Source organism: Arvicola amphibius, chromosome 6, assembly GCF_903992535.2.
Source record: "Arvicola amphibius chromosome 6, mArvAmp1.2, whole genome shotgun sequence".
NCBI classification, from domain to species: Eukaryota; Metazoa; Chordata; class Mammalia; order Rodentia; family Cricetidae; genus Arvicola; species Arvicola amphibius.
Genome location: NC_052052.2, coordinates 127,215,467 through 127,287,555, shown reverse-complemented (window position 1 = coordinate 127,287,555; position 72,089 = coordinate 127,215,467). Strand labels below are relative to the sequence as shown.

Sequence of the window (72,089 nt, the reverse complement as noted above, 5' to 3'; positions counted from 1 at the left end):
CACAAGGCATAACTGCATCCTGGGAATTGAAGTATCTTCTTTTTTCAAGACAGGACATCTCTGTAACAGCCTTGGCTAATCTGGAACATGCTCTGTAGACCAGACTGACCTCAAATTCACAGAAATCTGCCAGCATCTGCCTCTAGAGTGCTGGGATTAAGGGTGTGCACCATCACTGCCTGGCGGGAATTGTAGTATCTTCAAAGAACCTTTTGTTCAGCTCACATTCAGTTAAGGCACAGAAGAAGGCAGAGAATTCAGTGAAAAATTGACATGTAGGTTAGAAATCAAAGGAGAACAGGAGGGTCTTCAAAGTCAACAGATACCATGCAAAGCTGAAAACATAGGAGCCTTTCCTACGATATTATAAATGAAACTGTGTTTCTAATTCCTATAAATACAGTTAAGCATGTATGCGATTCAGCTCAAAATATCCTACATAATAACAATGGCAACCCCGGGTGTGGGTATTCGTAAAACCGGTTCTCTGAATGAACAATTTATGGATCTGATGCCATATTACTTAGATTTAAATTTTACTTATGATTTATCAACTATGTAACTTAAATTGTTCTTTTATTGCTTCCCCACCCTCTATTCTTTTGATTGTGTGATGGCACCCACAGTGACTAACTTCAAGACGAAGTCACTGAACTCTTTAATTTTCTAGGTTTAAACACATGCTCAAGACTCACTTTGATCTGTTCAGTTTCCTCTTCAGGTAGCATGACACCAAAGGTAGAAGTGTGGCAACTGGTTTGGGCCCCATCAAGGTACCACCTGCCTGATGCGTACTGGACATCCAGCAACTGATGAAAAAAAAACAGTTATCTTAAATCTGGAAATGAATAAGTTAACATATGATGAGACTATTAATTCATTTAAAGAGTGTATAACTTTTAATCTCTGTGTGTACATATAAAGTAGGTGTGTTTTTTGTGCTTGTGTGTCTGTGTGTGGTGTCCATATTTCTGTGTATAAAGAGTTTCTGTGTTCTTCAATGTAGAAATGTAGAATTAGAGGACCACAGTTGGTTTAGTCTGCTTTCCACCTTTCTTGAGACAGTTCCTTCCTGTAGACCACTGTGCAAGATAGCCTATCTGGCCCAGTAAAGTTCAGGGATTCTCATGTAATGTCGCCAATTTCTCTGCAGAAGTGCAGCATTTATAGTTGTATCTTACTGTGCCTTGACTTTCAGGGATTATTTGGACGCCTCATGTTATTGTGCTTGCACACCTAACACCTTAGTTATCCACTGGGCATGTGGAAAAATAATTCTTAAAATTAAAGGTGCAATTTTTAAAAAATAAAAAATAAAAACTAAAAGAAAAAATGAAAGAAAATCAGCTTTTTACCTAATTTTGAACTCACTGGGCATGTAGTCTCATTATCTTCCCGTCTAGCCTCTCAGCTTCTTCCCCTCTTCAGTATAATGAGATTTCATAAAATTATCCCTTCTTGATATACTCAGTCACTGATGGTTTATTTTCCCTATGAAGTTTGATTCATGATGCTGTTCCATTTACTCTTTGGAGTTGTCTCTGGCAGAGAAGTTCCCATTAGTAAGAAGGCAGAAGCAAGTGAGTTACTTACGAAGTCACTTAAGATTTCTGCAGTTTGGTTTTGGAGTTCATAAGACAGGCTCAGGGCATAATCAAACATGTTCTTGAGGGTCCCATGGCAGGAACTATCCCAGATGGGGCACAAAGGTACTGAGGCCACATTCTCCCACAGCACCAGGTTTGACACCAGCAACACCAAGTGTGTCCCTGATAAATAAAAGGAGGTTGTCACTTGCATTGATCTAGTGTTGTTTATAAAAGGTAATCCTGTGGGGGAAATCTTCGTCCCTCTCTGGGGCTTTCTGTATGATTTGTTTCTGTATAACAGGACTGTAGAACAAATCTCTTGCACTGTGCACAAGTAGGTGCATAATTACCTTTGCACTGATAGTTTGAAAATGGGTGACTTCTTCCTTTTGGGATCGCTCCCAGAAGTTCTTCTGCCATAAGCACTAAGAGCTCATATAGTAATTATAACTGAACATTTTTAAGGCATTCTCTTCAGGTCATTTTATTCTTGGGGAATAAATGCTTATTTACAATATTCACATTCAATGAATTTGTAATATTTTAAACTCAGTTTGGTCCCTGATGTGACAAGGACACTACAGGTCATCTGGTTGCTTCATTTTCATGCTTGAGAATAACCACATGACTGCTGGATTTCTAACACCAGGGATGAAGAGAATCTTGCCATGAATGTGAACCAACATTATGAATTTGATAATATGCAGTAAAAAAGCTCATTCATAGGTTATTTAATCAAGAGGGTTTGGATATTTTTTTTCTGGGGAGTGGAAACAATGTAAATAGGACCGTGAGGAGTGCATCCATCCACTGAGACAGTGTGACTGATCTAAGGGGAGCTCACCAAGGCCAGCTGGACTGTGACTGAACAAGCATGTGATCAAACCAGTCTCTGAATGTGGATGACAATGGGGGTTGACTGAGTAGCCAATAATAATGGCACTGGGATTTGATTCTACTGCATGTACTAGCTTTTTGGGACCCTAGTCTGTTTGGATGCACACCTTCCTAGACCTGGATAGAGGCAGGAGGGCCTTGGACTTTCCACAGGGCAGGGTACCTTGCCCTCTCTTAGAACTGGAGGGTGAGGGGTGACGTGGGGTGGGGGAGTGGGAGGGAAATGGGAGGAGAGGAGGAGGTGGAAATTTTGAATGGTATTATTTATAAACCAAAATAAAATAAAATAAAATAAAATGTTTGAATAAAAAACAAACAAATAAATAATGAAAATATTGTAGATATACACAGTGGAATATTATTCATCTGTAAAGAAAATAATGAAATCATGAATTTTCAGGAAAATTGATTGGATTAGAAAATATGATATACCAATCCAGACCCAAGAAGGAGAATATCACATGTTCTCTTTGTTTGTAGATCTAAATCTTTGCATTTGATCATGTAAACTGAAGTATCCAAGGAAGACAGGAAAGTATTAAGAACCATACAGGGTTTAGGAAGAAGAAGCTATAGAATAATGAATATCAGAAGATGGGTGCTGTGAAGTGCGTAATAGGGAAAATATGTGCAACTTTAATGGGGAGGAGAGAATATATTATTTTATAAGACACATATGTAGGTAGATAGAGGAAGATAGATGATAGACACATGGAAAGATGGATAGAAAGAAAGAACAATAATAGACAGATGATAGGTAGAAAGATAGATAGATAGATAGATAGATAGATAGATAGATAGATAGACAGACAGACAAGATGATAGATAGATAGATAGATAGATAGATAGATAGATAGATAGATAGATAGATAGATGATAGATAGATGATAGACAAGATAGATAGACAGACAGACTAGATAGATAGATAGATAGATAGATAGATAGATAGATAGATAGATAGATGATAGATAAGATAGATAGACAGACAGATAGACAGACAGACAAGATAGATAGATAGATAGATAGATAGATAGATAGATAGATAGATAGATAGATAGATAGATAGATGATAGATAAGATAGAGAGGGGGGAAGTCACACCATATAAGCAATAGTGTTCTCTCCAAGAGCTCTATTGATAAACTATCCAGTTACAGATATATCCCTCCCTTGAGTCATTGGTTGGAGAACTACAAGACCTCCAAATTATTATGTCTTTGATGGCCTTTGATTACCTCTTAGTTGAAGATATCCTTTATTTGGACTTGGAAGAAGAGATCTGGAAGTGTCTTAGGCCTCCTTCCTGAAAACTCGCTCTCATACTCTTAGAAAGTGCTGTGCAAAGTGTTACACTAAAGCACCAACTGCTGCTCTAATGAAAAGTCAAACCTAGGACCCACAGCAAAGACTAGGTTTGCCAGATAGCCATATTTCTGTAATAGTTGTGCATTTATCTTGAGGTAACCAACAGGAGTTTAATTAGAATTTAAGACAACTTAATAGGAAAAAATTCATACCTAGTTCTGTAAACAGAGCCAACCACTCATTTTTGGAAAGATTATAGACACAAAAGCAGAACATACAACATCTGTTTTTCCTAAGCCATTATAATATCTGTGATTTTAATGATTAAATTTATACTCAGAGATAAATGTAGCTCTAACCCCTCATCAAAGAAGCTTCTTTTTCCAACATTTGGAGACTGTTACAGATATCCATAGCTGGCTAAAGGTATTAGATATCTGTGGATGTCCAACCCAAACTGATATATCTTTGAAGCAACGCCTTGACCCAAACTCAGAAAAAATCATAGACGTGGTTAAAATATTTTAAGGGAAAGACGCTCTAGACACCAGTGGCTAGATAGTAACCCCTAGACACGACAACAAGGAAAATATTCCTATGAGCTCTCAGCAATAAAGTAGCCTGACTACAATCAGAATAATAATTAGTTGACCAGCCAACATAGAGAGAGGAAGTTCCTAATGATCCCACCTGTAAAACCAGAATTACAGGTAGCCAATGATTGTTGAGAAAGTAAGAAAAAATTTATTTAAAGCACAAACTCCTGCAAAGATCATCTAAACTCATGTTCATCTCTGGGCTTATGTACTTAGGGAGAAGACTAAATGGACTCAGTTGGTTGTATGTATAGTTAATACAAATAATTAAAAGAATGATCATGATTTTGCCAAGGTAGGATACACAAGATTCAGAGGTGGGGGAGGGGGTCCTGGTGATGTAGGTGAAGTGTTTATGTATTAAATTTTAAGATAAAATGACATTAAATAAATTCAAACACAGAAAATAAAACTCTGTCTTCAATGACATGGTAACAGAAGTTCTAGGAAGCTGAATTCTTCCCCTTCCCCCTGTCCTGCAAAGCACCTGCTTCAGTAAGTTTTCATAATGGTCAGTGTTGGTTTGCTCATCAATGTTGGATTTATCAGATAAGCAGACAGAGGCAGTAAGTTCCATTCACAAGAAGAAGGAACAAAACTGCAAAAACACAATTATTTTAATGAAACTATTCCTAGATAATTTGTGAAAAAGAAATGGGTATCTCTGGAAGATTTCAATCACAAAAGTGGGTAAAATTTAAAGATTTATGCACATAAAACACCTAAACTCATATATTAAAAATAAAATTTACTAAAGTACAATGACTTTTACTATATAAACAAACACCTTAACTAAAATTTAATGTTAAATAACTTATCCTATGGTTTCATTTTCCAAAACTAATACTTTCAAAAAAACTGATGTCTTTAATGTAATTTTACATATAAAACTTGTAAATACATGTATACCAACTTATTTCATAAAACATTCCATTATCTCAAACTGAAGTTATTCAAATTCTATGTACCAAAAAGATAGTTTCTTAGCCCCTCCCCACTTGTACTTCTGCAGTGAGATTTGTCTTATAAAAAGGTGATAAGAAACACTATGTGAATCAAAATCTGCTATGAGTGCTAATTAGACTTCAGAAATGAATACTTTCCAGGTTGATTTCAGTGAGTAAATTCATACATAAACCACAAACACTAAAAGTGTTCCTCCTTTTCCCTGTAGGTAAGAAAAAAATGTATGTAATTACCCTTATGTCCCAAATAAAATCTAATTTCTCAGTTTCAGTACAGTGATATTCCTGTCCTCAGTGCTGCACTATTCACTGGGAAATCCTGAAAAACATCTTTGGTTCTATTCATTGGAAACTATCAATACAGTTTTCTTAATTTCTCCACTTCGATTAAGAAAACCTAACATGTCATGTGTGTCCAAGACAAGGAGGCTTGTCGTCTTTAAGGGCTAATATTGAAAGACTCTTGAGCCCTCATACAGTTGTATTCTAGAGAAATGATTGCAAAGTTCTTCTAAATCTGGTATTGTTTTCTTTCCCCTGAGATTTAAATTGAGGTCTAGCCAGTCTTATAGAACATCAGGGAATACAAAGAAAGGATTCCATTCATGCACAGGTAAGAGGTTACTTACAGGAACGGGGCTGGATCAAAGTTAGCTGCATCTCTAAAGAGTCCTCCTGCAGTTTGGTTCTGACTAGTGGATGCTACTTCACAGGAGGCCTACCTTTAGTAGACTTCCAACCTCTTATATACAATAGCAGATTGCCCCCAAAGGCTACGCATATCATATGTCAGAAGGAAGGAAGTTCTAGAGTTCTGGGAGAGGGTAACATGACTCTCCCCTCCCTCAGGGAGTTTTAGCAGCAATAATCACCGACCTAATTATATCTGCATTGCTTTACTTAGTTTCGTGCTATGACTGCATCACATTTTAGGTAGTAAAATCCATATATGCTCTAGATGCCTTGTGGTCATGTTTGACTAGACAGAAATCAATTATTCTCATACATTGCCTCACATTCGTCAGGGTCTCAGACCATTTCTGTCCTCCACAATAGTCCCTGTTTCTTCTAGAGGATTACTTAGGTATTTGATTCTTTTGAGAGCACTGCATTACAATGGCACAACTGTCAGTTTTCTCATTAGTTTTAGTAGATGGGAATCTTCAGTTAACCACAAAATATGTAAAGATTATCCCTGTATACACACTAGGGTGATAGCCACTGTAATTGAGAGTCCCAAACACAAATATCTTATATGTAATGCAATAGTCCTGTGATTTAACAAACAGGATCAGTAGCATTCATGCTTGAGTCTACTATCTTCCCAGGAATATATTTTTACACTCGCAAAACCAATCTGGCCTTCTTTCTGAATATATGAGGATAAATCAATTAAATAGTTTGGTTGCATGTGCCGATTCTGTCATTACTACACACTACACTACTGGCCACTTCATGCTATGGTCACTGATGACCAAAACAAGTGCCAAGTAGTATCATTGGGAACAACTGTGTCTGACAAACCTGTATAGCACCTTTAGGTACTAAGGAAGCCATCTAATACAGATAGGGATTCTAGACCTTATTTTTCCTTGCTGTAGAAGCAAACTGTACCTTTCATTCACCAACAGGATCTATCTAACCTGTTGTGATGAGTAGCCATGAGGAACGGCAGTAGCTTATATTACGTAAGTCCTCAGTAGTCTTTATTTTCAACAACTCTAAGAGGGAAACTCATTCTAGACCTTGGGATTTTATTCAAACATTTTATCACTACCAGACATACCATCTCAATGGACAAAGGTTCTTGCTTCCAAATTCTACTGCTGTCCTTATTGTTCTTTGTAGATGCTTTTCTAAATCAGGAAGTCATGTAGAGATTTGTATTATATCATCAATGTTTAATAGAGGGTGACTAGTTTGAACAAACTGTTACTGGGACTCAGCATCTAAAGGAATACTGAAAAATCTTATTGAGTTCTAACAAAACTTGGATCAAGCTTGGTTACACTGTTCCCTGCAAAGAGCAATGTTTGTTAAGGCAGCATGGATTGGAAATACACTTTTTTTCTTTTTTATTGATTTTTATTGAGCTCTACATTTTCTCTGATGCACTCCCTTCTTAGAAGTATGTGCCTTTCAGTCTCTTCTTCCTGGTATAGTGCATAAGGCTGCCTTCTAGGCTACGTGGTCTCATTGTGTTACTTTTTGGTGTTGCTATGAGCCAAGGAAAAGTATTGTTCCTTTTCCCTGCTATGTCCACTTTCCTTCCAGCTGGCAGTTTTGATGCACTCTGGCTGGCCTTGTAGCCATTGACGGTTTGTTGATTGCAAATCTTCTTAGAGGGCCCATGCCTAGGTAGACAATTTCTTCTCCACAGACTCCCATTGCACATAGCAATAGTTCTCCCTCTCAAACTCTACAATTGTTAATCTAAGTGTCACCAAGGTAAAATCACTTTGAGTACACTAATTTTCAGGGAAGAAATGTATATACTATACTCTCTGATACAAAGATGATTGTACATACCTAAAACTAACTCAATATTTTTCACCTTTTCTATGTTATGTTTTACCCATCCTCTCTTGCCCATTTCTCTGGATTTTCTAGGAGGTAGCTATGATTTGGTTATATCCATTCCATCAGTCACAAGAGCCCAAAGTGTTTGCACATAAGAAGGAAACCGAAAAAAAAAAATCTGTAGTTCAGTACATTGTCTCCTTAACATTATTTGGAGGCTCTGTTTGTCACTCTTTTATGGAATTTACTGTAATGGTTCCCACCCAACAAGAACTTCTCTCACTTTCATAGTAACACGTTCAGTTAGATGACATCTGATACTTCAGGCATCCATTATTCAGATTTCAGTGACTTCTGGAGTTCATGGACATACATGTTATCTTGTCCCCTGTTACATTTTTTTTTTTATGATTCCTAGCACATTCATAGCATCGTTCTTGCCACATTCAGATTTTCATTATGACTTTTATCAGCTTTGTGTTTTTGTTGATTCATCTTGATTTTATTAACATTCAGATTTTATTAATCTTTCACATTGTTGCCATGATTTCATAATGAGTCTCCGGCTGGGCAGAATATGTTCTAAACACAGAAAGGTTTTAAGCCCTATCCTTTTGTCTATCAGGCTGTCCTCTTTTTAATGTAAAATTTTGAATGGTTATGCCAATTGTAAAATTTGGAATCTGATTTTTAACTCTAAAAATGAAAAGTTTTTACCCACTTTCTGACAGAGGAAAGGTACTAACAACAAGGAGTCTACAAGTCAAAACTGTGTAAGGATCTTACTTCTTACAAAACATGTGTCTACGGTTAGCAAGAACACATGAGGTCCTCATCTCCTAACACAAAGGAACAATCCAGCTAATGTGACTCACTGTAACACATAACAGTTAGATGCGATCTGTCTTACAGTTTTCTATAAATTATGAGATGGCCACATGGATGGCTGCAAGGATAAAATGATATTGTATGTTCTCCTTCAGTTTAACCAGAATACAAATGACAGAAAGAAAGAAAGAAAGAAAGAAAGAAAGAAAGAAAGAAAGAAAGAAAGAAAGAAAGAAAGAAGAAGGAAGGAAGGAAGGAAGGAAGGAAGGAAGGAAGGAAGAAAGAAAGGTCATGAACCCCTAGAAGTCATTCAAGTTTGAATCCAATTTTCTTTACCAATTTCTCTTTCCTTATTTGTTTGAAAATAAGACCTACATGTCCAGGAGCACTTTTGAGTTGAGCAAATCAGCAAAGAAAAAAAAAAAAACCTGAAGGTTTATTGGCCCCTATAAGTGAAGGGAGGAAATTCTAAGTGGACAGAGGGCTTTTGTGCTTATCTGACCCTCGGTTGTTATTTGAATGCTTGTGCACCTGGATGAGTTTATAGAGAAGATGCTGTCCATTTCAACTTGTGATATTTATAAGGAGTACACAGGCTCTTCAATATCATGATATTGAGAGTTTTTGGTAACTCTTGATGTCCTGACCTTGCTGTAGTTGTGCTCTTTGTGTGAAACAAGTGTCCTTTAGAAGCTGTTGAGCCATTTGCTAAAGGTGTGATAGGTGGGGCACCAGTCTCAACAAAAATACTATTTGCCAGGGTAGGGGTGTAGGGATTAGAAATAAAAGTAAAGAGTACAAAAATGGATTTAAAAATAATAAAACAGATATATAGAATACTACTGAGAGGGAGTGTCAGTGAATACTGAAATCATCCATGTTTAATTTCCAATAGCTTAAAATACCCTGACCCCAAGAGGGAGGAGTAATATAAAAACCTGCATTAACATGATACAAGGAAATGAACATGTCAGTTGAAGGTCAGGGGCTACATCCATAGTTTAAAAATTTTGTTGCTAGAACAGAACAAGTCATGCTCACACCCTGGACCAAAATATACTGTAGAAAAACCACTCCTTGGGTGGAATACAATGTTATGTCCTTAAGGGAACTGGAACCTTATTAGTTGAATCCTTAGACTTTTCTTTGAGCTAGAAACACACTTGTTGACAATAACCTTGAGAGAGCAGAACTCTCTGATTTAAATCAAGGTGGGAGAACTTTGTTTGAGGTAGAAACAAAATAACCTTGAAGAAATAGAGGTAAGTTCCAACTCTCTTACCTTTGCTCAGAGTGAAAATTGGCTCACAGTTTTGGACCTTCACAGGTTACGTGACAGGAAGTTTTGAATTACATTTGGCAGAACCCTCAACATGTTCCTTATTCTATAAAGTTTGTTTTGGTGTTTGTGTATTTATGTTTTGGTATAATGTTTATCTTCATTTTGGAAATATGAAAGTCATTTAGATTTCTTTTGGGTACTAGTATTAGGTGATACGAGAAAAACAATCTCTACTGTTCAAGGCTTGAATACTCTTTTAAATTTCTCACCTTAATGCATTGCTAAAGAAAGATTCAGAGGGTTAAATCTCTTAGAAAACTTAGACATTTGTTTTAAGATTTGAGAAAAGTTTTAAGAACTTTATTGTAAATATAAGAACTACTTTTCTACTCCCCTTTTAGGATCTTTAAATATAATTCTGGGTAATGAATCCATTTGAAGATCCAAGAGTGTACACTTTGATTTAATGTAACATTCTAAGTGCTGTTTTTTTTTCATTAAGCTAGTTATAATAATTGGCTTGAAGAATGTAGACAGAGGCTGCTCATCCATTCCTGGCTACCCAGACCCAATATAATGACACAGAAACTGTATTTATTGCAATACTGCTGGTCAATAGCTTAAGCATATTTCTTGCTAACTCTTACATCTTAAACTAATCTTTTTTTTGTCTCATCTTTACACAAGCTCAGCAGTCATTTTTCTGTGGTCCTGCATGTCCAGTTCATACAGCATTTCATCGTCAATTCAGGCAAGAGCAATTTCTTTCCTCTCTATTGCCCATAATCCTCTTGAAGTATATTGGTATTGCCAAGAACAGATGAGTCTCATTGTCAGGAAAATTCCTAAGTTCTTAAAACATTTAAATGCCATGTTTTGTAAGACTATGAAAGGTTTGAAGAATATCTATGTATCTGAAATATATCTCTGTATATTTAGAAAATCTAATGATTATACTACAAACATGACTATTATAGACAACTATCTATTAACCTGTATCTCTTAATTATGCATAACATTTTTAAATGAGTTGCACAAACACAATACCTTACTCAAGAGCAGAAATATAACAAAATTGACCTTAAATTTGTATCGATATATCAAGATCCATACAAATGCAAAGTATTCAGCTCTATACCATATCCCCTTTATAATGTGAACAAACATTTATGAACAGTATTTTGGAATTCGGGTGTAGTTCTCTCCAAACTGCTTTCTGCTCTTTGTTGGGCAACGTAATTTTAGGAGTTCATGGAGACCTTTCAGGGTGTCTTGTTCCATTGAATTACATTAGTCTGGAAGAAATCTATAAGTGTTTATCCTTTGTGAAAACAAAAGCAGAACCTCTTTTCCAAAGCAACAAATTCTTAGACCCAAATTTTGAAGTTGATACCTTATATAATGTCTCTCTACTTAGCTCATTTGCTGTTAAAAAATTAAAAGAAAACACAATAATATACATAATCCAGACACTCTGTGTATATTCCATTCATGTGGCTTATTTTCTTTATTTCTTTAATATATGACTGTATTCTGTCTCTTTGAAGACTTTGTTTTAATTTTTCTTTACTCTTATTTCTCTCTCTCTCTCTCTCTCTCTCTCAAGCCTACATACATTATTCAAACACTGTGACCCATTTAAAGGTCTTTTTAAAATCTGAACCTGTCTTTATTGTGTATCTGTCTTGGGGCCAATTGGAGTCCTGGCCTTCAGCTGCTCTTCCCTGCTAGAGCATTCTGATTGGCATTACTAAAAGCTGTGCCTTGAAGATCAGAGGATGGGGTTTTCACCTGTTGGCCTACTTGACTGCTGGGCTTTTAAGCCTCCATAGTGCTAGGAAATAAAGGGCTTTGTACCAGTGATTAGACCTCCATGTGTCTGTCTATCTCTGTGTATTTGTGTATTTCAACCTCCAGTCCCATTAGACTCCAGAGACTTCCTTCTTTTGGATTATTTATTTTGAAGCTGTTGGTCAGTAAGGCACCATAGAGTACCAAACATCACAGGTAATTATCATTGTGTACATCATTTCTTTTCAAAAATTGGATAATTTTAGATGAGGTGATTTTTTTTGTTTTGTTTTGTTTTAAGTATATTCTGTTTCAAATAGACAAGACTTTCTTATCTGTAGGGTTTTTATCTTTAACCAAATTTGGGAGGTTTTTATATTTAGCCTCTTCGAGGGAACTCACAGCAGCCTGCTTTGCCTCCTGTCTATTAGGAATATGATTCTCCAATCACTGGGTCGGTCATCTTTGCTGTCTATCTATTCTCTGGTATGGTTGCCATTCCTTTTACTCCACATTATACCACTTGTCTCTTCTGCTCTAGAGTTGCACCAATCAGTAATCTGTATTTTGTCCTTTACTTTCAATTTTGACAATTTTCACTTTGATCTGTTTTTAAAAATTTCAGGCTTTAATATGATAATTTCACAACCTTGAGAAAAATTTTATCACATGGTAGAATGTTTTTCTTTTGTTTTAAAATTCCTGTGAGGTAATTGCAACCTCTGATTAATTTCGGGAATGGTGTAGAAGAATGCTTATTCAAGTTTTTGCTTTTGGAGGTTTTGTCATGACAAATCAATTCTTTTTATTGCCTGAGCATTTTCATTTATATGAGTAGACTCGAGGTCCTATGCAATGCTGATGCATAAAAAAGGTTTCTTTTCGGAATGGATAAGAGATAGTTTATACTGGAGCCAAATATGAGTAACTGAGCTTGGAACATAAATTCAGGCTGCTCTGACTATGTTCCAAGGAGACAAGCATTTTAGTGGATTTTATAATAGCAGAAGAATGAAACTCATAAGTGAATGTAGTTTTCAAATACATTGGTGAGAACATTGGGTAGTTGTGTTAAACCAGTGTGAGGAAATCTCTACTGCAATATTCAGATGCTCTTTGATCAGTCTTTGCCTTTTTATTAAGGGAAAGATGTGATCTGTGAAGTTACTGTATTCCAAAAGGTTTGTCAGTTAGTCATAGGATGTTAGGTCAGAAACTAAAGCATGCAAGGAATGATAATTACGGGGCCTAAAGATATTCCAAGATAAAATGTAATTGGGCCCTCTGTACCTGCAACATTCCAGAGGCTTCCTAATGACTTAATCCTTATCAGGTAGTCAACCTAAGGAGGATTAGGTTCTGTAAAATCTTTTCAGATTTTCCCTTTGCAGTAAAATCTCTATACCAGGCAGGAGATGGGGATCAACAGGATAAAGTACTTATCACCCTGCCAGATGATCCAAACTCAATTTAATGAACCTACAGTAGCAGCTCACAATTGCCTGTAACTTCAGTTCCAGTTGAGAAGATTCCAAATATTTTGCCTCCTCTGACAGAAACACTTATGTTCCCATATCCAAGTACAGACAGATACACATAATTTTAAATAAAATAAATTAAAAAAAACCTTTCAATAGCATACACTTTCTGGCACAATTTTGAGGCTGCGATCCTAAGGGCAGCTGGAGGTGGAGATTTGTCTCACCTTTCTTGTCTGTTGGACATGCCCGGTCATTTTGTTTTGTAATTTCATTACCTGTACTGCCTACAGGAGCAGAAGTGGTTCCTCCAGAAAGGATAACGGGGTAGTATTAAGTTACAGAGCCAGATACATGCTAGTATAGAGAAAGAGGTTGCTCCAGCTTGAGTTTGTCATATGATCTCCTTACTCCTGCCTTAGCTTCCTCAAATGTCTGGGAAGCAGAGGGGTGTCAGAGTCCCTATTAGACAGAAAGATTTTCTGGGTTCTGCCATCTGTTGTAGCTGTATATTGTGCATTCTTCCTGAACTTTTGTCTATACTGAAGGGAGTTTCAGGCTTGTGGAATCTTCCCTGCTAGGGTCTTGTTCTTGCAGACCTTTGTACACTTTAAGGAAACATTCCTTTAGTAATTTCAATCATGGAATCCCAGTGGAGGACAAAAGTCTGAAAGACAAGGTTTATAGCAAACATGACTCCTTTCTGTTGGAAGAGATCCCCTATCTTTCCTCCTGACTCTCTATACATCACTGCAAGTCTTATGGGAAATTCCAGATCTTGACCATTTATTTTGTGTTTCTCTGTTACTTTTTTAGTCATTGGATCCAGAGTCAGTTCACAGAGTTTTCATTCATGAAAAGTCTCTGAGTTCCCCTTGCATTGCCAAGGCCTAAAGTGAACTTTTCTATATCTTCCTATATTTATAAGAAATCCAGAGTTGATCATAAATCATAAGAAAGAATTTTATGACAAAATATTTAGAGAAAAGTGGAAAAATTTGTCAGGAGCCAGGAGGAAAACCCACAGAACCCTTTTTATGGGAACACTGTAAGAAACTAAGAAAATATTCTTCACCACACAAATGTCTATTCCACACTGAAATTGCTTTGTTTTTTCCAACTTTAAGAATTTGGAGAAACATTTTGAGAAGCTTTGATGTTTACACTTCTCTAAATATCTGGTGGAATATTTTCATTAATTGTCCATCCAATGGTGATATATAATCATGGCCACCATAAGTGCCATTTATTTTTGTGTACATCACGGGTTTATTTTCAGGATGCCTTAGGGTGTACCATCTTTAAGGAAGAATTCTATTGTAAAATGTGGATTCTAATTTATTAAAACATGAATTTTTGAAGAAAAAATAAAATATACAAGAGTGATTAGTTTATCCTTTAAAAACTTATACATAGAAATGAAGAGAGAAGCTCACCTACAATTCTTTCTCACCCACTTGAAGCATTATAAGAACTTTGACTGCTCATATAAATTATTTTATTTGATAGCCAAATAAGTGTCATATATCCATGCACATATTTATGCAGCTATGTCTGTATACAGAGCATATTGACTAGAGACTTTGAAAACAAACATCTTCTCCTGAGAAAAGAAACCTGTAGAATAGTTATTTTTATGATTGATATCTGTTTAATTACTTATACTTTGTGTGAAGCTTAAATGCTATAATCTAATAATATAATGTATGATTGGAGTACATTTTGCTGTTTTAAATCACAAGAGCTAGGGTTATGACTTTAGTGGGCTAGAATGCTTATTGCACAATCATGAGGACCTTTTTTTTTATGCCCAGCAGTGACATAATTAGCCAGGTGTGCACAGCTGTAACGTCTGTGCCTAGAGGCCATGGTGATAACAGGAAGACAGCTTGTATTTGCTGGCTGAGAGCCTTAGCTAGAAATGGTTAAATATAGGTTCATCTAGAAACTTTGTATCAAGAAAATAATGTGGAGATCAATAGAGAAAGATACTAAAGGCCTTTCTGTAACTTCAGTATGTGTACAGAGGCTCATGAGCCCTTTCCTGCACACACATAAATACATGTACCACACATGCTTATAACATATTTTTAGAATATGTATACTGGGCACACTGAATATTTCCATCACTTATTTACTATAAGTTTTTAATTAGTGTTTTCTAAAAGATTTCAATAGCATAATGAGGCAATTTTAAAAAAAATCTTTTAGAAAACACTAATTAAAAACTTATAGTAAATAAGACTGGGAAGCCAAGGACAAAGCGCTGGGCTTTGATTCTTCTGCATGGACGGGCTCTGTGGGAGCCTTCTCAGCTTGGTCGATCACCTTCCTGGACCTGGGGGAAGTTGGGAGGACCTTGGTCTTAACATAGAGTAGGGAACCCTGATGGCTCCTTGGCCTGGAGAGGGAGGGAGGGAGGGTATGGGTGGAGGGGAGGGGAGGGAAATTTTTAAATATAAAAAAAACCCATAAAAAATAAAATAAAATAAAATAAAATAAAATAAAATTGCCTCATTAAAATGAGCTTAATTTTCAGGAGTTTATAGCAAGATACTTTAGAAATCTTTTGAGTTGAACTGAAAAGGGGGAATTAACATTTGGATGTTTTTGAAGAGCACATAACTATCTTGGATACTGAATGAGAAATTATTTTTAAGTTATGAATTAGAAATAAATCTTACTGAAGTAAGGAGACTTTGGATCTTAGATACTAACATCTTTCTCTGACTTATCAGGAAAAGCATAGCTTACCTTTCCTTCAGATTTCTAAATGGAATCTTGTAGCAGTTCTCTAGAACTGCCTTCCTAGGTATCTCCCAGTACTTTGCTATTACTTTTCCTATACCGCAGATCTCCAGTACACATGCTTCACAAAGTTCATGTGTTCAATTTTCTCTCTCTTTCTTTCTTTCTTTCTTCTTTCTTTCTTTCTTTCTTCTTCTTTCTTTCTTCTTTCTTTCTTTCTTTCTTTCTTTCTTTCTTCTTTCTTCTTTCTTTTTCATTTAGAGTCAGAGGTCCATAAGGTCAGGAGTCTTAGCCTTTGCTCATCAGACCCTTCAAAATTAAAAGTGGCATTATATAAACAGAAAAGTTATATTTATGTATATAAATATAACACACACGCACACACACACACACATACACACACACATACACACACACATACACACATATATCCATAATTAAAGAAAAAAGATGGCATGAACTTGAAAGAGAGTCAAGTGGGGAAAGGAAAGGGAAGAAATTTCATAATTATAATTTCAGAAAGATATCTATATTAAATATGTACATGTACAAAAGTGTAGGATATATTAATTCAGCAGTCAATGACAGTTTTCAGAGGCTAATTTATAAGTGTGGTGATCTAATGAATATTAGTAATTATTAGTAAAATGTTTTATGGGTAATTTTAGAAGGTTATGATAGCTTTTTCTGCCTTTTCTCTACATGAACAGAAATGGTATTTGCAAATAAAAGAATTAAAGCCCATCTGATAACTAGAATGATAAGTTATGAAACAGCACTAAAGTTTAGTTCTTTTGTGTAGCTAAACTCTACCACTCTTAATTGACTTAGAACTATTTAGTGGAATGAGTGGTTCAAAGTATTAGATTTGAAACTTCATTTTTAATCAGTTGAGTTGAATAAGCTTCCAGGAATCAGCTTATCACTGAGAGAAGTCAGGGCAAACACCCAAGGCAAGAATCTGGAAGCAGAGAACCATGGAGGAAAACTTCTTTGGTCATCCAGCCATGTCCACTTACCCAGGGATGGAAACGCCCATAGGTGACTGGGTCCTCCTTCAGCAGTTATAAGAAATTACCCAACAAACATTACTACCTACCATTCTGAGTGAGACAATTTCCCATTGAGACCCCCTCATACAACTCTAGGCTAAGTAAATTGGACAGCTGAAGCTAAGTGGGCAACCATAGTCCCACGGGGGACACAGACTGTATAGCACTTGAGGGAACATTCCAGATCCAAATGATGACAACTGGGATGAGAAAGTGGGCAGGGCTTGAAAAGAGTCAGGTCAACTTGACATTCTGTTTCTGGGTGGCTTGGCAAAGAACAGGATTGATCTCAGTTTGTTTTAACTCTATATCACTCACAATGTGTTTAGATAACTTTTAATGGATGTGGAAGGCTCACAAATCATTATCTCTGAGCAGTATAAACTCTTCTATTCTGCCACATGAATGCTTCAATAGAATCATTTGATTTTACCCATTTCTGCAATTTGATTTAGTAGGAATATTTTGATGATTTCTGGTGCTGAGTCAAAGAATCACAGGAAAAGCAAATTCATAGGTAATTGGGAAAAAACTTAGTTTACCAAAAAAAAAAAAAAAAGAATTTCTCTTGGATTTTTTAGATATGATTTTTTTTTCATCTAATTCCAGGTTCCTCATTCTCTCTCACACCTTTGATATCACAGTTCTCCATTGACTCCTGGGCTGCAGATGCCCCCATGTATCTCTTCCTCAAGATATCTTGTTTTCCCTGAAGCGTTTGTTGACCTACCCCATGGTGATGGCTGTTCTTGGTTGTCACCTTGACTATACCTGGACGGAGCTACAATCCAGAAATGGAGAATACACGTGTGATCTGGATCTTAAGGCAAAAAGACAACATGCCTTTAATCCAGACTTTGAGGGCAGAAGGCACACCTTTAATCAGGGCCACACCTTCTGCCAGAAGTCTATATAAGGACAGTGGAAGAAGGGAGGATTCATCCGTTCTTCACCTGCTCGCTCTTGGCTTGTCAATACACCCATTCCTTCACTGGCAATTGAACCTACTTCTTCAGAATTCCAGTATACACAGATCAGCTGAGACACACAGCCTTGTGCAACTGAGCAACTAGTAGATTCTTGGACTTCCTTTTTTTTTCTCTTCTAAAGAAATGGACTTTCTATTAATATAGCGAAATATTTTTGGACTGCCGCCTGTTAATCATTTCAATAAATTTGCATACATATTTACATATATCTATATAAAATGACTACATGTACATATATATGTATAGGAGAAAGAGAGAGAGAGAGAAAGAGAGAGAGAGAGAGAGAGAGAGAGAGAGAGAGAGAGAGAGAGAGAGAGAGATTCATTCCATCAGCTCTGTGACTCTAGAGAAACCTGACTAATCCAGGTCAAAATGGTATTTCAGCTTAATTCTCAAGCAGCACCCTTTTATTTCATATCAGCGCCCTAACCCTACAAACCATCAAACTAGATTAATACTTTTATTATTCAATTCCAATGACATTTTCTTCTTTTAAATTGTGATGATTTTTTATTTTCTCATTGAATAAACAAACAGGCTCCAAATTCTTTAATCATCCTCTACACTGCAAACCAGTCTTCACCAGGATTTGCCCATTGTAACAGTGATGCATACAGAGAACAAGGAGTTGTCATGGATTTGTTTAAAGAGGTCTGTGATTCTTCCCTGAATTCTTTTCATCCTACTTGTATTGCCGGTTCTATAAAATGTTCTAGCTTAATTTATCTTTTTATTTATGTGTATTTATTTGTCTTCTTTTTATTGATCTGTATTCCATCAAACCTTCATGACTGCATCTCAAAGCCCTTATACTGGTATGTGAACCTATATAAGTTCAGTTATCTCCTTCCTGTGCTTTGAAATACTTTGTATCTTTTCCAGCATCATGCAGTCTATTAAATTCAGTAAGGTGTTTGCATATTCATGAAAACTTCTTTCACAGGTCCAACTGAAACTCCCAATTTTTTTTTCATTTTTTTTGTCCTTTTGCTGTCCCCTTGTGCCCCTTAGACAAATACATATGATTCTCAGCAGAATGTAATTTGAGCCCGAGTTGAAACACACTTCAGGTGTCAAATTCTGTGTCACTGTTTCTCATTTGTCCTCATCTGAATCTGAGAAAGCTGCAGGCTCACGATGCAGAAGAGGAAGAGAAGCAGAGGCACTGTAAGAACAGATGAGCTCTGCTGTCCCTGCTGTGTGACCTTAATGAGTTGTGGATATGGGAAGGTGCAGAGGAACGTGAGATTGAGATGAAGTGTCAGAGCTGCAGCGAGCTGAACATGTGGAATCTGACATGGTGCTAAGTGGGGGCACGGTTGAGGACTGCTATTGGAGAAATACAAGTTAAAACAGGGGTTTTGAATGTTTAAAATTTATGAGACTCAAGGAGACTACACTTGTACAGTACTTACCTTGTTTATAGTAGATTGAAAATTTGCTTGTAGAGAGCAGTTCTTTTTTAAAGCCTATCCTCAAATTTCTATCTTCTTTTAAAAATGGATTTACCGATTAATCGTGATATCTTGTTTTGGTTCTAAGTTCACCGTCCTGACTTACCCTTCTATAGTATGGGGGCAATCATCTTATTGGCAAGAGAAATCACTAAGTTTGTAAAGTTTTCACGGAAATATCATAATACCATGAATCAATTTTATATTAAATCAACAAAAGAAGGTGTGACAAGAGTTTATTTTGAATTTGACATTTTTTTCATTTTATTTATTCTTTTCTCATACAATACATTCTGACTGCAGCCTCTCCCTAAACTCTTCCCAGTGACCTCTTCCCTCCACTATCCCACATATTCACTTCTGCTCTATTTCCCTTAGAAAAGAGCAGACCTTCCAGGGATATCAATAGAACAGGGCATACATAGCATAATGCCATAAGACTTCATATCAAGGTAGGACAAGGCAACTCAGTAGGAAGAAGAAAACGATCCCAAGAACAGGTAAAAAAAAAGTCAGAGCTACCCCAACTCCTACTACTAGGACTCCCACAAAAACAAACAAGCAAACCAAATGACGAAAAAACCTTTTCTAAAGAATCAATTTTTATTTTTTAAGAAACAATTCATTATACCCATGTGTGCATGCAAAAGACAAAAAACAAAGCTTGGTGATGTTGGTGCACACCCTTAATCCTAGCATTCAGGAGGCATAGACAGGTGGATCTCTGAGTTGAAGGCCAGTCTGGTCTATGAAGTAAGTTCCAGGATAGCCAGGACTACATAGAGAAACCCTGTCTTAAATAACAACAGCAACAAAAACAAAGGAAAACTGAATTAAAAGAAGCATTGGTAGCCTGGACTGTCAAGGATAATCCTAGTAGTAGCAGAATGGATATATGCTTAGCAGTTGTTGTTATGAATGACTCTGCACCTCAGGACCAAAAGATAAGTGGCAACCTTATCAGCATCACAGCGAAGGCAGTGGAACAGGTTACTAAGAGCAAAATGGCGAGTGTCTTCATTGTCCGACCTCACTTCTGCCAGTCCCATCCAAGCAGGGTAGACATTTTCTTCAGCTCCAGGATGAACCTAATCACCAGGCAGACATGCATTTTTTGTAGTATTCAGTAGTTCTTATACTTTCCTTTCTGGTATGTGTGCACATGATTGCCCATGTGTACAGTGTTTATGCATATTAATTTGAATGCAGTGGTCAACTTAGATACAGTTTTTTGGGTGCGTCATACCATGCCTTCCTTCCTTCCTTCCCTTCCCTTCCTTCCTTCCTTCCTTCCTTCCTTCCTTCCTTCCTTCCTTCCTTCCTTCCTTCCTTCCTTCCTTCTTTTCTTCTTTCTTTCTTTCTTTCTTTCTTTCTTTCTTTCTTTCTTTCTTTCTTTTACATAGGCGCTCTCTCTCTCTCTCTCTCTCTCTCTCTCTCTCTCTCTCACCAGGGATTTGTATATTTGTATACATCTCACTCCCAGTACTGGAATTGAAAGCATAAACCACCATATCCATTTCTTATGTGGACTCATGGAAATAAAGAGCAAGGAAGTCTTCTATATATTGTGGATAGATCTCCTTAGTCCTAGTCTATATTCCCTATAATTTTGAGTAAAGTTTGAGGAAAATTTAGACATAAAATTTTTCAGTCAAAATCGAGACACTGGGCTGGGCGGTGGTGGCACACGCCTTTAATCCCAGCACTCGGGAGGCAGAGGCAGGCAGATCTCTGAGTTCGAGGCCAGCCTGATCTACAAGAGCTAGATCCAGGACAGGCTCTAGAAACTACAAGGAAATCCTGTCTCGAAAAACCAAAAAAAAAAAAAAAAAAAAAAAAAAAAAAAAAAATCAAGACACTGACCAATGACTGTAAGACTGCTATTCTGTTGCATTTCCTGGTATATGAGTTTCTTAGTAAGGAACCTCAGGATGTTGGAATCGCTCACAACTCCCTACTGTAAAAGCTGTTAACAAGTGGGAAACTTAAATTTAATGCTCGCAAACTAATTTTTTTGGATTCATTTCTCACTACAATAAAATACCTTTTTCATGGAAAAGAGGAAAAAGAAAAGAAAGAGACAGAGAGAGAACACTCACCCTGACGAGGATTTTCTTCATTTCCTCTAGAAGTTCTTCATTTTTTTTCTCCACCTCTTTGACTTTCGACAGCATGGTTTCACAAGCCCCTTTAACAACAGCCACTGCACGCACTAGGTGTTCAAGAGGGTGGTACCAGGCTCGTGAAATGCTGATCATCACTTTCAGAATGTCGTCTGACTAATCAATCATGATTGAACAAACATCAAGTGAAAAATAAGTGAGTGAAGCATGGTGGGTACATGTAGTATTCGCACAATCACACTGAACTACAATGTCTACCTGTTTTTACTAAGTATATAGAAAAAGTTTTGGTAAATGACACACTATAAAAATACATATTTTGAGCCATGTAATTACAGTTTGTTAAAATAAAAGCAAATAATAAAGAAAAAATCTTTTTATTCCTGAGAAGCCAAACTGATCATGTTTTTTTTTTTTCTCTACATTCTGTCATCAGCCCTCCTCATGAGGTCTTCTGTATATAGTTATTTCCCTTGTCTATGAAAACTCAGTTTTGTTAATGCTAGGTGTGTTTCCACAGTAACCGATTCAAATAAAGAGACACCAGTATGATCATTGGCAAATGGTCTGAATCATTTTTGTACTAAAAACTCAAATTGTTCACTGATATCTTCCTATAATTTTTATATTATTCTAGGATATTAAAACAACACATTCCTAAGTAGACTTTTCATGTTCTATTCTACTTCCTTTACCTGGCCTCTGGTAGAGTAGCCCATTTATGAATACGTACAAGAAAAGAACATCTTTGCTTTTAACAACATTGGTGTGAAACCTATTGGGTTTTAGACACACAAACACACATACACACACACACACACACACACACACTGCAACCAGTGTGTTCATTGCCAATAACACACATGGTATTTGTCGCCAATTTAAAATGTTTGCTTTGATGTCTCTTCGCAACTCTAATAGTAATTATATTGGACAGTGGGGAAGAATCCAAGTAAATATTATTCTATATATGTGTAACAAACATAAAAGAGAGAAGCAGGACAAATCATGATGGCAGAACAGGTTGCTGGGAGCACTTGCACATGACGATTAGGAATGATACTCTGAGAAGAATGAAGCACTGTTTCATATTCTTGTCTGACATGCAACTAATGTAAGGTCTGTGAAACCTTTTGGAGCTTCTCTCCATAATCTTCCTAATGGTATCTTGTTTTACTGAACTTTTGTGAGGACTAAATGCATCAGTATCAGCAGAGAACTTTTTGAAGTCTCTAGCTTTGAGGAAATATTCTCTTTCCTGCCTCTCTTCTTGCTTCATTATAATCACATTTTTATCAATGAGAATACCTTCTCTCTGGGTGATATCTACTACTAATAAAATAAAAGCAAACAGATTATATGTATGATATGTGTATACATCGTTGTCTAGGTTAAATTATATTGAGATTTACTCTGGCAGGGCGTCACAGTGTAGAGATCATAACAATTACACATTACAGTTTCCAAAATAAGTAAACCTCATCAAAACAGAGGTTAATCTGAGGCATAGGATACAGTATGAGGAGAGCCTCTTGTTTAGCTGATTTTTAATTATAAGAGAGAAGAAGGCAGAGCTGTCAAGGAGGAATGCACATGCAATGAAAAAGCAAACAAAAATAGGGGAGTATTGAATCTCAGAAAGAAATAACATTCTGATCAGTTAAGAAATATGCTGCAGTGGAGGAGCCTTTATTATAATAAATGTAGCTGTATCTGTGTCTATTCCATCTTTGCATGAATTCATACATTAATATCCAACTTAGGCTAAAATAAGCACAATTCTCCAAGCATGGCACTGCCTAAAAGAGTTGTCCTCTGGTTGGACCATTTATGAATCTGCTACAATCTGAACTAGCATTAGTTTTAGCTTCTGATTTGTTAGCTGTATAAGTGCTATTGTTTTTGGACTGTTCATTCATCTCTGTTTTATATATTTATTTTTATATGTTGTAACCACTCCAATAAACTTGAAATAACCTACAGCACAGTAAACCTTTGTACCGCTTCATTAGTTTTGGTGACAACCATGAATGAAGATTTACTTGTGTCTGTTGGATTTGTTCATTGTCTTCTGGAGTAGCCAGGGAAGCAGTGTGACAGGTACTGGAGTTCCTGGCTTTGTACCCCAGGCTTTCGGCAAAGTTTTCATCCTGGAAATAATAAAACATTTCAATTTATTGGAGTTTCTGAATTAAATAAGTGCACCTAAGTGTATTTTATAGATATGCAGTTTATAACAAATAAGCCCTACCTAAAATTGAATAACTAAGCAAACAATTTACTTATATATTCTTCCCAATAGATACACAATTTCATTTTTAGTATCAATTTCTAGCCACCTAACTTCTTCCACTCTTTACTATTCCCTTGTTATTTTTTGCCATTCCTGAAAATTAATTTGGAAAGAAAGCCATAGAAATTCTAACAGTCTAAAACTTTAAAGGTTTTTGCATGTTTTATTTATAAGGTGAGTTGAATGAACATAGATTAGTGTGTTAGTTAGGGTTTCTATTGCTGCGAAGAAACACCATGATCATAACAACTCTTATAAAGGAAAATATTTAATTGGGGTGGCTTAAATTTTCAGAGGCTTAGTCAGTTATCATCATAGTGGGGCTCATGGTGGTGGGGAATATGGAGGCATGCACGCAAACATGGTGTTGGCTATATTGAGAAGTGACCTGTCTCAATGGGTGTGACTTGAGCATATATGAGGACTCAAATCTGACCTCCACAGTGACACAGTTTCTCCAACAAGGCCACACCTCCTAATAGTACCATTTTATTTGAAGGTCATTTTTTGACACTGCCACAACTTGCGTATCCATATTTATGAATCTGTTTTTTTATTGTTGGTCTAAGAAAATATATTTGTTTTAAGTATGTGTTGTGAAATTATAGTTGTTCCTCACCTACCATTTTTTTGTGTCTGGACAACACCAAACTCATGATAAACTTGCAAGGCAACTGTGTTGATGGTGTCAAAATTGATTATGAAAATTAGAAAACAATACAAAATAGAGGCAGAAAGATTATATTTGCCAGAAAAATGGAAAGTCTGCAGTGAGATGGTATCTCTTAGAAATGACAGGGAAGTTATACACATGATACTATAAGAAAATGAGTACCTTATGAAGATCTGAACAATAATAACACCAAGAGACATATAAGAACCACGGGGGGAATCTCAGGGGTTCCCACCTCTAGACAAAGAACTACTGACAGATAAAGATGACTGAAAGAAGAGTAGACGTTTCTAGAAATGAACCCCTGAGCCTATACTTAGTTACATCACACAAAGTGTTTGAAATCATGTACATAATTAAAATAGCATTAAATGTACTCAGCAGGCTGTGTGTGTATGTATGAAACAAAACAATAATCATAGCAGCAGAAGCTGTTAATCTGAGAAGGATTAAGTGGAGCAAATATCGAAGAACAGAAGAATATTTAAATAATATTAAAGAATATTTAAATAAATAAAATATTTAAGCATATTTTAAAGAAAACATATCCAAAAATGTGTAAAGATTAAATTATTATCTAATATTAATAAATGATCAATTGAAGATTTTTCTTAAGATAGTTATTAAAACATAGAATTTTCTAACAATTATTGAATTTGTAAAATCCAAAAATGCAGGAAGTCATCCACCTCTCAAACTACATATTGAGGCAATATAATCATTGCCTGTTTATCAGTATAATCATTGAGAGTTTAACTCTTGCGACCTCATTTGAAAGAATCTTGTCTATGCGATTTGCTTTTTATAGCAACGATATTATGAAGTTGAAAGATTATATGAAGACTATATAATGAAACAAACACTGGCAAGGAAAAAGATAATGGAAATATATATTGCTTACAAATTTATAGACACATTGTCAAAATTGCCAATTGTGTTTTGAAGTCATCTTCGTTTTCCCCACGTTGGTTCTGATCAGACCCTGTATCTCCATTAGAAAGAGAACACATTTCCTTTCTAAACTAGCACTCCTATGCCATTGGAAATTTGTACCTGGAATCTATAGACAGCCTTTCTCAGCAATGGAGGCTTAACTAGACAGTTTTTTATTGTTTCTTCTTTACATGGCTTCAGATTCTATTCCAGTTCATTTCTATTCCATCCAAACAATTCTCTGAAATGCACTTCTCTTATGCTCCATATCCTCTGAGTGAAGAATACCATGGAGACAATACATACAATACTAGCAAACCAGAATTCCTCTCTGATCTCACATTTAGGACTAAATGTCATAAACTAAACTTTAGAGACAATCACTTTTTCTAAAAAAAATAATTATATAAAATATTTGTTTAAAGAACTCCCTTTACAAGTCTTTGAGATTTCATTAAATTATATATTCTTCCTGTATGTTTTCTCAATACCTGATATTTATTTTTTAATTGCAGGAAGGCATATAACTTGAACTTTTGTTTATGATGCTTTCTTCTTTAATCTGTAGATTTTTTGAAGCGCCCTTTAGAGAAGAAACCAGAAGGAAATTAAGTACTTACAAACTCCTCTGAAATTTGTGTGGTGAGGTTAGATGTGTATTGAGCCATGACAATGGCACGGTCAAATATTTCTTCAATGGAAACCTCATTGTATCCTTCCAAGTCCAGGCACATGGGCGTGGGGACCACATACTCCCATAGGAGGCTTGACACTAGCAGAAGCTGAAACATCACTGCTATGAAGAGAGAAATTACACCTGAGGATTCTTTCAAATGAAGTTACATGACTTAACCTATTTAACAAGCTCTGTCTATTCTGGGCCCCTGGGCTTCATGATTTGCTTCTATATAACTGCAGTAGGGCATAAGCTTTGTTCACGTTGAAAATGTAAGTAATATTTCCCCGATACGTAGATTGAGAGTTGTGTGACTTCCCAAATCTTTGATTTGCTCTTGAATTATTTTCCAACTTTACAAACATTGAAGCTCACATTGATACTGATGCCCAATATTTAGTCCTCCATATATTTTAATAGCTTGTGAATTTATGTTCATTTTAATTTATGACATCCTCGAGGTCTGTAACTTTAGAAAGTAAATGTCTAATGCCAACATTTTGGACATTGATGTCGCAAGGGGCACAGTTCTGTTTGCTTTGGCTTCATGCCTGTTGAGAATAGAAACATGTTTGTTGGATTACTGACAATAAGAATGAAGAGGGTTCTGTCATAAAAATGATGTCATAGCCTGGAGTTTCCAGCTTACAATGATAATCTTGTATATTTGCCATTTAACAAACCATTTGATGTTTTTACTTTCAACTTGATCTGTGAGAACACAGGATCTTAGTAATTTTCATCAAACTGTATTGGCTGTATAAGGCTGGCAAGAGCAAGTGATTTCCCCACAGTCCTACCAAAACTGCCGAGAGTCAGGACACCAGCACCACAGACTTGCCGCCTCACCTTTTCCCATGGACACCTATAGTATTTCACTATGCATCTGTGTGTCAGAGACTTCCACGAACCCGCCTCCATGCCACCCAAGATCACTCTCACTTATTAAAAGAAAGAACATATGCATTTGTCTTCGATTACAGACATCCTAGACAACCTTACATTCTATACATCATTACAGCAACATAGAAAACGTCATGTTATCTATTTCCCCATAATGGCTCCCTCAATCAAGATATCTCTTTCTTTGTTCTCATATTTGTCCTTCCTCCATCTTGACTATCCCATTCATTCAAGTTCCCCACAACCCTCCCCTTCTCCCCTTTTCTTCCCCTTCTCCCCTTCCTTCTACCCCTACCTACATGCTAGATGTAGTAGGGAGGACTTTAGACTTTCCACAAAGCAAAGTGCCATACCCTCTCTTAGGATTAGAGGGTGGTGGGGTGGGAGGGTGTGTGGAGGGAATGGGAGGAAGGGAGGCAGTGAAATTCGGATTAGTAGTTTTTTAAAAGAATCTAATTTAAAAAAAAAAGATAAAGTAAAATAGCAAATAATTTTGTTTTACTTTCCTTAAAATAAATTCTGGTTGTCATCAATTCATTTTTTTATTAAAATACAATCTGCAAAGAAACAGTGATTTATTAACACATGCTTGATTCTCTGGTTGTTATAAGTCTTGACTTGTAATTAATTTATAAAGACTCAAATCTTCCATCATTACCCACACTAGGTTTTATAACTGAGCATTTATTCACGTTCACTCAAGTAACCAAACAGCTTTAAGAGACTCTGAAATCAAAAGATCATATCTTCTACATTCTTCAGTTTGAGACAATTGTGTCATTGAATCTTGTGTTCTCAGTAAAATCTTATTTCTCAGTTAGGAAGCTGGTCACTTTTAGCAATATCTTGTCCAGGAAGGTACTCAAGAACATTTCCCTTTAGATATTTGTAAAAATCCCCCCTTTTATCCTCATGTCAATTTAGACCATACAAAATTTCTCAGAGCATTCTCATGCTTCCCTACCACATGGGGCATTCTCAAGGAGAACCACTGTCCTCAACTATTATTGTGAAATTTCATTCTGGAGAGTTATTCTCTGTTCTCTTGTGTTTGGTGTCTGCATGTGAAGCATGAACAAATTTTAATTTACAACAGATACCGCACCAATGACAACAAAGAATTGTGAGAACTATCCAAAACCATCTTGGTGAAATAATGCTTCTATAAATCTTATTCAGAGGACTATGAATGAAGGGCTACGTACAGGAACATCGTTGACACAAGGATGACTGCATCTCTGAGAAGTTGCTCCTCGGTCTCCTCCGCAATTCTGGAAAGCTGCTTCACCTGAGTTCTGCCTTAACCGAACACACAGCCTGCAAAGATGAGCAAAGATGAGCAGCAGAGGGAAGCAATATATCTAGCTGAGGGTGTAATTTTCTGCTCCTCAAGGAATATTTACATCCTCTTTAGTATTACCATATCTTACCTCTCTAAACAGTTTTGTTTCTGGCCATAATGTATCGTTAAAATTATTTTATAAGTCATCAACATTATCTCTGTCCTGAGATGACTCATATTTTTGTCTGGCAGGTGAAGCAACCTTATTCTTTACTACCTGTCCCTTATTCCAAGGTTTTACGTTCTTCCTGTCACGTCTTCTGTAAAGTTACCTAAGTTTTCATAAGGTTGTAAGTGCACAAATTTTTTTCCAGTATTGCGCCACCGTGTTGATGTCATAGTCAATTATTTTTGGCATTTTAACCATGAATCTTTTCCCAGCAATCAGCAAACATTGTAAAGTGTTACCGAAAAATCAACGAAATTTTACATAATTTATAGGATGAAAAGAATAATTGTTTAGAAAACATATTGACAGGCAAAACCATTTCTCAAAACTCTGATTATAGCAGCATTATTGGAGCCTATGTTTTCTTGGGTACATGTGCTATCCCCTTTTCTTAATTGTTGCTGTCTTTTAAGCTATGGCTATCCTAGTCAGCAACTGCTACTACACAGATACCAGCAGTGGTTCAGCCACAAGAGCCCACAGCCGGAAGAAATACTGTTTCCTCAGGCACCAATTCTTTCAAAACTACAAAAGGAATTTATCTAAATCTCTGCGCCTCTAAAGAACGCAAGATTCAAAGACTGAAATTGAAGCATGATTAGTAGAAACCCAGAGTCACATAATGGGGCTCAACTTGAAGACCACAAAAGCAAAGCAGCCAGCCACTGGCTCTTACCTCCATCTTAGTCTGAAAATGGTGATCCTGCCTCCAGGAAACTTCAGAATGAAATTGTGTCTGAGTGGCTGTCCCCTCCTGTTTGATAATCCTTTCTAGTGGCTGGGATTAAAGGCGTGCACCACCTGGTTTCTATGACAACTAGTGTGGCTATTGAGATTAAAAGTATGTGTTACCACTGCCTGGTCTGCAAGGCTATCTTCCTCTCTGATCTATTTTTTTTTCTCATGGTTTATTTTTTTTATATTTAAAAATTTCCATCTCCTTCCCTCCTCCTCCCCCCTCCCTCCCCTCCTTCTCCCCCTTCCCTCCCCTCCCTTCCACCCATACCTCCCCTCCCTCCCTCTCAAGGCCAAGGAGCCATCAGGGTTCCCCACTCTATGCTAAGACCAAGGTCCTCCCAACTCCCCCCAGGTCCAGGAAGGTGATCGACCAAGCTGAGAAGGCTCCCACAGAGCCCGTCCATGAAGAACAATCAGAGCCCAGAGCCATTGTCCTTTGCTTCTCAGTCAGCCCCCGCTGTTGGCCACACTCAGAGAGACGGGTTTGGTCGCATGATCCATCAGTCCCATTCCAACTGGAGTTGGTGATCTCCCATTAGTTCTGTCCCACCATCTCCATGAGTGAACGCACCCCTCTCGTTCCTGACTTTCTCCCTCATGTTCTCGCTCCTTCTGCTCCTCATCGGGACCTTGGGAGCTCAGTCCAGTGCTCCAATGTGGGGCTCAGTCACCTTCCCCATCTGTCGCCAGCTGGAGGTTCCCTCACGGTCCTGACTTTCTTTCTCATGTTCTCTCTCCTTCTGCTCCTCATCAGGACCTTGGGAGCTCAGTCCGGTGCTCCAATGTGGGGCTCTGTCATTTTCTTCATCTATCGTCAGGTGGAGGTTCTATGGTGATATGCAAGAAATTCATCAGTATGGCTATAGGAACTGGCCTTTTCAGGCTCCCTCTCCTCAGCTGCCCAAGGAACTAACTGGGGGCGTCTCCCTGGAAACCTGGGAACCCCTCTAGGGTCAAGTCTCTTGACAACCCTCAGGTAGCTCCTTAAATTAAGATATATGCTTCCCTGCTCTCATATCCACCCTTCCTATATCCCAAGCACCCCATTCCTCCGAGCTCCCCCCGCTCTCCCCTTCACACTTTTCTCTCCCCATCTTCCCTTGGCCCAGTCTTGCCCAACCCTCAAGTTCCCAATTTTGCCTGGCGATCGTGTCTACTTCCAATATCCAGGAGGATTACTCTATCTTTTTTTGGGAGTTCACCTTCTTATTATCTTCTTAAGGATCCCAAATTTATAGGCTCGATGTCCTTTAATTATGGCTAGAAACCGAATATGAGTGAGTACATCCCATGTTCATCTTTATGGGTCTGGGTTACCTCACTCAGAATAGTGTTTTCTATTTCCATCCATTTGCCTGCAAAATTCAAGATGTCATTGTTTTTTACCGCTGAGTAGTATTCTAGCATGTATATATTCCACAGTTTCTTCATCCATTCTTCCACTGAAGGGCATCTAGGCTGTCTCCAGGATCTGGCTATTACAAATAATGCTGCTATGAACATAGATGAGCATATGCTTTTGTTGTATGATTGGGCATCTCTTGGGTAGATTCCCAATAGTGGAATTGTTGGGTCCTGGGGTAGGTTGATCCCGAATTTCCTGAGAAACCGCCACACTGCTTTCCAAAGTGGTTGCACAAGTTTGCATTCCCACCAGCAATGGATGAGTGTACTCCTTACCCCACATCCTCTCCAGCAAAGGTTATTATTGGTGTTTTGGATTTTAGCCAATCTGACAGGTGTAAGATGATATCTCAAAGTTGTTTTGATTTGCATTTCCCTGATAGCTAGGGAGGTTGAGCATGACCTATTTTTTAAGCTTTATTTTTTTTTAAATCCAAATGAAATGCCACTACATGAAGCAGAATTATGTTCCGAAGAGGCTGAGTAAAAAGCAGTTCACCTAGCTCACCTCCTTGTGGATCCCAACTGTCTTTTGTGTTTTTCCTCACCCATCCTTAAAAAATCCTTCTCGATTTGCATTTCTCTGATAGCTGTGTATGTTGAGTATTTCCTTAAGTGTCTTTTAGCCCTTTGAAATTCATTTGTTGAGAATTCTCTTTTTTTTGGTCTGTACCCCATTTTTTAATTGGACTATTTGTTCTTTTGATGTCAAGTTTCTTGAATTCTTCGTATATTTTAGAGATCAGTGGAGTTCGTGAAGACCTTTTCCCAAGCTGTAGGCAAGCTGCTGTTTTGTGTTGTTGAATATATCCTTTGCTTTGCAGAAACTTCTCAGTCTCAGGAGGTTTCATTTATTAAATTTATTAGTTGTTGAGACATGTGTGGATATACATAGAAAGGTGAAAAAGACAAAATCTTTTGAGTAAATTGGAAGTCTGGTGTTCATGGGAGAGGATAGAAGAAGAGAGGGAGGGAATGGAGGGGAGTGGAGTAAAATGTACAGTTAAATAAAAACAATAACAAGTATAAAAATAAAGTGAATTATACCAAAAGAAAAGCAAAATTTGTTCTCAACCTGGCCCTTCCCCACAACTTCCTGTCAGCTTGTTGGTGATTCAACCTCCTGACTACAGGTGAATTTTATTTAATAAACACATTTTTGCATCAATAAACAAATGTTCCAGAGCATAAACAAAGGTAACACAACTTAAAAGAATATTCTACAATACACATGCTTTTGTGTTCTCTTGGAGTATGAAACACTGGTTTCTTTTTGCCAGGTTGGTCTTAAATCATATCAGAGAGTCTTTCAGTGAAACCATAACTGTCATTCCAATATTTACCAACTGAACACACTTTCTGGGCTAGATGATAACTTTAGCATATGTATCATTATTATCTATAGTGATAGTCCTCCTGAAATAACTTTCATTGTGCCTATGACACTATGAAAGTAAATCAGCATCACTAGATCACTCTAAGACTAATTATTTTCATGTCATGAAATTACCATGTAGTTGTTTAAACTCTGTAGTTTGCAATCAACTAGCATACCAACAGAATGTATGGATTATGGGCTTTGTGTACCTCCCCTTCCAATTAATCTTAGGGGAGAAAAATGACCCCATATACTGAAATTTTGTACAATAAACGTATGGAGTACAAGTACATTTTTTTTTACCATGAATGATGGTTATATTCTTACAAATTCTTTAACTCCTGTATTTATTGTTCTTAAGATAGATTTTCAAAACTGTAAGCACCATAGATACTGGAACTGTACAATAAAATCTTGTAGATGGTGGCTAAATGCTAGATACAAAACAGTGTAAATTGCCATTGGAATTTAGAACCTGTCAGGGATAATAAAATGTTCACGAGTTCTAATACAGTACAAAAAAAGGACTCAAACATGTATCAACTGTTTCCTCTAGAGAGAAAGTTGATGAGTTCAGTTTGGATGGGTGACACTGGTATATTTAGTTGTCTATACTCTCTCATCACTGTGCCTGGAACCCCCATTTCCTCATCCTGGTATGTTTCATGGGCTACCAATCTGACTATATGAAAACAGTGGAGTTAGTGCTTATTCCAATAATTACACAAGAAGGATCAGAGCCCATTCCTCTCCACCAAACCTAGTGTTCCTCCAGCTTACTTGTGTCTTCTAACATATTTGGGTTCCATCTATGCGATATTGACCAAAGCTGTGTGTTGAAAGGACTCGGAGAAAGAGTGAGAAATTTTAGCCTCATCAATGTACAACTTCTCACATTATGTAGGAATGCCTTACAGTCCACTAACCGGCAAAACTCCACAAATGTGGTACAAAGCATATGTTTAACAGTTCATTCGTTTTCAGCATAAGTATTTTAAAGAAGAAATGTTCACAGAATAATACAGTGCAGCGGTAAGTATCCATACTAAGGGCTAGCCCAGACCCCAAAGGAAGTCTCGCACCATTTATCTTCCAGTGATCCCCTTTGTGAGTCTTTTTCTTTATTCCACCCATTTTCACCATTTTAGTTCTCATATGCCAGTGCCTCCGCTTTTGTTAAGTTTTTGCTTGAAGATGATGTATTCTGAACACATACAGTATGTGCCACCCTAAAGGCTACCGGACTGTCACTTTTAGTTTTGTAAAACTTACACATTTAAATGTTTTTTAAAAGATATGGGGCAGTTAGAATTTAAACCTAAGATCCAAAAAGAGATAAGAAGCTTTCATTATCTACCTCTGAGTTCAAGAACTCTGGCACTTTAGATGCATGAGGATTCTACATCCCATTCCCAGTGTGTCTACAGTAAACAACACAGACAATCTGAGACCCATATCCCCTAATGCTCAGGAAGCAGCAGATTAGTATGGTTCACAGTCACACATTGATGTGATGTATACTATAAATTATAGAATGGCACCAGGTATGAATGAAAGAAATTACACATTTCTCTCTACCACAGTTTTTCAAAAGGTAAAGAAAAAGAAACCCTCTTTCTGTAGCAAATTTGTTTTTCCTAGGTTGAGTGGAAATCACAGAAACTTAAGCTTTAGATTCAGGGTCAACCATCCCGTGAATAGCCAGAATTGAGAAAAATTTGTAATTGACTGGTACCTGTGATTGGAGTCTCTTCTGAAGCACTCTCAGGTTTTTCCAGGATGCAGTTGTCACACATTGGACACCATTTGTTGACCGAGGTTTCTGTCCCACCTGGTCCCACAAACTGTTTAGTACCAAATAAATGCAGCGAGGTCTACATTAATCATAAATTAGTTGACCTAGTATTTCAGGTTTCTTATTAATTAATCCTTATAGCTTATATTAGCCCATAATTCTTGTCTATGCTAGCTACATGGCTTGGTACCTTTTTCGGCAAGGCAGTCACATCTTGCTTGTTCTATGTCTGACTTCCTCAGTATCTAGGTGACAACTGTAGACTGACTCTTTCCTCTTCCCAGAATTCTCCTGTTCTCATTGGCCCACTATACTTCCTGCCTGGTTACCCTGCCTATACTTCCTGCCTAGCTACTGGCCAATCAGCATTTTATTAAACAAGTAGAAGAAACATATCTTTACAGGGTAAAACCATTGTCCCACAGCACAGACCTATTGATTACTAAGAAAATCTTGCTTTGGTTCTAAGTTCAACCATCTTCAATCAAGTACAATATTTCTAAAGGAGCTGGAGTTTATTTTATAAAAAGGGTTCCTTCAAGCCTAGGAGTGTACCAAAGAGTAAAGATGAAATAGTGGTATGAAATTCTGGATCTTCAAGGACCTTCTCATTGACAGAAGACCTAGATGTGTGCTGAGAAGTTATCGTTATGGATATCGCAGCACTTCATCCTTGAGCTAATTGTCAACCGTATGTGATTCCTGCTCATGCAATAGCACAGGGTAAAAAGTGAAAATAGCAAGTGTATTCATTAGAATACAAGTCTGACCATGCAGAGCAGAATGTATAGTTATTTTCTACAGCTCCAGGCTGAACCTAAACATGGAAAGGACAGGAATATTTACATTACTAGCATTACTTGGTCCTCATTCCCTTCATGGGTTTCTATATAGAAGTATTTACATGCATGGTTTTACTCATCTATGGCAAGACATGTACTTGCATTTCTAAATCAGAGGTCTATGTTGTTTAAAGCTCAACAGATAATTTCTGAATTTCTCTGTTTTATTCTTTTGTGACATCATCTTTTATTTTTATCAAAGACTCATCATGGAGGTTCATGTTGCTACTTTCCTAAAGTTTGAGTATTAAGGACCACTCATCACATTGTTTTTATGTAGGTTCTGGAATTAAATTCAGATCCTCATGTTAACAAAGGAGGCATTTGTGGACTGAGATGCTTTCTTAGACTCATTCTGTAAAAATTTTAAATGATAGAAAGAAAAATTATGAGCAAGGAGTTTGATTGGATATGTGAGTTTGTCATGTATGTAGGCCCAGGTATCATGAAGACATTAGCATTCTAACACTAAACATGAGAAGGAAAATAAATATTGGTGTTATACCTTGGACCCAGAAAGTTATATTCATAAGGAGTTGAATGGATAACTCAGAATTGGAAGATGTACTGAAGTGTAGCCATGGACTTGGCTAAATGGGAGTAAGGAGGTTATTGCGTTCTCAGTCCATTCCCTTTCACATCATTCCTACTTGTGGGTTATAGGAAAAATTCTTACGTTCTTCTGTCTTAAAACTCAGTCTTTTCTCCATGTGATATATTCATCCATAATTCTTAGATATAGTGAGCACTTCTCTAATTATATTAAGGTGTAGGGGTCCAAGGCAGGACTGAGTTGGGTATACATTCTGTCTAAAAAATAACTACTTTCTGAGTTACAACAGGAATACCTACTTTCTGTTGCGATTATGGGTGTGTGACGTTCTCAGTAGAGATCCTTGAAAAAGAACTTATGAGCAGCAGTTCCTTAATGTTACAGCTGTGGATGAATTGGATATGTAAATTGCACCCTTGCAAATGTATAAGAAAATTTGTTTCACATCATAGAAATGACCTTTTGGGGCACGAGATAAGCTAAGAAATGTGAAGAGTCAGTGGGTTTACCCTGCTAAGCACGGTCTTCAGTATTCCAAAAATCTTAGAAATCTTTCCTCCAGCTCTTTTGTCTCAACAATGTTTCTGAAAGAGCAGACAGTGCAGGCATCATGTACTTCAGAGGTTTGTAAAACACTCGTGTTCAATATTAGCTATCTATGTATACGTCATTAGAGAATGTTTCATTGACAAGAGTAAAACACATTAGGGTAGGTACATGCGGTGGTTGCATGAAGTTTTTAAGTTCCAGTACCTATTTGTTATTAATAAGCATATAGAAATCTATTTGATACATAATGTGTAGTATAGAAATGTCTATTTTTCTCAAAGGATTGCAATTTGCTCAAAGAAAAATAGACCTTAACAATTATATTCTGGTGAATGTCAAACTGATCTTGTTTGGTTTTCAATGTACATGCTATCATCTGAACTCCATGAGAGATTCTTCTATTAGGTTGCTTCTATCAAGTATTGCTTAGAAACATTAAGTGTCCACAGGACTTTATTGGGGTAAAACAGATGTCAGCAAATTCATTGATCAGTGGCCCAAATCAACTGTCTCACTGGTCACTCATATGGACTATTGTTTTATATGCAACTAGCAAATATTAAAATAGAGGCACAATGAAGAAAATGAAACATTCTAAATCACAATGTCCTTAGTAGAGATGACGTCGTCTTGTCTTCAGCAACAAACTTTTAACAGTTACTGGAGGTAGACAATGACTCAGTGTATCTTTTAGTGTCAGTATCAGTGACAGAAACAATGGAATTTTGATCTGCTCAGTCTGAGATCAACATCAGAAAAATATTTCAATGCCATCTCTGATTTACATTGCTTATTGCCATGTCTGTTAGCTACTGTCTTGGTAAAGAAATTGAAGTGCTGAATCTCATGGACATTTACAGGAACTATGTATAGCCTGTGGAGAAAAATACAGGCCAAGTGGTGATAGCAAAATCTCTTACCTGAATCTTTTCTGCCAAGGGATTAGGAATAAGGTTTCAGGTGGCTAAATCTCAGATTCATATTCTACTTAGGATTCATGTGATGCTATCTCTATAAGCTCTATAAAGAGCTGAAGCCTCAATTCTGTATGGTCCTAAGAATACCTCACATTAGTGAACTTTTATAAGGATTAAACGAATCAGTGCCCATGGACTGAATTTTGAGGATTCTAGATAAGTATATTTAAGCAAATGCTAATCTCTTCCTCTACCTCATCTTCCTTCATTTACCATTATTATATACTCACACTTTAACCATGAAATAGTTTGTTTTTTGCTTTCTGGTTCTAGTAATTAACATGAAGGGGAAATAGATCATATGTGTAGGATGTGCATATAAGTTTTCAGTAAATTATATTCAGGTTATGACAGAAACAGGGAGAGAAGAAATCACGAGAATTTATGTTACAGATGCCAATGTATGCAATCCTCATCAGGAGCACAAGTTATCTTCAGTAACAAGGTAAGTATATAAAGGAGTCCTCCTTTCACCTATTTTTTATGGAGGGCTGCACAAATAATGACAAGAAAGAACCAAGACATTCTTGAATATGAAAAACTGAGACAACCAATAATATGCTTTCAGAGCAGCAAAGTTTAGTACCATAACTTAAACATTACTATATTGTCACCTTCCACATACATAATAAAGTATATTCAACCAGGAATGTCCAATTCAGATTAGAATAGTACAGATAATATTAGGAATGATGCCAAAGGAAATATTGTGGTACAACCTGACACTCTGCATAGGCAAATTATGAACCTGGTATCATGTGATGAAACATTTGTCTTAGAGTATACATTACCATCTCTCTCTATGCAGTGATTGTCTCTGTTGTTTCTTCTTTCCTTCTATTGTATGTGAGATTACCACACCTGGGTCCCAGCACATATGTCATGACCTGTAGGTTGGAACCATTGTCATAGAAGCTCCTGGAATGATATAGACTATTACCACTGCTGCTGGTTGTCTTCCAGAACTGGATGGAGACCCTATTGTTTATAATCCTCTGCATATTGTTTTCAGTACTTGGAGAGATAACTCTAAGAGTGAACTGGAAGTGTTCCCTCTGTGCCTAACTCTTAGATCACTGGAAGATGCTTCTAAATCTGCTGGGAAGAACTATCACTGAGCATCCTACTAAATTGGGTTTGGTACATGCTTCATGATGGGAATACTAAACAACAATGTGGTACAAGTGGTTAAGAATAAAACTAGATTAAAACAAATTCTGTTTTTATTGAAAATCGACTTTTTATATTATAAATTCTGATCACTGTTATCCTTCCTCCAAGTCTTCCAAATCCTCCTCATTTCTCCACTCACACAAATCCACAATATTTCTGTTTTCCTAACATTAGAAAACAAATAAATTACTAAAAACAAAACTCAAACAAAAACAAAATGTTATAAGATGAAAACCCTTCCAAAAATATCGTTGAGTTCAGTTTGTGTTGTTCCTCTACTGCTGGACATGTGACTCACCTTGAGTGTGGGTTGTAAACCTAGTAAGACTCCATTGGAGAAAACTAATTTTTCTCTGCAAACAGGATTAATTGAAATAGTTTCTGGGTTATAAATGGGGGCTTGTGTTCATGTCCTCTTTTAGCCCCGAGAGTTCATATGGCTTAGAACGTGCATTCTGCCACAGTCTCTGTGAGTTAATATGTTCACCAGCTCTGTTGTTTATTGAAGACCTTCTTTTCTTGATGTTTTTTTTTTTTTTATTGTACTGGCTCTTAAAGGCTTTCTACTTTCTCTTTTACAAAGTTCCCACAGCCCAGATCAGAGGGACTTGATGAGAAATAGCTCAGTGGAAAGTGCACTTGTTCTTATAGATGGTGCAGCTTCTTTTTCTAGGAACAAAATGGTGCTTTAGAGCCATCCATAAGTATAAATTCCACAGAATATAATACCATCTTCTGATCTCCTCAGGCATTAAGCACACATGTGGCTCACCGATATACCTGTGATGGATGCAAGCAAAAACACTCATACATGTAAAGTAAATTAAATAAAACTCAAAATCAGATTTCTTCATAGACCTAATGCCAACTCCCCATGTAGAAATCAGTGCTGTTATTGGCAACTCAGGCAACACCTGTGAATAAGATAATCACAGGTCTAAATAAAAAAATGAATTCCAATTGCCTTAGTAAATGAGTATGATGTGGAAGTAAGATACTTATAAGCATTTGAATTTATGTGAATAGATTATTACTGCAGTCAAGTAAACAACTCAAAGATGTAGCCAATATACATTTGAGCGATCTATGTTAGTATTGTTTGTGGTTTCCAGTTGGGAAGGTCTGCAGTGATTCTGCATCCGTTAGAGGGAAGCATCCTGTGAAAGAATGCTTTCTGCAGTAGTGGGCTTTCAGGATGAGGGGGCCAGTGCAGGGACTAAAACACATCACCAGTGTGGAATTGGGGAGAAGAGAACAAACCCTAGCCAGAGCATGTCTCATGATAAAAAGCTGTCTCTTTATGGACACTGGGTATGTTAGGAAGACACTAATGTGCCCATAGCAGAAGCCCCTGATTCTCAGAGGAATGTAACTTGAGCTTCAGTCTCTTTATTTCACACCTAGGTAATAGCACCATTTGTCATTTATCCTTAACTACTGAATCTTGGGAAAATCACAAGTATTGACATGTAGAAAAGAGAAAAGGCAAAAACATTACAAGACCAGATGAAATTTGCCTTCCCTGATTTGTGACATTAATAACTGGAGCATGAGGGTAGGATGCTAATAAGCTTGACTATGAGATGAGGTATTGTTAGATGCATATTAGTACAAAACCATCAAACATACAGAATCTGTTGAAAGCGGAATTAAGGAGGATCAAAAATAAAGAAAGTTATTAGGAAGATTCATAGATGTTTTATACATGTATCTGAACAGCTTATAGAATGTTTAAAAAGTCACCAACTCTACACAAAGAGCTGCAAGCAACTAATGATTGTTGAAGGTCAGGTAAATAGCTTTCCTTAAGGAAATACACACCAGTTGGTTGGATAATAGCAAATGTTGGATGTTGAAAACATATGTATCAGCAACAAGTAACACTCTGTATATATACATAAATATGCATATATACGCACATGTGATTAAATTTAATAAAATAAGTGGCCATGAAGAGAGTAGAGCAACATGGCAATGATGGAAAGGAGGAAAACAAAAGGAAACACACGCATTAAAAGATTTTAGAAGTCAACATTGTTTAAATATCTACTGCTGACTCATTTCTTCCACAATTTTAGCTCTCTTGAGACACCTTGTATTTAGCAAAGATTCACCACTGATCTCTGTCTTTGTGTCTTCCTAATGCTTGGATAGCAAGAAATATTCACTCCACATATTTTTATGTGCATTCTGTAAACAAGTTCCTTCTAGCATTTCATTATCCTCATTATGTAAAACTAAAAAAGATTGTATTGTGCTGGATAGAAAATATATTATTATAGAGAGGCTTCTTCTTGGGCTAAGGCATGAAGGCATTAGGCCTCTAAAAGTAAGCATCATATGGGAATACTTATTATGTATTCTATGTGTCATTGGTCTCAGAAGAGATATGTTCATACAGGAGTAGACTGAGTGAAAGAATCTAAAAATGTTTGAAAAGTATACATGCATTTGACAAAACGTCAATGAAAACCCATTCTTGAGGCATCATTCATTCTTATTGGCTTAGACAGAATGTTCTTTTATTCTTTTTTCTTTAAATTCAACCTGTTCCTCGTATGACTTAGTCTCACAATTTTTTGAAAACATCAAAAATTTCCATAATGATGTCAAGGTTTCAGAGTTCCAGGCATGACCATTAGAAGATTTTCTGAGTTAGTTAGGAATAACAATCTCACCTATGAAAGTTATTCTGAGTAATTAGGAGGATCACCTACTTTTATTGAGAGTACTGGCTTTGTGGTTCTCAGTAAAGAAACTAAATAAGATAGATTTACAAATGGAAAAAAAATAAAAAATAAAAAAATAAGTAAAAAATAAAAAGATTTACAAATGGCTTCTACATGTTGGCAAGGCTGCAATTGAATTGAATGAACATATATGTATATATAAATTTTCAATTGTAGAAATTAAGTATTGAAAAATTAATTTTTCTTTAAGCAAAACACCTCTTTCACACAGGAGATAAGCAAAGGAATGTGAAGAGTGAGTGGGCTTGCCCTGCTGAGTGTGGTCTTCAGTCCCTCCAGAAGGACTAGAACTCATTCCTCCAACTCTTTAGTTCTTGACAGCATGACATCAGATGTCTCTGGAAGCGCGGCCACTGCAGTCACCATGTGCTTCAGAGGATCTTCCCATGCTTGTAAAACACTGATGGTCACTTGCAGAAGGTCTTCCGACTAAACAGTCATAACAATATCTCATTAAAATAAGTGAAACACAGCAGGGCCAATATATATGGAGGTTGAATGAAGGTCATGAGCTCCTGTATTTTTTTTTCATGGTTTATTTTTTTACATTTAAAATTTCCATCTCCTCCCCTCCTCCTCCCCCTTCCCTCCCCTCCCCTCCACCCATACCCCCTCCCTCCCTCTCCAGGCCAAGGAGCCATCAGGGTTCCCTACTCTATGTTAAGACCAAGGTCCTTCCAACTCCCCCCAGGTCCAGGAAGGTGATCGACCAAGCTGAGAAGGCTCCCACAGAGCCCGTCCATGCAGAAGAATCAGAGCCCAGCGCCATTGTCTTCTTGGCTTCTCAGTCAGCCCCCACTGTTGGCCACATTCAGAGAGTCTGGTTTGGTCGCATGTTCCATCAGTCCCATTCCAACTGGAGTTGGTGATCTCCCATTAGTTCTGTCCCACCGTCTCCATGGGTGAACGCACCCCTCACGGTCCTGACTTTCTTTCTCATGTTCTCTCTCCTTCTGCTCCTCATCAGGACCTTGGGAGCTCAGTCCAGTGCTCCAATGTGGGGCTCAGTCATTTTCTTCATCTATCGCCAGGTGGAGGTTCTTGGCCGCGTCTCGCCCCACCCTCAAGTTCCCAATTTTTGCCTGGCGATCGTGTCTAGCTCCTGTATTTTTTTATTAAAAAGAATATATAAAATCTTTTTAACACATGATGTGCAATACAGGAATAATGATATTCTGTCACCAAACTATACCTTTTTTGTTTCAAATGGAATCGTTAGTTTTTTTTCTTTAACAATTATTTCTGATGAATGTCAAACTGATCATGTTTCACTGTACACTCTACTGTCCGTAGCAAAGGTAAGATTATTCTGCTTGATTACTTCACTTGTCCCTGGGAAATCAGATTTACATGAGCACTATAGGTTTCTGTGGGACTTCACTGACATAAAACAGATGACTACTCTGTCCAAGGTCAGTGGCCCAAATCATTTTTACACTGATGAAACCGTTGCTATTTCATACACGTACCTGTGCTCTATATATCATTAGGGGATATTAAAATAGAAGTGCAATGAAAGAAGACATTCAGATTCATAATGCCCTCAGTATAAGATGACTTCTTGCTTCTAGTATAGCATCCCATTTTTTTTTTTTTTTTTTTTACGGGACCAGAAAAAAGCAATGACACAGTGTTGCATTTAACCCCAGCATGAGATGCTGACCTTATAAATATGCATTCACTGCCAGAAACCATACGAATATAATGATGCCATGTCTGTTAGATACTGTTCTGGTAATGCAATAACAAATGAAATGGTGAGGGAATCTCACAGACACTTAACAAGAGACATGGAAGGCATGTGAAGGAAAGGCACAGTCTAAATGTTGATAGTAAAATCCTTTACATGAAACTTTCTCCCCTAGGTATTAGAATTGAATGTCTGAAGTGAATGAATTTCAGATTCATATCCTTTCTTAGGATTCAGGTGGTATCATCTCTACATAAGCTTTTAGAGCCTCAGATTTTTATAGTCCTAATAATGCTATATATAAGAATATTTTGTGAGGCTTAAATTAATCAATGTTAATAGACTGCCTTTTGAAGATTCTAGATAAGTAGATCTGAACAAATGTTCACCTCTTCCCATACCTCTTGTTTCTTGAATTCCCATTATTGTACTCACACTTATTCCTGAGAAGAGTTTGTGTCTGGTACTAATAGTGAACATGAAGGAGAAACAGACTATAGGTGTGAGACAGCACACATTCAAAGTTTGGTGCAAATAATTTTCATGTTGTTCATTACAGAGACTCAAAGTAAAGATGTTATAAGTGCTAAGACATGTAGTCCTCATCATCGCAAAGGTTATCATCAAGAGTAATGCAAATTATGCAAAGAAACCCCCATTTCAGCTCACATTCACTTGAGATGCAAGATGAGGCTGAGTGGTTGTGGAGGTCTTCACAAATAATGAAGAAACAGAAGTACAACCAAGAGAGTCTTTCAAATGAAAAAGAACTGAATCATTGTCATTAAGTAATATGCTTCCAGAGGAGATATTACTATTGTCCCATAAAGACTGCTGTATCTGCAGCTTTTCCACAAACACATAAATGTATAGTCAACCAGGAAACTCCAAGTTATATTAAAGCTTCTCAGGACATAATAAAAATAACCACACAGGATATGTGCTGTGGAAACATGGTGCTCTGAATAGTGAGTTTATTACCATGCTATGATACGAACAAGTCTTTGTCTTAGAGTGAAATTATTAACCATATGTTATGATTGTTGATTCTTCTTCCCTTCTCTTGTCTCTGAGATTATCACACCTGCTGTTGCCCCAGAAACCACACAACACAAACATGCTGTACATTACTTCAGTTGAATTGGGAAAAAAAAAAAAAACAGGAGAAAACCTCTTTTCTTTGGTGAACTTGCTCACTGTTTCCTGGAGCAGAAATAGAGGCAGTGTGGCAGGTGCTTAACATCAGGTTCTGTGTCCAGGTTTCCCCACAATTTCTGGAAGAAATGCAAAGGTTTCCTTATTTGGGATAAATATTGAATAAATACAGTTATGACCACTTCAGTAATGAATTTTATAAAAATTATTTTAACAAATGATAAGTAAAAACAAAGGAATGAAGCAAACACACTTTGTCTGCATTTTCTGCCCTTTGGATAAGTAATATAATTTTCTACCTTACAATGCTCTAACCTTCTTTAGTATTCTCCTGTTGTTGGGAAATTAAAGAAAAAAATACTCTAAAATTTAAGGTTCAAATATCACTTTTTTAATTTTGAGGTGAGTGCTATAAACTACTGCATGCATATCCATAGTTAAAAATATCTGGTCCTTTTGGCACAGAATTGTCTAATTCTTTTATCCAGTCATTGCTAAGTTAAATATTTATCCTTAATTATTTAAGTACATGATAAAAAATAATGACATCTTGAATTTTGCAATAAAATGTATGGAGCTAGAAAACATTATTTTGAGTGAGGTAACCCAGACCCAGAACCACAATTATCACATGTACTCACTCACAGGTGGTTTTTTTAAACATAAAGCAAAGAAAACCAGCCGACAAACCACAATCCCAGAGAACATAGACAACAATGAGGACACTAAGAGAGACTTCCATAGATCTAATATACATGGGAAGGAGAAAAAGACAAGATCTCCTGAGTAAATTGGGAACATGGAGACCTTGGAGGAGGGTTGAAGGGATCAGGGGAGAAGTAGGGAGGGGAGCAGAGAAAAGTGTAAAGCTCAATAAATATCAATAAAAAATACAAAAATAAAAAGTAGGATATAATCCTATTAATGATTATTAAAATAATCATAAAATTCTAAGGAAATATTTACCAATGAAGAAAGGAAGGTTTTAAAAAGTGTTTATAAATATCTATACACTAGCCTATAGAGCATTGGTTCTCAATCTTCCTAATGCTGTGACCTTTTAGTCCAGATCCTCATGTTGTGCTGATCCCTAGCCATAACATTATTTTTGTGGCCACTTTCTAAATGTAGGTTTGCTGCTGTTATGAACCTCAATGTAAATATCTGTATGCAGGGTATCTGATATCCTTACCCTTGTGAAAAGACCATTGCAATCCCAAAGGAGACATGCCCCACAGGCTGAGGACCACTGCAATATTAGACTATATTTACTGAATGACTTCATTAGTTCAAATGAATATTTTTAATACTGGCAATCAGTAAATTTGTAGAAGTGTAATGGATTCCTATATAGAGTGCAGAGGTGAATATGGAATGAAAGAAAGTGAGTAAGAAAGCTAGTGAGTGAGAACGGCAAGCGGGAGGTCTAGTCACCGAAATCTAACGTCATATGCTTCATGTTTTTAAATCTGCACTGAGGGTTCTTTGTTTTTAACCTCATTGATTGGTCCTAATCCAATCAACTATACCCACTATAAATACAGAATAAATTTTCATTTTAAGCCTGTCCTCCAAGTTAAATTATACATTCCTCCCTAGAAAATTAAAAACAATTCAATTCTCAGCATTTGTATGTCTCTGAGTAACTATTTTTTTTCGTTTTTACATGGTTTTTCCATAGTTTAGTTTTACCCTATTTTCACAATTCATTACAAGATATTTTTTTCTACAGCAGATATCTACAGACTACTAAGTGCAAACACCCTTCTCGGCAGCACCCCTTCATAAAAGACAGGGTTTCACAGTGTATTTAAACAATGATTTTGGACTACATTTCAAAAATATGTTGCTGATCTGGGATTTCTCTCTGTATGCTATGAATTTGCTTTATTGTCATGGGTTAATAAAAATCTGCTTTTGGCCAGTGGCTTAACAGAGTAAAGCCCGACAGGGAATCTGAAAAAAGATGGAGTGAGGGAGGGAAGGAGGGAGGGAGGGAGGGAGGGAGGGAGGAAGAGAGAGAGAGAGAGAGAGAGAGAGAGAGAGAGAGAGAGAGAGAGAGAGAGAGAGAGAGAGAGAAGGCAGAGTCAGAGAGACACCTTGTAGCTGCCAGAGGAGATAGACAAGCACCAAATCCTTGCGGGTGAACCCTGAGCCTCACGGTAATACACAGAATCATAGAAATGGGTTAATTCAAGATGTAAGAGGTAGCTAGAACTATACTTAAGCTATTGGCCAAACAGTATTGCAATTAATATAATTTCTGTGTGCTTATTTTAGGTCTGGGTGGCCAGGAAATGAACAAACATCCTCAGCATACATGTTGTTGTTGTTTTTTTTTAAACAAATAGTTAGTTGATAAAAATTGAACATTTACTGCTTTTTTTTTTATAATTCTAAGTTTTCATGAAACTTACCAATCTCCTTGCTCATGTAATCAGGTCTGTTTTTTACATATTAAATGTTGCGTTGCAATTTGATTCATGATCGGTTACGTTTTATAAGTAGAATTTTCTAATTGCTCCTTCATAATAGAAACCTAAAGGGAGTATACGACCTACAAAATCGATGAACACTTTTGAGGCAAGATCGTGGGTGTAGTGTGACAGTTCAACACCACATCGGTAGGCTTCCAGTGGACACCAGGAAATTTAGTGAAGAGGTCACCTGCTCCCAAAGGAGCAGGTCTGACACTACCAGCAAAAGGAGTGTCCTGTCTATAAGGAGAAATGATACTAAGATCACCTAGTCAAATGAAGTTGTGTATGTGACATTGTGTAAGATACACTGTTCAGAGTTTCATGTGCTAAAATATTTGATTTGTACAGAAAGAGTTTGGAATAACAGTCCAGTGAGAAAACAAGTTAATATTTGTGTTTCTCCTATCCACAGGTTGAGAAGTAGAAGAATTCTCTCAGCTCAGACTTGCCTCATCAGAGTTTTGCAACTCAATAAAATTTTAGTTGAGATTCAAGCCATTCTCTGTGTTTTTTAAAGGACTGGGAATTTAAATTCATTTTTAACTTCATTAAACAAATTTTAATTAGTTTGTTAATTAATTTCTCTTGCAGATATCACTGAAACTTAAGGTGACTTGTTAAAACTGGCCTTCTTTTCCATTTGCCATTTATCTCACATAATTAATTGGTTAAGTTCCAAATCTACTGTCATTGTCTAATTAAGGTTGCAGAACCTAATTCCTCCTTAGGTGGATTATGTAATAAAAGAAATATCCAAACTCTCTCACACCAATTGTGACTGCCACAATTAGACTATTGAATCCTATGTTTTCAATTAAGTTCAACTTCTCAATTTCAGCAACTGGGTCATCTTCATTGTCTTGTTTCTTGCTTTATAGAAACCATAGAAGCTTATTTTATGGGCTTACAGATCTACCTGTCTGCTCATGGATCTTTTTGTCCAAAAGCATCAAGAAATCTCATGGTGACTAGCCCCTGTGGTTGGAATCCAGGAAGTTGTATTGTTGATAGATTTTCCCTAGTGCTATAATCGGAGTCTAAGGTTTTCATTTCTATATAAATGTACATTGGATGGAGAGATTAAAAAGAATTGGGAATCTTTTGATTTTGGTATTATCCCAGTTTTTCTTGGTCTTTTTTGTGTGGTTTTCTAAAATACCATGTATACACAAAGACAGAGTTCAGGATACAACCTTCTTGTCATTTTTAGGAATTTTTTACTTGTTTTTAAGAGGTTGCTGTATTTCCTTGAATCTAATAAATCAGGGTAGCATAGCTAGAGTGTGAGCCAGGACCTTACTGTGACTATCACACCAGGACTAGGATTAAAGCACATGTTAACATACCAGGTGTCTGTCTATACTTTGATTTTAGATATCAAACTTGTCTTCAAGATGACAGGAAAGCAGTTTATCCAAAGATCTATCCTCTCAGACTGATGGTGATGATATAAAGATTGCTCAGATTGTTGAATTCTATGATTTTCACAATTGTAGGAAATGCTTTAAGTTTGTTGTTAATTTATTTTATTCTATTTGTGACATTTTTTAGAATATGTACATTCCATATTCTATTGAGCCAACTGCATAAGGACAGGTTGGCCCAGAGGCAGGAAAGCTCAGGCTTTGTGATGGAGCACTTGCTTTTTGGATTCTAAATATTCTCTCTGATCTTACTTTGGTTGGGTTTCATCTTTGTCTCCTCATTTGTGGTGTCAAAACCTTGTGACCTCATCTGAGATAGGTTTTCTGTTATGGAAGTTAGGAAGTGAACCCACTCAGAGAAAACTCCTCAGTTTTCTCTGAGATTAAGCCTCCCATCTTAGGAGGCAGTTTTTTTTTAATTTTATTTTTATTAATGTCAGCTGTTAAAAACAGAGGTTCTAGCCATAAATAAAGGACATCGAGCCTATAATTCGTAAAAAAATCCTAGAGAAGCTATATAAGAAGGTGAACCCAAAGAAAAACATATAGTTATCCTCCTGGATGCTGGAAGTAGACAAGATTGCCGGACAAAAAATGGGAACATGGGGGGGGGGGGGGAGGGGGGGGGGGGGAGGGATGGGGAGAGAAAAGTGTTAAGTCGAGGATGGGAAGAGCTTGGGGGAATAGGATGGTTGGGATATAGGAAGGGCGGATATGGGAACAAGGAATTATATAAAAAAAACAGAGGTTGTGAAAGAATAGGTGTTCTAACAAACAGAAACATTCCATCCTGCAGGAAAGTTCATTATGCACCAGGGGGAAAACCTAGATATATTCAGAAAGTACCTTCACTTGACTAAATTAATTGGTCTATTTAATTCCACACACATATAAACTGTAATAATGATGAGATATGTTCTCTGATATGCTATACTGCAAGGAGAAAGTAGAGATCATTTGATCCTAGAAGAGGCAGACATGAACTTATTTGCTTGAAAAAGGAATTAAAAAGAGAGACATCACTTGTGCTTCATGGAAGCCTCAGAGACCAATTATTGCGTGGAACATTCTGAGATCAAGGAGGGTTCTAACAATTTGGGCTTTGTCTAAGTTTTATAGTGTGCCCCATGTTTCCAGGTTTTGCTGCATATATAAATAAGTCTTTGCTCTTCCCCCCTTTCACCTTGTTCATCTTGACTTTTTGCAAGAAAGTTCTCTTAGAACAGGAAGCAAACTCCTCAAAATTCTTCAGAAATCCCTGAAACTGAAGAGACTCATTAAGCCTCTCCATTCTCAAAAGCACAATATGCAGTAATGATGGCTAATATCATTCTAAGGTGAGTCGAGCTACTAAGATGGGATAGAGACCCCGGGAGCAGCCTGGAAGAACCAAGACAGTGCCCAAAAGCTTAGAACTAGCAGTGACCATCTAGACAGCATAGAAGTAAAGACCAACTGAGTTGTCCAGAAAAGGATCAGACCAACTGAGCCACTGGGAAAGGACAACCTATCTCCTGTTGAGTTATGTGTTGGCTGTGTATTGTGCCCCTGGCTTGCAGCCTCCTTAGGTGTCACACATGTCAGGGTGCAACTTGGTGATGAATCAGACTTTGGGCCATTTCTACTCTTGTGCTTCTCACCCATATTATTATAAAACCACAATAAACTTCACTGACTCACCACAGTGAGCTTAGGAAATTTCTATAATTTGGTCTCTCATGGAATCTCTATCTGGGAAGAAAGCACATGTATGTGTGTAGTGTTTCCCCAGGACTCCACATTCTCATAATATATTGCCACCTAAATAGGAATTCTCCAACCAAAAAATGACTTGGGGAACCATGTCTGTGTGGTTCTAAGGTTAGCCCTGCACTCAAGTGAGTGCGCAGCTCAATGAAGAGCTTTCATGCCATACCATGAAATTGAAAGAACACAATAAGGAAATACAGAGAGCTAGGAAGAAGGAAAAAAACAGGAAGAAATGTTGTAATATAATCTCATTGCATTTGCATATATGATATGTATGTGTTTATATATGTGTGTGTAATGTGTTTAATGTTACTATAACAATTGTACAGCCTGTGATGAGAGTTTGAGAAAGTGTTCATTGTCTGTCATTTGCTACCATAAACATCCATTTTCTTGGCAGAATGAATCCATTGATTACTGGGAAACTCTTGCTCTGGTTCTAATATGATAAGTCATCGTCAGTCAGTCTAACACATACAAGTACTCTCTTCACTTTTGCAAACTAAACTTACTTGTGAAAAATATTTGATATTAATGTCATAATACCATTACTAAATTCTACATAAAATGCACAAGGAACATGGACAAATCATCTTTTTGAATTTCACATTTTCAAATAGTCAATATTTATTTTTGAATAACATATGCGTTAAGCCTAGGAATGCATCAAAAGGTAGAGATTCAATGGAGCTTTGAAGGCCTGGATTATTAAAGGCCTTCTCTATGACAGAAGATAAGGCTTTCAGCTCAGCAGTTGTTGTTATGAACATCTCGGCACTTCAAGACCTTGAGAAAGTTGTCAACTTTATGTGTATCCCTGCGCACGCAGCGGCCCAGGGTGTAAAAAGCGATGTTACGAGTGTCTTCATTAGACGACTGCAAATCTGACCATCCATACCAGAAACTGTTTTCATTTTCAACAGCTCCAGGCTGAATCTAAACATAGAAATGAGAGGGATTATTTACAAATATTATTAATTGATAGTAATACCTTCTTGTACATAAATATATATATGTATATATATTTGTGTGTGTGCACATGTGTTTGTGTTTGTGTGTGTGTGTTTGTGTGTGTGTATGTATACGAATGGGGTACACATTTGAACCATTTATGCACCAGCATTTGTGGAACAGAATCAGTGTTGTTTAAACTTCAACAATTGACTTTTATATTTCACAATTTTTTTTTGTGGCATCTTCTCTTATGTTAGTAGACACTCACAAGTGATTTCCATCTTTCTGCCTGCCTAATGTTTAGATACTACAGAGTACTCAGTACATCTCTTTACTTTGATGTGGAGTCTGAGATCAAATTCCTGGCTACCAAAGAAGACATTTATAGACTGAGTCTTTCTTTAGCCTCATTCTAAAAAACGGACACAGATTTATTAAACTAAAGGAAAATTTATTAGTATAGAATAAATCATATATTATCTTGAAGGCATTAGGCCTCGTAAAGTAAATATCATTCATGAATACATATTTTCTGATGTATCATTGGTACCAGAAGAGGTATATCCATGTAAAAGAAGACTGAGTGATCAAGAAACTGGAAGATGTTTTTCATGGTGTATATGCATTTAACCAAAGGACAATATAAAGGCTGATGTCTTCTCAGCTTATTCTTGGTGGCACCATTAATACTTGTGGATTTTAGGAGAATGTTCTTTTAACCTTCTATCTTTAAACTCAATCTATTCTTCATAGGATGTATTCTTTCAAACTCATGAATATATCAAACATTTTCAAAACTGTTAATGTTTAGTTCCAAGACTATTATCATTGTTTCTGAGTTATTCAAAAATAGCCAGACCACCAGTGAAAGCTACTCTCTGAATTACTATGAGGACCAGATATTTTCTATTGAGAGTACTACTGTGCGTGGTTCTCAGTATAGAAAATGAAGAATATAAAATCTACAAATGGCAAATGGCCTCTCTTTTTTGGCAAGGCTGTAAGTGAATTGGATATATATATATATATATATATATATATATATATATATATATGTGTGTGTGTGTGTGTGTGTGTGTGTGTGTATCCCAGAAATGAAGTATTGAAATATTCACTTTTTATTAAACAAATCAACCTTTCACATAGGTTATAAACAAAGAAATGTGAAGGGTGAGTGGGCTTACCCTGCTGAGTATGGTCTGTAATCCCTCCAGAAGGCCTAGAATTCGTTCCTCCAATTCCTTGGTTCTTGATATCATAACATCAGGTGCATCCGGAAGCGCAGCCACTGCAACTGCCATGTGCTTCAGAGGATCTTCCCAGGCTTGTAGAATACTGATGGTCACTTTCAGAAGGTCTTCCGACTAAATGATCATGAAGAGGATTTCATTAAAATAAGTGAAACACAGCAGGGTTAATACATGTGGTGAGTGACTGAAGGTTATGAGCTTGAGTATTGATTTATTATTAATAGGAATATAGAAACCCTTATTAGCATCCGATGTGTATTCTAGAAATGACATTCTATCACAGAATTACAATTTTCTCAAATTGAATTGATTTGCCTTAACAATAACTTCTGGGAAATGTGAAACTGTTCATGTTTTGTTTTCACTGAGTTTTACCATCTGAAGTCCAGGTGAGCCTCGGTTCTTTATGGTCTTAATAATATCACATAATAGAGAACTTTTCTAAGGACTAAATGAATCCATGACCACAGACTGCTTTGGGGGCTTCACTATAAGAAGATCTGAGGAAATGTTGATCACTTCCTGTACCTTTTCATCCTTCAATTGCAATATACTCACATTTTATTTATTAGAGGAGTGTGTGTATGTTACTAATTCTGGTAGTAAATATGAAGAAGAAATACATTACATGTGTAAGAGGCGTACACATAATAAATTTTGTGTAAATCATATTCAGAAGTTTTAAGACAAAGATTAGAGTCAATGGGTAATTTCAAACTCATATTAAAGCTTCCCAGATAATATTATGGATAACCCCACAGACAATATGTTTTTAAAACATATTGTTTAAAACATATGTTTTAAAACATGGTGCTCTAGATGATCAATTTGTTAACCTGCTAGAGAGAAATTATCAACCATATTATGCCATTGTCTGTTTGTTGCTTCTTCTTTCCTTCTCTTGGCTCCGAGATTGTCACATGTGCCATGGCCCCAGTAACCACACACAGCAGATCTACCTTATATATTACATCGCTTGTTTTGGTCACAATCAGGGAGGAAACCTACTTTTGTTTGGTGGACTTGTTCTCTGTTTTCTGGAGCAGGGATAGCAGCAGTGTGGCATGTGCTTATCATCCGGCTCTGTTTCCAAACACTCCTACCAAACTTCATATTCTGGAAGAAATTGAAAGGTCTGATTTCTTAGCATTAAACATTGAACAAATACATTTATAACCACATCAGTAACAGATTTTATAGATGTAAATGTCTTAGCAAATGATAAATATATAGAAATTGAAACAGAGGAATGAAGAGTGCCTACATTTTCTGTCCATGGGAGAATCAATCTAATATTTTACCCACCAATATCCTTCCCCTCTTTGTTATTCTATTGCCATTTTGCCCTTCCTAAATGGGATTGTTTAAAAAAAGCACTGAGTAACACACATACTGTTTCACCAAACATTTAAGCATCACTTTTTCTATTTATGGAGATGCGTGTCATACAATAGCACATGTATGTTCATAATTACGGTCCCATTGACACTCAGTAGTCCATTTCCTTTAAACAAATATTGTAAAATAAGTACTTACTTTAAGTATCCATTTAAGTTATAAAGGTAGTATGCAATTGTATTGATGGTTCCAAAAGGAATCATAAAAATCTAGACATATTCTAAAGATATATTTATCAGTGAGTGAATGAAAAATTAAAATATATCTATCTACATATATCATATATATATAATCAGTCAATTGAAGACTCTATTTACTTAAAGAATTTATTATCTATAGTGTATTTTTAATACTAGTAATCACTAAATTTGTAAAAGTTTAATTAATGTCTAGGAATATTGTACAATTAAAAACTTTGGATATAGATTTTAGAATGACAGAAATGCTTGTGAGTGAAAATCACAAGGGTGAGGTATATTCATTGTAATTCTGAAAATATAGGCTCTGTATTCCAAACTTGCACTGAATTCATTTTTTTCTACTATCAACTCGCCCTAGTCAAATCTAGCATATTCTTTTTTTGAAAACCAGCCTGTACTTTGCCCTGAGACTCTTATCCTGGAAGTTGGAAAACAACTATTTCTTTTTATTGATTTTTATTGAGCTCTACCTTTTTCTCAGTTCCCCTCCCTGCCTTTCTGCTCCCCTTCAACCCTACCCCCAAAGTCCCTATGCTCCCAATTTACTCAGGAGATCTTGTCTTTTTCTACTTCTTATGTAGATTAGCTATGTAAGTCTCTAGTAGTGCCCTCATTGTTGTCTAATTTCTCTGGGATTGTGATTTGTGGGCTGGTTTTCTTTGCTTCATGTTTAAAAACCACTTATGAGTGACTACATGTGATAACTGTCTTTCTGTGTCTGGGTTAACTCACCCAAAATGATGTTTTCTAGCTCCCCCCATTTTCTTGCAAAATTCAAGATGTCGTTATTTTTTTCTGCTGTGTAGTGCTCCATTGTGTAAATGTACCAGATTTTTCTTATCCATTCTTTGGTCAAGGGGTATTCTAAGCATGTGGGGGTGTTCTGAATAGCTATTTCTTTCTGTTTAACATGGTTTACTGTAGTTTAGTTCAAATCCACTCATGGAATTCATTACAAAACAATTCTCCTATGCCAGATATCTATAGAGTGCAAAGTGAAAGTACCCGTGAAGATAGGACCCCTTCAGAAAGACAGGAGTTCAAATGGCCCTGATCCATGTATTTTATACTTTATATCTAATTAAATGTCTTGAAAAAATTGTTAAAAATTGAAGTTACTACATCTTTTACAAATTTAAGTTTTCATGAAGCAATTGTCTCTTGCTCATGTTTCAATGTTAACTGAAATTTTTAATTTTTTAATATTAAAATCTTTAATGAAATATATTTAAATTTCACCATCGAATATATATGTTTTGAAACCTGATTCATAATAAGTTACTGTTTCATTAGTTGAGTTTTCTGATTGTCCCATCAGAGAAGATCCAGTACTTACGAAGTCAGTGAAGACTTTTGAGGCCAGATCGTGGGTGTAGTGAGATAGTTCAACCACACGTTGGTATAGGCTTCCAGTGGACAAACGGGGACTCGGTGAGGAGGACACATGCTCCCAAAGAAGCAGATTTGACATTGCCAGCAAAAGGAATGTCCCAGCTAGAAAAAGAAATGAAAATGAGATGATCTACTCAATGGAGAATATATTAGTGGCACTATATAAGCTGCAAGTCGGTTCTGAAGTCTCTGTGCTACAACACTTGAGTTTATATACATGAAATCTGGGACAAGTAGTCCAAAGTGGAAGCACAGGTAAACAGTAATGTTTCCCAAAACCACAGATTGTGAGGTAAGAGAATCACTTTGGCTTTTGCTTGCCCCTGTAGAGTTTCTAAAATTTGCAAATATTTTGAGATGAAATTACTTTTGAAAAAGAGATTTTTAAGCCATTTTTCTAGTATTTTTAATGTTTGGTAATTTGTGTTAATTTTTCATCTCATTAAAGTCAATTTTCATGCAAATATCCTTGAATATTAAGATAACTTTTAAAAACAAACATGCTTTACTTTTCACCATTTATTTGCATGTAACAAATTGGTAAAGTCACAAACCTACTCTCTTTGTTAAATGATGTGCCAAAATTTAACTGTTCCTCAGGTGGATTTTTTTTTAGGAAAAAAACATCCAAACCCTGACAATCCATTATTTACTTTCTCCTTCTGTGACTGACACAAGTATGCCATTGAGCTTCTGTTTTCAGAAAGGTCCAACTTCTCAATTTCAGCTATTTTGTAATTTTTGTACTATTTTTATTTTGTTTTAGAAAGTGTCCTGTGCAGTGGATGATTGGTAAAAGTGCCCGTCAGAAGCCAGTATCACGCTTTACTGTTATTGCTATGTCAAGAAAATAAGAATAAACAAAGTTAAAGTGATATATAAGTATATGGACAATTCTTGTCATACACTTTAACAGAGGAATTCCCCGAGGTTAATTCAGCAACTGGTTTCACAAATTAATTCTCAGCACATTGTTGACCTGATGCCAGGTGAGTAATAAAATGCATGTTTCCCAAATATTACAACACCAATAACTCCAACGAATGCATTCTACCCGAACCCATTTTCACAAAATAATACGCTAATAGAGTAGAGAAACATTAAAGAATTACTACTTACAGAAGGACAGTTGAGCCAGCGACAGCTGCATCTCTGAGAAGGTCTGCTGCAGTGTAGACTACAGCACAAGAAAGCTTCTGCACCTGAATGCTGTCTTCTCGCAGTTCACCTCCTCTTATATATACTAACAGAAGCTCCCTACTTTTGACCATTTAAGTCTAAGTGCAGAAGGAAGCAGTGTCTGTTGACTAGGTAAAAGTTTCAAGATTGTATCAACGTAAGAAGTACTTACTCTTGTCACAGTTCTGTCTCTGTATGTATTATTTTTGCTTTTGGCAACAATGTTCAGGGATCCAATTATTTTGGAAATCACAAATGTCATTTCAATTCATTAATGACGCAGAATCATGTCATGGAAGGAAATATACTTATTTCCTCTTAATTTTTCTCTAGATCAGAGTTATATACTCTTTCTGTCATGTCGTCTATAAAGTTGCACACATTTTCCAGGTGGTGACAAATGCTTTTCCTCAGTCATCTTTGAAGTTTTGGGCCAGGATGCCATAGAAACAGTTAATTATTCCCAACATTTTATTAAAACATGAATTTATTGATGTATCCTCCAAACTCAAACGACTTTCTTCTTACAGAGTAGATACTTCCTCAGAGTTAAGTAAGCAGAAATACAAATGTTCAAAGGACACTTTTAATGCTTTCAGTTAACTTGAAAGTATCTAGTGGGATGCTTATCAAATATGATTGGTACCTTCTATTCAATCTTTAATTTTTATTTTGCTTCCTTTCCTCACAGTTTTAAAATAACAAGCCATAAAGAGGATAGCATTATATCATGAAAAGTTTGCATACAGTGAGTGACCAACTTCAGAACAATGTATAATGCTCTTGATGTTGAGAATCTATAAGTACCCAGAAGTATTGTATCAAGGTACAATAGAGGAAGAAGAAATCTCATGTGTTAACGAGAATGGAGAACTGGAAGAGATTAACTTAGCCGGGGTGAGAAACTACTATATTTGGCTGTCCATTCTTTGTACTCAGTTGCCTGAGACCTCTATGTTATGCTGTCATCTGGTATAGCACTGAGAAAATAAAATCAGTTGAAGTGTCATACATAGATCATTAAGGTAGTTAGTAAAGCCATGGCCATTTCTTTTCTGCTATACTTATTGCCCCAATAACTACCTTATGGATTCTGATAGGTACTAGATGGTTTGGTAGGCTCTTTATTGTCCAAGATTTCAGCTCAAATTGACCAAGGATGAGTCAGCAATTTCAACTTACCGTTTTCCCATTTCTCCCAGTAATACACGTCCCACTTACAGTTCAAACTCAAGGTTATCTCTTAACATATGATGTCAGTGTATCTCTTTCGCCTTTAGTGTACTGACGTCAAAGGGGAAAGTGCACAGAGATGCAGAACTAACCTTGAATAGCCTTTATCGTCTCAACACAAATCCCTTATGATTTGCCTTCCAATGACTCCCTTTATGAATCTTTTCCTTTTTTCCCTGTCATCTTCTTTTCTTTTATATACTTAACAATCTAAAAACTTCTCCCATAGTACCTGTCATCTTGCTTGTGTTCCAGTGTGGGTGAATATATTCTGTGCACAGATAGTGTGCCCCACCTGTTGTCTAACTGAACATCGGCTTTTTCACTGACACATTTTAATGTATCTATCAGCTATGCAGTAGTGAGGGTGGATAACTGACATTCAAAAAGAGATAAGAAATTTTTATTATCTCCCTATTAAGGACTGAACTATACAAATCCAGGATGGGTCAATTTTCTACATTCCACAATTTTTTTATCCTATAATAGCAAACAGGAACAACCTTAATCTCACAGCATTTGCCCCCAGAAAATGTCAGTTAATATTATTCATAGTTTCATTTTGGTATGACCTATAATGTGCACTGTATATTTTATAATATGTTGGATGTCTGGAGATAAGGGTGGAAGTAGAAAATCATAAACTCTTCTATAAATTAAGCCAAGAGGCCTCTGTGGTTGAAATATAGGACATTTAGGCAGCTCATGTGTCAGAGAGTGTTTGGTGCTGGTAAACTTTCCCAGGTGCTATGATAAAGGCAGAGACTGGATGAAGAGGTCAAAAGAAGTAGAGATCTCCTTTGTTTTGATACAGTTTCTATTCTTTTTAATGTCTTTTGATATGTATGTGTTTTATCTTTGCCTTCTCATGTTTGATGTCAAAACCATGTGGGCTCATCTGAGTTCAGTTGTTTGTTATGGAAGTTAGGAAGAGAACCCTTTGTTGTAACAATTTCCTCTGAGATTAAACCTCCTATCTTGGAGGGAAGCTTCTTATGATGTCAGATGTTAAAATGGAAGGAGGTGAAACAAAATGGGTTTTAATGGGGGGGAAACATCTCTCCATTCTGCAGGAGAATTCGTTATGTTCAGGAAATAAATATTCAAGGGCTTCCAAACATGAACCTGGTCAAATTAATTAGGAACCTCTTTCCAAACATGTATACACTGTAAGAAATTCTGATGAACACTCTCTGACACAATGAACTGCCTAAATGGCTGTCAGAACCCTGCAATGCCTGGAAGAAAGAATATTGTTTACTTGGAAGAGGTTCACATGAGCTGAGTTGCTTGGAATAAAGAATAACAGAAGTTAGTTGAGGTTCCTGGAAGAACTGGAGGTCAAAGAGGCTGCCTAGAATGGTGACTCTCCAACCAGTCATTTCCTGCAAACTACAAAGTGTGCTCCAGCAGATTACCAGGTTTCTTGAACTGTGAGCCATGGATGGATGGGGTTTGAACGATGTGTGAATATTTCCAAGTTTGTGTTCAAGATTTAAACTGGAGTATATCACAAAATAATCTAGATAAATTGTTAGATATGTTGTTTTCCAAGTTTGTCTATGGGCTTTCTATCCAGCCCCTAGAACTCTACCTCAACAGAATCAGATTCCTACACCTCTGTTCTCATTTATCGGATGGCACAACACTGCTTAATTTTTATAAAACAGCAAAAGAAATTTTGACAAATTGTCAGTTTGAATTTGACATTTATAAAGGGTCATTTTTATAAGAAGACAGACATTATAGCCATGCGTGTACACGAAAGGTAAACATTAGAAGTCTTGAAAGTCTGCTTGATCCAGGATCATCTCGGTGGCAAATGAAATGGATATTTAATTAACTGTTGCTGTCATGGACAGTTTGGCACTTTAGTACACAGAGACAGGTAGAAACCTTATGTGTACACCTGAGCAGACGCTGGAGGAGGTTAGAAAGAGCAATAGGATAAATGTCTTCATCGGGTGATTTCAAATTGGCCTGTCCTAACCAAGCAGAGCAATAATTTTCTTCAGTTTCATGTTGAACCTAAACATCAAAAATACAGTTATTATTTATGTTACTAATGCCTATTAGTTATTATTTTCTTGTGTGTTTCTGTGTGTGTCTTGCTGTACATTTGTATATACATAAATGAATGTGACTTGCAAGGGTTTGCCTGTCCAAGCATTTAGGAATCAAAGGTCAATCTTATGAAAGTTCTTCTAGTGACTACTTTCTATTTTTTTTAATTAAAAGATTTACATATACAATGTTTTCGTTATTTGTTATGTTTGAGATTATGATATAAATTACTCATTTCACCTTTTCCTTTCTTTCCTCAAAACCCTATAATAAACTTCTCCTTGATCTCTTTCAAATACATTCACTTTTCTCATCAATTGTTCTTATGTACATATGTGACATACTTTATCTTTTTTAAGATTACATTCTTTCCTCCCTTCTAACTTCACCTAGATCCTTCCACATTCTTGTTCATCCAATTGCATGATAATGCTCTTTCTCTTCTCTAATAACCTCCAGTAAATGAAACAAAACCTTTCCAATGTGGAAATAAAGACAAATTCGATGAGACAAACAATGCAAAACAACATACACACAAAATACACAGATACACAAATACACATGCAGACTCTGTTTTGTATTGATTTACCACTCCAGGGCAAGAGTCCTGGAGTGTGGTTGACACATCTTTTCTTATAAAAAAAAAAAAAAAAAAAAAAAAAAAAAAAAAAACAAAAGCAAAAAACAAAACCTCACCACATCTGCTTATGTCTACCTCACCACTCCTGGAATTGAAAGTTAGAAGCCACCATATCTTTTTCATATGGATTTTGGGGTCATTCAGGTCCTCATATTTAGAAGAAAGGCACTTACAGACTGAACTGTCTCCCCAGAATCAGTGAGAATTCCTTTCAAATGAAGTTTGGAAAAAAAACTGAGAAATATAAATCAAAAGATTTTTACATATTAAAACCAAGGTATTATAAATACAATAGTCAAGTAAAGCAGGAAGAGATGTCTATATATTTTCTTATGTGCAATTTATACCAGATGAGATATAGCTATGCACAAACAGACATATGGAGAATATGAAAATTGCTATTTGATTGTAGATATAGATTTAATCAAAGGACAATGTAGGGTCCAGTCATTTCTTTCAACTCAGAGAATTTTAGTTTCCCTGATGTGTCCTCTATACTTTTGAGATTCTAGTACATTTTTCTAATCCTTTTCCATCAATCTGTTTTCCATATTAAATGTATTTTACAAATCAGTGTACATGATACATATTTCATTTAATGCGTTAAGATGCATAGTATTCAAGCATGACTGTCATAAAGAAGGTCCACTCCACCCAGAAAACTATTATCTGAATTACAATAAGGTAAAGTTGTTTCCTATTGTGATCACTGGTATTACGTTTCTTACTGAGAAACCTGGGAGGACTTTGGATTTGCAAGCAGACCCTTAATAAAACCACTATCAAAAAATTGGTTACCTAAATTTCATTCTTTCAAATGGAATATTGTAAAATTATTTTCTCATTATAAAAATCACCTCTTTCAGGCTAGAGATAAGCAAAGAACTGTGAAGAACCAGCTTATCTTGCTAAGTAAGGCTTTAGTTCCTTCTAGCATTTCTTGATTTTTATCCTGCACATCTTTGGCTTTGACAGCATATTATCAGAGTCGCCTGAAAAAGCAATCACTGCAGATACCAGGGGCTTCCGCAGGCTTCCTAGGCATGTGAAATATTGATAACTGCTCTCAAAGGTCTTCTGCTTAAGCAATCATGATAGAAGATTGCTTTAAATAAGTAACTTACATCATGGTAAGTACATGTGGTGTTTGCACCAAATGGCATCCTACAATATCAATTTGTTATTTATAAATGTACAGGGGAACTTTTCCATATAAAATGCGTATTTTAGAAATGCAAAATTTATGCCATAGAAGGATAGTTTGTTAAGCTAAAAGTAATTCGTCTTAACTCTTTATTCTAATATGAAGCCGAACTGATTTTATATTTTTCCATCTGTGTTCTACCATATTCCATCCTGTTATCTGTTGCTTGATTGTTTTCATTAGAACTTGATGGGACGCAGCAGATGTCCACAGAAGCTGACATAGATGAAAGAGATACTAACACTGTCATTGTTGAGTGCCCCAAATGATCTTCACACTGATGAGGCAAATTGAACCTTTATATATTTACTTGGGATTCATACAGTGTTATAGAACATTAAATCTAAAACCACTAAAAATCATTGCTTTCAAAATTGTATGTTTCCGGGTCTGGATAACTTCTTTTCTTTTGCTTCAAGTAGAGTAGTCCATTTGGGCATGTACAGGTAAAGAACAATGACATAGTGTTGTTTTAATATCAACATGAGTAGCAATAACAATAGACTATTAATACTCATAATATGCACTCACTGCCAGACAAATACATGCAAGCCATCTCCGAAATGAAAGGAGAAAAATACCATGGGAATGGGAGGGGAAAGGATAATGCATATGAAAGAAAGGAGCAGACAAATGGGGGTGTCAAAACTGGTTGTGGTATCCTTGTGACGTAATGATTTAGAGCGAGGGCTTGAAGTGAGTGAATCGTAGATTCTCACTCTTTACATGTATGAAACACAACTTCACTTTACCTGTTGAAGGCTTGGTTTATTGTAAGCCTAATAGTACTTTGAGTTAGAGAATTTTTTGATGGTTAAATGCATGGGTGTCAGTAGAGTGCTTGTTGGGTACTTTAGAAATCATATATGAACAAACGTTCTCATCTTTTTCCGTTTTTATAATCACATTTTATTAATGTGGGGAGTTTTGCATGCATTACTGGTGCAATCAAGAGAGAATAAACTATCTGCATGATATGGATACACTTAGGAGTTTTAGTGTAACTCAAATTCTAGTTGTGAGAGGAACTCACAGAGCAGAGACTCTAATACCTGTACTTTATAGTTGCCAAGGTATGTAGACTTCATCATAACATGGGCAATTCAGAATCTCCAATTTGTGTGGTTTTCAGTTGAGATATAGGACACAGCTGTCAAGTCAGACTACACAAACAGTGAAGAAACGAAAGGATCAAAAGAAATGACACTTTGGGTGGTTAAATTGTATGTTGCAAGAAGGGGACCCTTTTGTATTACACTGTAAACACTACTGTCTGCATTTTTTCCACACGTGTGGAAATGTATGTGCAAGTAGTGAGGTCTAATTGATATCAAATATTCTAAAGCAGTACCCAGGCTAGTTGTGCGGTGTGAAAATTATGAAGGAAACGTCTAGAGGACAAGCTCACAGCTTTCTGGAGGAGGAATAGATACAGTGTGACAGATGCTGAATATCAGGTTCTGTGACAATACTATTTGGCAAAATTGAAATTCTGGAAGAAATTAAATAATTAAAATTTAAATTTTCTTAAGTGAATAAACACATCTATGACCAGAACATTGAAGCATTTGATAGATAATCAAATTATATTTATTTGTATTGCTATTAATATTGATTATATCATGTCACCAATCCCTCTCCTGTAATTCCTCCCATGTCTGCCATACCTACTCCCTTTCAAATTTGTGGTATTCTTTTCTTTGACTATTACAGTTACCCACACACATACACACGCACACACACATAAGTCATGGATTCTATTTGTTATTGATTGCATTTGATAGAAGTTCAGTTTTTAGAAATAAGACCTACATTAAAATTGAAGCACAGAAGTAAAACAAATATCATCTCCCTACTTTATCTTCCAATTAGACATGCAATCTAATTTTCTAGCCTGTAAACATGTTCCTTCAAGATTATTTTCTTGCTTTTTTATATTTCTTAAAGTTATTGTTTGGAGAGAAGATGCTAAAATACATGAAACTACACAATACTAATGGATTGAAATATCACCTTTCTCCAGGATTAGAGATGAATGGCACAGAAGGTTGTGTATAGAATCACATTGTGACTTCTTGTTTTAACTTGGTTCAAACAGGTGTGGTTCCTTTAAAAAGAATTTATCAAATAAAATCTTTTTACTAAAGCACCAAGGAGGACATATATTTGTACCACACCAAATTCAAGATAAATCTGGGTGAAATAATGGTGATGACATAAAATTTAATCACAAATATCTGGGCTTTAAGAAATCATTTTATGCATATGTGAGTTTGTCTATATATGTGTCTATGAACCACTTGCATGACATAGAGGTCATATATTGTGTTCGTCATCTGTAATCATATTTTCAGACAGTTTCGAGCAACTGTGTGTTTGCTGGGAATGGATTCTGGATCCTACATAAAAGAAACCAGGTCTCCTAACCACTGAGCTATCTCTCCGGTCACCATCTGGACATATGCTTGAGGAAGTACATGTCTATGAGAAAAAAATAATACACAAAAATTTTAATGCTTATATAAATCAGTAGGGTTTTTATTCCTTAAGGTATTTATTATCCAATATTACTATTTTTTAATTCCAACAATCAGTAAATTTGTAATGGTTCAATGGATTTCTGGGAATACTGAGGAGCTGAAAGATTGTAACTGGAGAATAGGAAATGAAAGAAACCTTAGTAAGTGGAAAGCATATTGGAATATGTATTCATTGAAACTCTAGAGATATACTCTCTAAATACCAAGCTTTATACTGAAGTCTACTTTATTTTCCCTTTACTTTAAATGTCTCCTATATATCCATTGGAAAGCAAGTTATTTCCCTTCAAAATATCCATCCTTCTTTTGCAGCTAGGCACTCATCATTGGGAATTCTAAACAGTGATTCTTAGCATTTTAGAATTTCTAAGCGGCTGTTTTTGTTTTGTATGTTTTCCTTCTTTACATGATTTCAGATAACTTTAGTTTCATATTAACTATATAGTTTAAATCAATGACAATGACGTTTTCCTTAATGGGATTATATATATATATATATATATATATATATATATATATATATATATATTTCTTGGGAATGTATATTTATTTTCCTTAATTTCCAATAAATTTTATGTTTGTAACTTATTATGTCTACTTTTCCTTGAACAATCACCTATTACTTAAGGTGATTTAGAATATTAAGTCTGCTTTTCATGTCACCATTTCTTTAGGCAAGCAACAATCACCTATTACTTAAGGTGATTTAGAATATTAAGTCTGCTTTTCATTTCACCATTTCTTTACGCAAGCAACAAGATGGCAAACTCACAAACTTACTATTATCACTTATAGTAGACCTTGAAATGGAATATATTTACTAGGATGATGCAAGTGAGAAGACACACACCTAATCCATGGTGATACAAGAAATGATAGTTTCTTCCTTATGGAGTTGGGATGATCGAATTGGATCATCTACTCTCCTGTTCTCAATAAGTTCTATTTCTCCATTTCAACAGCTAGTCATTTTGAGTTGGTATATTTATTTTCGGGAAAGTATCCCATGAACTGGAAGATGTTTTGGATCCAGTGCCCTTAGGATCTGTAGCCCTGTCCCTATATACACTCATGTCAATGAAGACCAAAAAAGGTTGTAGGCATTACCATGAGTCTCCAGAGAAAAGTTCCCCTACAAAATCACAGATCTTCAACAAGTAATCATATTCTAAACTTCTTCTCGGCTCTTCCCTTCACTCTAGGCGAGGCATGTTCAAACATCAGTTCTGTGCAGAGTCAGCATCCGTGACACCAAAGAAGCTATTATATCCATACTGAGGACTTAATACTTCACTGGTCGTGCTCATGTAGAAGAACGTTGATGAAGACCAACTTAAGGAGCATGACTGAATCGAACACGGCTATATCTCTCAGAAGTTCCACCACAGTGTGTGCTCAAATTCAACAACGTTTCTTACCCGAATACTGTCTTCGGACAAGCTTTCATCTCAGAAATAATATGTGTGTATAATATATCATATATATATTGTAAAGACATACAGACTTGTGTGCACACATGCATATATACATGAAAAACTGTACTCAGTGCCAAGAAGCATTGGGGGTGACTGAAGTAGTCTTTTGTCCTGTTAAGTGTTACGTTTCTAATACTTCAGGGAGAATTAACATCCTCTTGACTTTTACCACACTCCCACCTCTGTACGTGCTAGTCTGCATTTTGCAATAGTACATCTTGGGTTGAAGCTTCTTTGCAAATCACTAGTGTCATCTCCATTCCCTGATGAGTTGCAGTCATGGGCCAGAAGGAAAACACCTTGCCTCTAGTTCATGGTGTTACATGCTTTCTGTCACGTCTTCTACAATGTTCCTGAGTGTTTAAGGTGGCAACACAGCCACTCAATTCTCGTTTGAGTTTTGGACCATCGTATCAGAGAAATAGTCATTTATTTTCTGAAGTTTAACCAAGCATATTTTTTTTGTCAGTAATGTTAAACAACTCGTCACAAAGTAGGTGAAAGTTCCATTAATCAGTAAGCTTAAACAAAATGTTTATAAGGCAGTTTTACACATCAGCAATCTGAACCTAACCTCCTTAATGAAGCGTATGACCATCTCAGGCATTGATTTTGCCCTGTATTGCAATATCATAAGTGGAGATTTTTTCCCCTTTGTATTTTTGAGGCAGTGTTTCTCTATGTAACTGACTGTCCTGGAACTTGCTGCATAGACAAGACTGGCCTAGAACTCACAGAGATCTACCTGCCTCTGCCTCCCATATGTTGGGATTAAAGCCGTGCACCACCATCACCTGACTCACATGTGAATCTGTACCTCCATTTTTCAATGGCCATGTCAGAGGATCAGCAGCTGGTAATTAACATCAGGAGATCCTTCTCCCATAATTAAAGGCACTGATGGGTGAATCTTGGATAGGCAAAGCCCTGAGGCCTTCGGCTCCAGAATGCCTCTTGCCATTTGCTATCATTTGTTGGGACTATTTGGAGTCCTGGTCTCCAGCTGCTCTTGCCTGTCTTGGATCTCAACTTTCCTTCTGAATTGTTTTACTGAAAGCTGTGTCAAAGTTGTTTACCAGCTCTGCTTCACAAACACGTGTTGCCTCAGCCTTGAGGATCAGAGGATAAGGTTTTCACCTGTTGGACCACTTGACTGTTGGGTATATAAGCCTCCACGGTGCTATTGAAGAAAGGGCTTCTTACCAGTGACTAGAGGTCTGTGTCTCTGTCTCTCTGTCTGTGTGTCTTTGTGTGTTTCAACCTCCAGCCCCTTGCGTGGAGCTCACAAACTGTATGGTATCACATAGAGTGCAGACAGGCCTTGTGTGCTGAGTCATTGCATGTTTGCCCATGCCATTTTTCTCTGGTATCAGGCAGGGTGTGAATGGGTGTGGGGGCATTCCCTCTGTCTTTGATGTAGCGTTCTTATCTCATGGAAATATCTCATTCTACTGAGCATTTTTACCTGTGGTTTATTATGAAGATGATTTTCTCTTAAGCTGTACTGTTTAACTGAAACAATGATTTTTTTATAATACTAATGGTAGTTTAAATAGAATTTTGATGATTGAGGGTTTTTAACAAATATGGTAAGGGATTTGATAGAGGTTAGTTTAGTGGGATAATTAATATAGATAAATGCAAGTTATGGTGTTGTATTCACCCTGATAAGGCAGGGAGTATAGAGGACAGAAAATAAGAACAAAGAAGAGTCACACAGCTAGGAATTATGAATTTCTTTGGAGAAGCCATATAGACTGTGGCTTAGGTTAATGATTAAGAAAAATAACTGAGTACAAGAAGCTAAAATAGCTCAAGTTCTTTTCATCTTAATGTTGGGAGATGTTTTCATGTGTTCATGAGTTTCGTTGTGCATCACAACTAAAAAAATTAATAAAACAACTGGTGGTTAGGTTATGGTGTTTTTCTTAATGGTTTTGAGGTAGAAAATCTTGGGAAACAATTTAGTTTGTAAAGACACACTTTTAATAGTTGAACAGGGGACTCATTGAGGTCAGGGAATAAGAACAAGGCCAACCTGGCTATTGCTCGCTGGCAGTGTACGTTTTTTGAAGGATGGGTTGGTGATCAAGGGAGGTGATTAATTCTTTGAATGTATTTATGCCCTCAGCTTCCCTATTAAAAATAAAAACTGTTGCCGGGCGATGGTGGTGCACGCCTTTAATCCCAGCACTCCGGAGGCAGAGGCAGGCAGATCTCTGGGGGTTCAAGGCCAGCCTGGTCTACAAGAGCTAGTTCTGGGACAAGCAACAAAGCTACAGAGAAACCTTGTCTCAAAATATAAAATATAAAAATAAAAAATAAAAAAACCTGTTCATGAGTGGATAGGCACTCTGAAAATTTAAAATAGAACAGACTGTTTTTCATATTTGAAAGCTAGATTTGTGTTTCTTTTAAAATTTCTTATAAGATTACCTTCTGAGATAAATAATAAAGTAATTGATCCTTTCCTTGTAACCACAAAATGCAACCTTCCAGCAAAAGAACTGAGTGAGAACGAAATTTAACTTGCTTAAACTCTGTTAATCTATAACATATTGCTTGGACATGAATGTATATGGGTTCTTTGGACAACTTGTTTTTTACCTGTAATGTGTAAAATATTTAATCATGTAAGGGATATGCAAAACATGCTTGTTTTTACTTGTATTTGTTGTAATAATTTAACTAAAAATAGATAGTAACCACTTTATAATTTTTATACTCCTCGAGAGATTTTGCTATGGTGTATAAGCTGTAAGGAAAAACTTAAGAAATGACAGAAGGAAAACATCAGAGTAGAAGAAGAGAGAAGGAAAAGAGTAGAACTAGCAACAGAAAGAATAATAAAATAAAGTACTAAGCTTTGGGCCTCAGAAAATTTCTCATGTGTCTGTCTGTCTGTCCAGTAGCTTGTCTGCTGTGCAGCTCCTCTTCAGTTTCTCTCACCTGGTATAGGCTTGCCACTTGTCAGACACTAGGTGAGATCTTGACATGTTGGAGATTTGGAGGTGTGTGTGTGTGTGTGTGTGTGTGCGTGTGCGTGTGCGTGTGCGTGTGCATGTGTGTGTGTGTGTGTTATTCTCTTTTGCTACCCCCGGAGAATTAAGCTTTACTCCTTCAGAGAGAAAAGTCAAGTTGAGTGGTTAGTTTGCCGACTCCATGGATCCTCCTCAATCCTTGAGCAGCTGAATGCTGGACCTTACAGCAGTAATATGCAAAGTTGACTGTAAATATAAATCAGGACATTGCTACCACCATAACTGTTTGTTCAAATTTTACTAGCGAACACATTGTCCGAGTTGCTGATTGTTTTACCATACAGCTGTGTACTAACAACCATGGGTATTTCCCCTGAAACTACCTGCCATCTTTATGCAGGATAAGTTTTTCCATATGTGGGAGCTTGAAGATCACAACATAGTCAGGATAGTATTAATGCTGTTGAACCATAGTATAAAGTTTTTTCAGTCACATTTAGTCATATTGTTCTGGTATGAATCTAACAATGTGTACATATTATAAATGCTGTATGCTTCAATTTTTCAACACTCGTAGGACATACTGACCATAGACACAGGAATTTTACTGAAGAAAACTATAAATGCTGCACTTGGATATTTGCATGTATGTTGCATACTTTTGTACAAATTTTTCAACTATTTCACTCTTAATAAAAATTATCTCATTATTCAAGATGATTTATTAAATCAATATACCTTGTAAAAATGGTATATCATGGAAAGCTTATAGATACTGGCCATCTTCCTTACAGAAAACTCTACAGCATGGACGGGCTCACTGTGAGCCTTGTCAGTTTGGTTGCTCACCTTTTTGGACTTAGGGGGAGTTGGGAGGACCTTGGACTTAACATAGTGAAGGGAACCCTGATGGCTCTTTGGCCTGGAGAGGGAGGGAGTGGGGGTATGGGTGGAAGGGAGGGGAGGGAAAGGGGAGGAGGAGGGAGGAGATAGAAATCTTTAATAAAAAAATGAGGAAAAAATAAACATTTTCTAAAAAGATTAAAAAAAAACAAGCTGTTTTCAATACTGTAGCTCTGTAATAGAGTTTGAAGTCAGGGATGGTAATTCCTCCAGAACTTCCTTTATTGTATAAGATTGTTATGGTTATCCTGGGTTTCTTGTTCTTCCATATAAAGTTGATTATTGTCCTCTCAAGATCTGTGAAGAATTTTGATGGGATCTTTAAGGGGATTGCATTAAATCTATAGATTGCCTTTGGTAGTATTGCCATTTTTACTATGTTGATCCTCCCAATCCAAGAGCAAGGGAGATCCTTCCATTTTCTGGTATTCTCTTCAATTTCTTTCTTCAAAGACTTAAAGTTCTTGTCAAATAGGTCTTTCACTTCCTTGGTTAGAGTTACCCCAAGATATTTTATGCTATTTGTGGCTATCGTGAAAGGTGATCTTCTCTGATTTCTTCCTCTGCTTCCTTATCCTTTGTATATAAGAGGGCAACTGATTTTTTTGGAGTTGATCTTGTATCCCGCCACGATACTAAAGGAGTTTATCAGCTATAGGAGTTCTTTGGTGAAGTTTTTCGGGTCGCTTATGTACACTATCATATCAACTGCAAATAACGAAAGTTTAACTTCTTCCTTTCCAATTCGAATCCCCTTGATCCCCTTGTGTTGTCTTATTGCTATTGCTAGAACTTCAAGCACTATATTGAAGAGATAAGGAGAGAGTGGACAGCATTGTCGTGTTCCTGAATTTAGTGGGATGGCCTTGAGTTTCTCTCCGTTTAATTTGATGTTAGCTGTCGGCTTGCTGTAAATAGCCTTTATTATATTTAGGAATGACCCCTGTATCCCTAATCTCTCCAAGACCTTTATCATAAAGGGGTGTTGAATTTTGTCAAATGCTTTTTCTGCATCTAATGAGATGATCATATGGTTTTTATCCTTGAGTTTATTTATACGATGGATTACATTGATAGATTTTGGTATGTTGAACCAGCCCTGCATCTCTGGGATGAAGCCTACTTGATCATAGTGGATAATTTTTCTAATGTGTTGTTGGATTCTGTTTGCCAGTATTTTATTGAGAATTTTTGTATCGACGTTCATGAGTGAGATTGGCCTGTAATTCTCTTTCTTGGTTGAGTCTTTGTGTGCTTTAGGTATCAGGGTTATTGTAGCTTCATAAAAGGAATTTGGCAATGACTGTTCTGTTTCTATATTATGAAACACCTTAAGGAGTATAGGTATTAGGTCTTCAGAGCTACAGTATTGAAAACAGCTTGGTATTGGCATAAAAATAGAGAAGTCGACCAATGGAACCGAATAGAAGACCCAGATCTTAACCCACAAACCTATGAACACCTGATTTTTGATAAAGGAGCTAAAAGCACACAATGGAAGAAAGCATCTTCAACAATTGGTGCTGGCATAACTGGATGTCAAACTGTAGAAGAATGAAAGTAGATCCGTGTCTATCACCATGCACAAAACTCAAGTCCAAATGGATTAAAGACCTCAGTATCAATCTGAACACACTGAACCTGTTAGAGGAGAAAGTGGGAAGTACTCTACAACATTTGGGCACAGGAGACCACTTGCTATGTATAGCCCCAGCAATACAGACATTAAGGGCAACATTGAATAAATGGGACCTCCTGAAGCTGAGCAGCTTCTGTAAAGCAAAGGAAGACAAAAAGGCAGCCTACTGACTGGGAAAAGATCTTCACCAACCCCGCAACAGACAAAGGTCTGATCTCCAAAATATATAAGGAACTCAAGAGACTAGACTTTAAAATGCTAATTAATCCAATTAAAAAATGGGGCACTGAACTGAACAGAGAATTCTCAACAGAAGAAGTTCGAATGGCCAAAAGACACTTAAGGGCATGCTCAACCTCCTTAGCAATCAGGGAAATGCAAATCAAAACAATGCTGAGATACCATCTTACACCTGTCAGATTGGCTAAAATCAAGAACTCCAATGATAGCCTTTGCTGGAGAGGATGTGGAGCAAGGGGTACACTCATCCATTGCTGGTGGGAATGCAAACTTGTGCAACTGTTTTGGAAAGCAGTGTGGAGGTTTCTCAGGAAATTCGGGATCAACCTACCCCAGGACCCAGCAATCCCACTCTTGGGAATTTACCCAAGAGATGCCCAATCATATTACAAAAGCATTTGTTCAACTATGTTTATAGCAGCATTATTTGTAATAGCCAGAACCTGGAAACAACCTAGATGCCCTTCAGTGGAAGAATGGATGAAGAAAGTGTGGAATATAGACATATTAGAGTACTACTCGGTGGTAAAACAATGACATCTTCAATTTTGCATGCAAATGGATGGAAATAGAAAACACCATTCTGAGTGAGGTAACCCAGGCCCAAAAAGATGAACATGGGATGTACTCGCTCTTAGTTGGTTTCTAGCCATAAATAAAGGACATCGAGCCTATAATTCATAAAACAATAATCCTAGAGAAGATATATTAGAAGGTGAATCCAAAGAAAAACATATAGTTATCCTCCTGGATATTGGAAGTTGACAAGATTGCCGGACAAAAATGGGAACTTGGGGGTGGGGTGGGATGGGGGGATGGGGAGAGAAAAGTGTGAAGTGGAGGATGGGAAGAGCTTGGGGGAATAGGATGGTTGGGATATAGGAAGGGTGGATATGGGAATAAGTAATTATATATCTTAATTAAGGGAGCCATTCTAGGGTTGGCAGAGACTTGACTCTAGAGGGGTTCCCAGGTGTCCAGGAAGACAACCCCAGCTAGTTCCTTGGGCAGCTGAGGAGAGGGTGCCAGAAATGTCCAGATCCTATTGCCATACTCATGAATATCTTGCATATCACCATAGAACCTTCACCTGGCACTGGATGGAGAAAAAGACAGAGCCCCACATAGAAGCACCGGACTGAGCTACCAAGGTCCTGATGAGGAGCAAAAGGAGGGAGATCATGAGCAAGGAAGTCAGGACCATGAGGAGTGCGTTTACCCATTGAGACGGTGGGACAGATCTAACGGGAGACCACCAAGTCCAGTTGCAATGGACTGATGGAACAGGGGACCAAACCGGACTCTCTGAATGTGGCTGACGGTGGAGGAGGACTGAGAAACCAAGGAAAACGCTGATGAGCATGAACCATACAGCATGGACGGGCTCACTGTGAGCCTTGTCATTTTGGTTGCTCACCTTCCTGGACTTAGGGGGAGCTGGGAGGACCTTGGACTTAACATAGTGAAGGGAACCCTGATGGCTCTTTGGCTTGGAGAGGGGCAGAGTGGGGGTATGGGTGGAAGGGAGGGGAGGG

At 36.8% G+C, this 72,089-nt stretch overlaps 3 protein-coding genes and 1 pseudogene across 3 annotated transcripts in view; all 4 read right to left on the bottom strand.

The window, feature by feature from the left end:
- LOC119817109 (prolactin-6A1-like) overlaps nt 1–6,011 on the bottom strand; it is a 9,190-nt gene extending 3,179 nt beyond the window's left edge. The window contains exons 1-3 of the mRNA XM_038334304.1: nt 5,981–6,011; nt 1,594–1,769; nt 696–809 (exon numbers count right to left, since the gene is read on the bottom strand). Of these exons, the coding sequence (XP_038190232.1) occupies nt 696–809; nt 1,594–1,769; nt 5,981–6,011 (321 nt within the window). The remainder of the gene's footprint in view (nt 1–695; nt 810–1,593; nt 1,770–5,980) is intronic.
- A 14,381-nt stretch (nt 6,012–20,392) lies between these two features.
- On the bottom strand, nt 20,393–26,306 carry LOC119817999 (prolactin-like). The gene is made up of 4 exons (XM_038335503.1): nt 26,136–26,306; nt 23,659–23,766; nt 21,593–21,772; nt 20,393–20,581 (listed from the first exon to the last, which is right to left on the bottom strand). Exons 1-4 carry the CDS (start codon nt 26,304–26,306, stop codon nt 20,393–20,395), a joined length of 648 nt encoding a protein of 215 aa, XP_038191431.1.
- An 8,320-nt stretch (nt 26,307–34,626) lies between these two features.
- LOC119817108 lies at nt 34,627–49,157 on the bottom strand (annotated as a pseudogene).
- An 852-nt stretch (nt 49,158–50,009) lies between these two features.
- On the bottom strand, nt 50,010–55,606 carry LOC119818047 (prolactin-3B1-like). Its single transcript, XM_038335571.1, has 5 exons — nt 55,576–55,606; nt 54,401–54,558; nt 52,475–52,582; nt 51,401–51,580; nt 50,010–50,198 (listed from the first exon to the last, which is right to left on the bottom strand). Exons 1-5 carry the CDS (start codon nt 55,604–55,606, stop codon nt 50,010–50,012), a joined length of 666 nt encoding a protein of 221 aa, XP_038191499.1.
- Nucleotides 55,607–72,089: the final 16,483 nt, after the last annotated feature.

What these genes read in the sequence shown, in the direction of transcription:
- LOC119817999 (XM_038335503.1), bottom strand. Translation starts at nt 26,306, where the DNA reads ATGTTTCAGCTTCTGCTAGTGTCAAGCCTCCTATGGGAGTATGTGGTC. An exon ending in CACAAATTTCAGAGGAGTTT is followed by an intron (nt 23,767 to 26,135) that starts GTAAGTACTTAA and finishes TATTATTTCCAG; the next exon opens with GATGAAAACTTTGCCGAAAG. An exon ending in AACAAATCCAACAGACACAA is followed by an intron (nt 21,773 to 23,658) that starts GTAAATCTTCAT and finishes ATGATTGATTAG; the next exon opens with TCAGACGACATTCTGAAAGT.
- LOC119818047 (XM_038335571.1), bottom strand. Translation starts at nt 55,606, where the DNA reads ATGCAGCTGTCGCTGGCTCAACTGTCCTTCT. An exon ending in AACAAGTCCACCAAACAAAA is followed by an intron (nt 51,581 to 52,474) that starts GTAGGTTTCCTC and finishes ATGATCATTTAG; the next exon opens with TCGGAAGACCTTCTGAAAGT. An exon ending in TACAGACCATACTCAGCAGG is followed by an intron (nt 50,199 to 51,400) that starts GTAAGCCCACTC and finishes TTCTATGTTTAG; the next exon opens with ATTCAGCCTGGAGCTGTTGA.